Genomic DNA, 60948 nt, shown 5'->3' with positions numbered 1-60948 from the left:
ATAACTTAACGATATCCAATCTTGATATCTTCCAAGTATCTGTGGATATAACAAAAAACATATATACAGTTAATGTTAAAACATTCATAACAATATAATATAATGTCCTTTTAAAGGCAAAGTGTAACTTTCACTTTCAGTTCTTCTTGATATTATCAGCTTTTGTTAATATAGTCCTTTTGCTTTTCATTGTTCATAGTTCAATTTGTTTTTGTGATTATTTCACAAGTCCATTCGATTTGGCGGTTTGCTTATTCGTCCACTTCTGGTGGTCATGTAGGATGATGCTTGCTGGGCTGGTACGCCGGAACGCTCAGGGGTTGGTTCGCTAACATCCTCGTCATCTGGATCGCTGTCCGTCTGTGTTGTCTGTTGGAACCGATCATCCCTTCGTGTGGGTGCCGGTCTGAGATGACGTCGGTTTCTTCGTCTAATCTCTCCATACTCTGTCTCTACCAAATATGATCTGTTTGGCAGTTTGACTTTGACGATGCCACTTTGTGACCATCGATTGTTGTGCATGTTTTGAAGTCTTACAGTCTGACCTATGTTTAGTTCTGGTAGGTCTCGAGCATGTTTATCATATCGCTCTTTCTGCTTTACCTTCTGCCCTTCCTTCCTTTCCCTCACCTGTTGAGGATTGATGTGTTGTGGATCAAGAAGTTTGTCCACCATGGGCAGGTTTGATCTCAATCGCCTGTTGTACAGGAGTTCAGCTGGCGATTTTCCACATTCTAGTGGTGAGCTTCTGTAGACTTGTAGTGCCCTGTAGACATCTTGTCTACTGTCTTGGCATTTGCGGATGAGATTCTTCACAATTTTCACTGCATTCTCTGCTAGTCCGTTCGACTGAGGATGATACGGACTTGTTGTTGTGTGGCAGAAGTCCCAATCTTGTGCAAAGTTTTTGAACTCTTTACTAGCTAATTGCGGACCATTATCCGTCACGAGTTCACTTGGTGTGCCTTGTCTTGAAAAGACTTCTTTCATTTTTGTTATCACTGTTTTACTTGTTGTTGTTGACAGTGGACAGACTTCAATGAATTGTGAATAGTAATCTACTATTACCATGTAATCTTTGTTATTCAGTGTGAACAAGTCTGCAGCGATCTTTTCCCACGGTCTGTTTGGTACCGTGTGTGGTTTCAGACTTTCTGTCTGTTGTTTTGGTTTATACATCAAGCATGAGTTACAATTTTGTACCATTTCTGTTATGTCTTGATTTATTCTGGGCCAATACAAGACTTCTCTTGCACGTCTCTTGCATTTTTCTATGCCCAAATGTCCTTCATGGATCTTATCCAACATCTGTTTTTTCATTGTGCTTGGTACAACGATCCTGCTGCCTTTCATGATTAAGCCTTCGGCTTCTGACAGCTCATTTCTAATGTTCCAGTATGCTCTAATTGCTACTGGACATTGTTGTTTTGTTTCAGGCCATCCATCTTTGATGATGCCTATCAATTCTTGTAGTGTTTTGTCTTTCTGTGTTTCATCTACAAACTGACTTTTTCTGTTTGATGTGACTGGTAATGTCTCCATTATTGTGTCTACATAGATTCTGATGTCTTCTTCTCTTTCGACCTGCATGTCTGCCTGTGGATCTACCGCTCTAGACAATGCATCTGCGGTGTACATGTATTTTCCTGGTGTGTAGGATACTTTCAAATCGTATCTCTGCACTCGGATTAGTAGGCGTTGAATGCGAAGAGGACAATCACAGAGTGATTTTTTGAACAATGGTACAAGAGGTTTATGATCTGTTTCGACTTCTACCTGTCGTCCATGTATGTATTGGTGAAATCTTTCACATGCAGACGTCATCGCTAGCAGTTCTTTTTCTATCTGCGCGTAGCGAGTTTCTGCATCAGTCATTGCTCTCGATGCATAAGCAATGGGGAACCAATTCTGGTCATGTTGTTGCAGTAGCACTGCACCTAGTCCATTCTTGGATGCATCAGCTGATAGCTTCGTCGGCTTTGTGCTGTCATAGAAATGGAGCACTGGTTCTTGTGTCAGAGCTTCCTTGAGTTGACACCAAGCTTTTTCTTGTGCATCTTGCCACATCCACTCATTTCTTTTCTCAAGAAGACTTCTCAGCGGGGCTGACTTTGTGGATAAATCTGGTATGAACTTTCCTTGGTAGTTAACCATACCTAAGAACCTTTGAACATCTTGCTTGTTCTGTGGTCTTTCCATGTTCAATATGGCTGCAACCTTCTTTGGATCTGGTTGAACACCTTGTTCACTGATCACATCGCCAATGAATGTCATTTGGCTCACATTGAACTCACATTTGTCTCTGTTGAGTTTCAGATTTGCTTTCTGAGCTATGTCAAGGACCTGTTTCAGTCTGGTGTCATGTTCCTGTTGGGTTGACCCCCATACTACTATGTCATCCATCATTGTGTTGACACCAGGTATGTGTGCGAACAAATTATGCACAACCTTGTGGAACACTTCTGGCGCACTGCAGACCCCAAATGGTAACCTGAGAAATCTGTATCTCCCAAATGGCGTTATGAAAGTACATAGCCTTGAGCTTTCCTCATCTAACTCTATCTGCCAGAAACCTGAGGACGCATCTAATTTGCTGAAGTACTTAGCTCCTGCAAACTGTGCTGTTATTTCCTCTCTTGATGGTAGCTGGTAGTGCTCTCTTTTTATGGACCTATTTAGATCTCTTGGATCGAGACATACTCGAAGCTGATTGTTTTTCTTCATCACCACCACGAGCGACGACACCCAATCACTTGGTTCATCCACTGGTGTGATAACTTTAAGTCGTTCCATTTTATCTAGCTCATCCTTGAGCTGATTTCGCAGTGGAAATGGAATTTTTCGACATGCATGTTGTACAGGTTGAGCATTTTCTTTTAGCGTGATATGATGCTTTCCAGGAACACATCCTAACCCTTCAAACACGTCTTCATAGTCATCTACTATTACATTCTTTGATTCTGTTTTGACATTCAAGACTCTCTTTACAAGCTTCAATTGCTCACATGCTTGTAAGCCTAACAATGGTTGACGATCACCAGGAGTTACTAGAACAGCCATATTGTGAGTTAAACCTTTGTACTCCACTTGTACATAACAACGACCCTTTACTGGAATTACTACTCCACTGTAGCCTGTCAATCTCACTCTAGCTGGATGCAGCTTTGGCCTGGGAATCAAACTCTGATACACTGATTCTGGAAGGAGGTTTGTCTGAGCACCAGTATCTAACTTGAAAATAACCGGCCTACTATTGACAACTAGCTTGACCTTCCACTCATCACGAGACTCTAATGTTTCTACAACATCAACCATGAACTCATCTTCGACCTCGAGATTTTGCATCTCGTTGATAACTTTACTCATTGGAGTTTTACAACACTTCGCAAAATGATTTCCAAGACCACACTTTTTGCAAATTTGACCTTGAGCAGGGCATGCATTTTGACCATGCCAGTTTCCACAACGACCGCAACTATTTCTAGATTTCTGACCTTGAGTCTGATTTTGACTTCGATATGGCCTTTGAGTTTGTTGTTGACCTAGACTTTGCCTTGGATTTTGTCTTTGATTACCGTGAAACAACTTTCTCCTACTCCCAAGAGCATCAACCGAGACTTCATCCGTGGAACTCAGCTCTTTTGCCTGAGCTCGAGTAGTTTCAGCAGAACGACACAACTGTAACGTCTTATCCAGCGTCAAATCATCTTGCCTCAATAGGCGTTCCCTGACCATGGAGTTCACAATTCCACAGATAATTCTATCACGAATGAGGCTATCCTTTAAGTCACCAAAATCACAAGACTTAGCTCTATTGCGCAATTCAGTTGCATACTGATCTGTTGTTTCATTTTCGTGTTGTGACCGTGTGAAAAATTTGTGTCTCTCAAATGTTACATTACGTTTTGGCATGCAATAGTTCTCAAATTTCTTTAGCACTTTCTCTAATTTCATCTCATCTCCGGTATCTTCCTCAAACTGGAATGTATTGTAAATGTCAAGAGCTTCTTCCCCTATGACATGTAGGAGCATGGATGTTTGTGCTTTTTCTTCTGTCTTTGACATTCCACTGGCCACATTATACAATTCAAATCTTTGTTTGAAACGTTTCCAATTTTCTGCTAAGTTTCCTGTCAGCTCCAATGGCTGTGGTTGACTTAGATTTGTTGCCATGGTTTCTTATTTGTTTCTCTCTGAACAATGCTTTAACCTCTTATTTACTATTGTGGTATCTTTACAACCTAGTCAAACTAACGAGACAAGCAATTTCACCGAGTTAAAATATGCCGACGCATGTACGCACTCATAGCCACATACACACAGTTTGCACACACGGGACTGAGCCCTTCAATCTGGCGTAAAAATGGAAATCCTGCACCTGTTTATTCCTGGGTTCTATCCTCCCTCGAAGTCAACATCTGTCCTTGATCGGGAAGACCTGACACCATATTATATTTTGGTAATGGTTCTACTGTAGAAGTCATGATACGGAGGCTTGGAGGTTAATGTTTACAGGTGTCTTTATTAGAACCAAACTGCGTCATGATTAGAAGTACTTGATGACTGGACTAGTGCCCTTGAAAATGGAGGTAACATTGACGCTATTTACATGGACTTCATGAAAGCATTTGACACTGTACCACATTGCCGCCTGCTGCTCAAGGTTGAGGCTGTCGGAATTCAAGGTCACATACATAGATGGATAAAGGCATTCCTAAACGGAAGACAACAGAGAGTAGTTGTTAATGGACAACAATCAGAGTGGTCACCAGTTATCAGTGGAATCCCGCAAGGGAGTGTCCTCGGCCCCCTGCTGTTCTTGATATATGTCAATGATCTACCCGACTCAATTGGATCGGGAATCAAGCTTTTTGCAGATGACACTAAACTCTATGCTAGATGCGACTCCATGGTTGAAGCTCAAAATCTGCAAAATGACCTAGATAAATTGCAGGAATGGGCAAAGAAATGGCAGCTCAAATTCCACCCTGACAAATGCATTGTGTTGAAGATTGGCAAGTCTCCATCAAGCCACGGCTACTACATGGAGAACAATGATGTAAGGGTCTTCCTCAAACAAGTGGATGTAGAAAGGGATCTTGGAGTATTACTTGATGCAAAACTCTCCTTCAAGGACCAGATCTCTAATGTTGTCTCCAAAGCTAATAAGATACTGTGTCTGATTCGCAGATCTTTTGTAATTATTGATGAGGAAACCCTTAAACTTCTCTTCAAAGGACTTATTAGACCAATCCTGGAATACAGTCAATCAGCATGGTCACCATATCGGCTAGGAGATCAGAGAAGACTGGAAACAGTACAGAGAAGAGCCACTAAGATGGTACCAAGCCTGAAGAACTTGTCTTACCCACAACGACTGAGAAAACTGAAGTTGCCATCCCTTGTCCATCGCAGAAGGAGAGGAGACATGATCGAAGTCTATAAGTATTTGCATGACTTATACAATGCTGGTGCAGAATTCCTACATCTTCACAGAGGAGAAAGAACAAGAGGTCATTCACTAAAGCTGGAAAAATCATTCACACGCCTGGATGTGAGAAAATTCTTCTTCTCTCACAGAGTGGTTGACTCGTGGAATGATCTACCAGAAGAGGTAGTTTCAGCTCCTTCAGTAAACTCCTTCAAAAACAGACTAGACAAACACTGGAAGAATCTACCTACCGTCTTTGACCCCGAAGGAGAGAGAAATTCAAATTGAGAACTGATTCTGCTCCATGCACACACATCACTATCCAGTTTAAACATACATGTATGTATGAAAGACAAATGTTCACTTGATAAGACTTACGCCCGAAGAGAGATGGAAATGTTTTTAACCCAATGATCGATGAACAGGCATTGCCCTACAAGCATCGATGGATTAAAGTAAGTAAGTAAGTAAGTAAGTATGATTCAATCTCATGAGCCATGTTGAGAACCGTAGTCTATTGTCAAGACTTACATAATATCAGCACAGTTAGCGTACATGACCATGATGACTAGGAGCGGATCCAGCCAGCGGCGAAGGGGAGGGAGGGGGGGGGGGGGGGGCCAATTCGTGAGAAAATATTTAGCGGTGCGTTACGGGGGGGGGGGGAGGAGTCTGAGAGGGTAGCGTAAATTGGCGTGGGGTCCAGGGGCAGAGCCGCCGGAAACTCAGGGGTTTCAGCAGGCCAGGGGCGGCGGAGCGTCATTCAAAGTGGGGGGGGGGGGGGGGGGGGGGGGAGCACTAACACAGGGAAAAAGGGGCACCTACAAAAGGAACCCTCAAAGCGAAACATACATTTTTTTAGACATTGGTATATTACCCCTACATTGTGATTACATTATCAGGGATGATTTCAATGTTTGTTTCTCTCTTATAATAATAATAATAATAATAAATCACATTTATAACGCGCCTAATAATGGTCCAAGATACTGTTTAAGCATCATACATGTATTTTGCAGTTGGGTGTGATGGTACGAATATTCATATGCGAGTGAGCAAAACGAATTTTTGCCCCCCCCCCCCAAACCGCCCCCCCCCCCCTCCAAAAAAAAAAAAGGGAAAGCAGTAAAGGAGTAAAGATGGTTTGTATTTTTAACCCAAAAGAAAATGACAATAATAAAAACCTGAATTAAATCACATATAAAATTCCATTCAAAGAGAAGGAAAGTTAACAGGAATTAAATTTCCTAAACATTCCACATGCCACCTATTTACCCCCCCCCCCCCCAATCCCAAACTGCTTCCAGCGCGCCTGCTCATGAGGCCGGCCGAAGAACGAATCGCAGCTATATAAACGAAGAATTTATGCAAGAAAAAGGAGTTTAATGACGGTCCCACAAGATGAACAGGGCAGTGGCGGATTCAGGATTGGCCGATGGGGGGGGGGGGGGGGGGGGGGGTAGTGAGCATAATTTGTTTTCTCGTTTTCTGCCCCCGGAAATTTGAAAATCGCGAGGGCCGTTGTTTTCGCTCAAAAAAAACAAAAAACTTCAGAGGTCCCCCCCCCCCCCCCCCCCCCCCCCCCCCCCCGTGGATCCGCGTCTGACCCAGGGAGGGGCACTAATTATAATGTGCCCCCGGCCATGTCTTAATAATGGCCTACAAGTAGCCTAGTACATTACGGCACTTTACAACCAATGCAAGGCTAAAGGTAAACCGAACTAAACGGTGCAACCTTGCACTGTACTGGCAGAACAATAAATTATTTCAATCACACAAGAAATGGGTTTCATTCATTCTTCGAATCAATGCACCCAAACAATGCACAGCAAACCGCATACAGCTATAGTTAGCAGTGTACAGCAGCTAGTAGCTACACCACACAGACGTGTTGCTATGGCCACGACCCAAGCTAAATTTCTTCATGCCGTCTTTTTGCACGGAGGTGTGAACTCGTAGATCACACATGTTCTAAGCCCGATAAGTTTGCCCCTGGCATTATTCGGACAGAATCGCCAACACTCATCAAAGCGACTTGCTACACTTCGAATATTTGTCTTGTTATAATTAGGACGGTGGATTTTGAAGACGGGGTTTCTAAAAAGCTAAGACAAGTCTGGAAAAGAACTCTATCCTTTCTTGATACGACTGGAACTGCCAGAAGATTTCCGCCGTGTGTGACGGCGTAGCGTTCTTACGCCTTCCGCGTGTCACATATCGCTCAGACTGGTGCACTTGTTTAGTAACTTCAGCTGTTAATTTAGCTTTGAATAAAGTTATTAACCTGTCTTTATTCAGATAAAATCGTAGTGAAGTTCATTATTTAGTGGATTAGATCTTCATCATGGCTTTAGCTGTCAAAACAAAACCAGGCATCACTCACGATCGCAGCCCTCGATTGGATGGTGTTCCAAAACGTTATGAAGACACAAAACCAGTTCTAGTCCAGATTCATGCACATCAAAAGATCCTAGGTGAGTATAGGATTCAAATCATTTGAGTCAAACTCATCTGATAATCATTTATTGCTGCCCTAAATATTACACAAGGGATGTATATCTAGATCTAGACCTCGATCTAAATTGAAGAGTTGGTTGCATTGCATGTGCCTTGTTGTGTTGTTGATTTTCTGAAGGCGATTGCTACATGTAGACTGAAAAATCAGTCTAAGAGTACTAAGAGTCTAACAGTTAGATCTGGACCCTTTTTTATGTAGGGACATTTTCCACTTAAACGATGTAGTCTAGAGTCTAGTCTACAATGTACATTGTAGGTCTAGTACTTTGTAGATTGATCTGTTGAGTTGAAATATAGTTGATACTGTTAAGTCATTCCTGTTGACCTTCGTTGTACTTGCAAATTCCATCATAGATCTAGTCTAAATCTTGGATTGAAGATTAGAAAGTCTACTTTTTACTATGTTGTAACATTTGTTGAAAAATGCCTGGATATGATCTCTCCTCAGCTGCCAGCAGGGAGAGAGAGGGATAAGAGGAAAGGGCATACATGTAAATAATTGACATTTTCTCAAATTTCTGACATGCACATCTAATTTTTTTTCTTTTTTCAATGCCGTATATTTCTCCCATCTCTCCTGCAGACATTGGACAAGGAATCCACTCCAAATGGGAGAACATTTCACATCACGAGAAGTCTCAAGCAATCATTGATGCAGAGAAGGAGGTCTGGAAACAGGCAGAGCACGTCAAGAAGATTGCACTAGAGAAGTGCGAGGCCGACTGCCTGGCCGTCAAGGAACATGCTGTCAAAGAACTCAAGATTTCTCATGAACGAATGCTTAAGGTTTGTATGCTATTTAGTAAACTACATGTAGACTTCTTTTTTTTTTATTGTTCCTTTTCTTTTCAGGGTACACAGTGTCTTGGAAATTTTTTTGTTTTCTTTCTTGTAATTTTGTTATATACCTGTGCTTTCATAGACTCTGGAGTCTATCACTTTGTTCAGATATTTGTTGTTTCTTTTATTATTCTCACTGGATGCAATCTGATTTTTGTATGTCACAAATTTTCCTTAGAATTCATCACTCCAGACCAAATTATTGGTTGATAGAGGAATATATAAGTTCCATTTGAAGATGGAGATTAATTTTAACTCCCTTTGAAGTATTTTGCGATGTTTTGTTTTGCTACAATCAGTTCTATTTGTGTTCAATACTTTCTTTTGGAGGATATCAATGGTAGTCCCTCTAAACAATTAATGTTTCATATGATGCTTATTTAGTGGATAGGGATGATTGAAGTATCTTTATTGCCTAGCAAAATATTGGATAATTTTCAAAGAAAGAGGGTTGATGATAAAAATGTTTGTTATGAAATTGATGTTGATTTTCAGGAGGAGGCTCTACGTGTTGAAGGCGAGATGACCAAAATTCAACACCACGAGGTGAAGAGAGAGAAGGAGTCAGGGGAGAAGATTCTTAGAGAGACGGTGGAGAAAGTAAAGGCAGTCAAAGATAATGAAAGGGAAGAGGCTGTAGCCAAGGCTAGGCAAGAAGAGGTCACCAAGGCGAGGCTGGCAGCTGAGGAAATCTCTGGGTAAGTTATTAATAAGATGGATACGGTTTTATTAAAATCCCCACTGCACTACTTGCGCCCTCTATACAGCAGGCGCGTAGTCAGGGGGGGGGGGGACCCTAAAATGAAATCCTGGCTACCCGCTTGCTATACAGCCAACAATGCCCTAGTGGTACCCGTTGATCCCCCATGATGCCCTTTTTCTTATGTTAACTGAGAGCTGATTTGTTGAGATAACCACCACCTGTCAGTGACCTTGCAGGGAGGTCTAATCCCTCCATGCCAAAACTAGTGCAGAGGAGCTTTAAACAGTACAATATATATCTTCCACAGATTCCATCCTGAGTTACATATTTCTCAGACTATAACTATCCAATAGGGTATTATAATAAAGGCATCAGGCTGCCAGGTTTTTATCAAGAAAAAAAAAAATAACAAAAATTAACAGCTTCCTATTCAAATAGGAATGTGGAAAAGTACATATATATGGTTCCAGAAAATTTTAATTTGTGTGATTAATGTAGCAAAGAAAAATGTTAGACTGATCCATTGGTAAACAGGTGCGTTTTAGGTCAGGTTTGCAAAATGATAGGTCTTTTGTGCTCTGCTGCGTGTTAGATTGGTTTGACCTGGATTATGAATATGACCTGAAAGTTGAACTCTGTTTATTGAATCAGAAATGGAATTATGCATCATTCAAATAATTTGGAGCCCCATTTTAGTTAAATTTGATGACTAAGACTCGCATTCAATTATGAAGACAACAAAAAAGTTTACTCAATGAGCATTTTATTTAGAGTAGTTTCTCTTCACCCATGTGCAGGAACCCTGTTCCTAGTAAGCTTTATTATGTCTCATAATGATTATGCTGACATTAGTTAAAGGAGCTTAAATTAGGGTGATTACTTCCACTTTCAAAAGTGTACATAAATATTAATTTGTATGCTCTATACAACACTACCGGTAAATATTTTTTTCTTGTTTTAAAATTCAGAAAGTTTTATGATAATTCAATTTCTTTTATTTTGTAACAGGGAGACGGCAGAAAGGGAGGCTGCAACCGTCAAGAGGTTAGCGGAGGAGAAGGCACACGCCCTCAAGGTACTCAAAGAGGACAAAACCCAAGAGCGCATCAGCGCCGTGCTCAGCGCCCAGCAGGAGGAGCGTCGCATCGCCGCGGCCGAGCTCGCAAAGGTCCGGGAGGCCCACGCCAAGGAGATTCAGGCGCTGCGCGAAGAGATCCAACTATGGCAGGTGAAGGTGGATGAGACAAGGACGGAGGTGGTGAGGGAGGAGGAGGAGAAGGAGAGATGGGTCCAGAAGCACGAGGAGCTCAAGGAGTCATATCAGGTGTTCATCAACAAGACCAGAGGATTCAGACCCGGACAGGCAGAGTTCTTACTCAAATAACCACCACGTTGGTATGATTGTCTAAAATGATTGTCAAGATTGTTTTGATTCAAGAAAGAACTGAAAGCTTGAGGTGCGAAAAGAGGACCAGAATGTCTGAGAGTTGGCCCTTTCAGAGGAAAAAGAGTCCTTTGAATTTTGCATGCTTATATAATTATTCCTCAAGTAAAACTTAAAAGCTTCAATATGGCAAATTGAAGAAGTATATCGGCTGATCTGAGATTGAATCAAGAGTGAGATGTGCAAAGAGGGTACATAGGATCTAGGTATGAATCACCTATAGTCATTCCTGAATGTCACTGATTCTCAGTTGAAGGATTTCATTTTGCCATTTTCTTTGATAATTGAACCATTAGACACCAATAGGATTATATATGCAGGGTTCCACACTAACTTTTTGTTTGCATAGGGTCTCAAATGAAATTTGCAGGGTCATGTACACACGAACCCCTATTTTCACAGGCACCTATAAGTGTAAAACACTGGCTTAAATCATGTGCACTTGAAGTCATTAGAAGAACCCTCGCATGTTTTGCCTGGTGAAACAAATATTCTAGATCTTTCCATATTCAAAATCAGGATTATAACAATTGAAGTTACTCTCAGGTCTAAGTTTTCTTTTGTTAAACATGATCTCATGATTTACTGAATTAGTAGAATTTGAACTAACTCGGAGAATTACCGAAGATGTGACATGTTGCGAGACAACATACTGTAACTTTTGCTGCTTTACTGTTCAGCACCTGACAATATATGCACAGTCATTTTGAAAGGATTTTCTAGTAGACCAAAAGTTCACAAGACTAAAGAGCATTTAGCTAGTAAATGATATCTGAGACTGAAAGTAAAACAAAACAGTAAAATACCCAATTTTTATTAGGCCCGTTTTCATCAGCTTGAGTTTGCCAAATAACCCGCTTTTTTCAGACTTGGGACATTATCCTGAAGCTCAAAATTGCCTTGTCACCAGACTGATACGCTCATCACAAACTAGCTCGAACAGGCGCAAATTTGCCCACTATTTCCCAAATAATGGGATATTATGGAAACAAGACCAAGATTTCTCAGGATGTTTTCTTGACCAAATATCCCGCTAATTGCAACTGCGGGCTGATGAAGGCGCAAATTAACTGGCTAATTTGCAATCAGGATAGTTAAAATAGCGGGTTATTTGGCAAACTCGAGCCGAGGCAGGCCTTTTGTGACTGCATCGTTGTCAGAAGGCTCATAAAACCATGCATTTGGATTTGTGGATATGGAATTTCTCCATGCTGATTACTGCAGGAATGAAATACCTGTATCTGTTGTGTTCTCAGAATCAGATGTGTTGTACAAGATGCATGGGGTTGGGTATATCATTTTAGAAGATCTGTACTTGTTGAAATTTCTATATCTCATTTGGGGTTTACCATTTTGTCCTTTAATTGCTGCCTCCTGCGACTTACACTCTTAAATTAACCCATCCCTTGATACATTGTAGTTTCATGCAATATTAAGCACTTTTCACCAGCTTCACATTGTTTATGTAATAATTTGTATGAACTGCACACTGTACATTGTATGATAACAGGAAGTAATCAAATGTTATTGTTATTGCAAACAGTCTGATCAGAATATTTACTATGAATTGTATCACATCCGTCCAAAATTCTAATGTTCAATGTAGCTAGACTGATGCAATATCAAAGATATGTTGTGAGACGCAAGAACAAGAGGTTTGAGTAGGGTAATTTAATTGTCCTGTAGTTAATGTTGTGATAGCTACACAACTTGCCAGTGAAATATTCATCCCATGCATAATTGCCATAGTTTTTCATTTATTAGGGAATATTACCTGTATAGTAATAAGATGAACTAACATCATTCATAAAACTAGCATTATCAATATTAATTCATGTTAGCTTATAATCCATGACTTTGTGGTCAATCATGAGACGTGCATCCGAGCATTGGTTTGTATCATTTTTTTCGCTTAAAGGACATATTTCTAATTACAGTCACAAAGAAATTGTTGATTTTGGACAAGCATAGCAAACTGCAGAAGTGGTTGTTTTGAAATGTGTCGTTTCGTGGTTGGAAAATGCCCTTGTGTATGATAAATATAGGGCATGTTCAATTCGTAAAAAAAGACACCCCATCGCTTACAACTTGTTTTGACAAATCGTTTGTATGGTATTTTGGAAATTGTTTTAGTGAGTTTTTTCTACTAAACTGTAATATCTCTTAATTGCTACTAAGAGAATTTGTAAAGGGTGTATTCCTTCCTTTTAATTATTTAAAGAACATTTGGGTACTTTTTTTGTGTGTCACTAGCTGTAAGGGGCATCAAGAATGGATGTTTAACTGTTTGGTCATTCTGTGTGCATTCATGTATCTATTTTTTTACAACAGTTGAAATTTCCTTGTGTGACTTATATACATTGTTTGATGGGTGAACTGGCGAATTTCCACCTTTTTTGTATTTTGCCTTATATTTTTATCGTAAGAATGATCACGTCATGTGTGGTACAGAGTCAAGGGAACAAATCTTGCTGCATTTCATGAACAATTTTGTACAAATTTGAGAGTTTTATGAGTTTGTATTTTCAACAGTCATGTGCACTTATATATCTATATCAGTATTGTACTTTTTACTTAAAATAATTATTAAAAAAAAACAAATAAATATCACATTTTATACTTTACATTGAAGACTACCATTCTGTTTTTTAATTCTGAAAAAACAGGAATGTTTGAGACCTGAATAATCTTTGTGAGAAGAGAGAGACAGAGAGAGAGAGAGAGAGAGAGAGGGGGGGGGGGGGGGGGGGGAGAGAGAGAGAGAGGAGGAGGAGAGAGTGAGGGAGAATAAAGGGGGAGGGTGGATAGAGAGAGAGAGAGAGAGAGAGAGAGAGAGCAATACATGTAGAGAGAAGGGGAGGCCGGGAGGGGGAGCGATACATAATAGAAAAGGGGAAGGGGAGAGAGAGAGAGAAAGAGAGAGAACATGTAGAGAGAACAGGGTGGGAGAAGAGAACTACCACAAAGTCCACAAGCAGTGGACAATATTTGGATGATGAAAGTTCAAAAATGTAAGAAGTGTTGAGTGTATAGAGTAAATACAAAGAAAACAAAATGAAAAGAAATTGTCAGACAATGTTTTTTCATGTGAAATAAATGTACTATTGAAAAGAAAAATCTTTGATTCATGGAATTTTATTAAATTTTAATATGTTTATAAACATAATTGCTCTGAAAAAGATCACACACTATTATTTAAATCACTTTGAGTTTACATTCTCCAAAATTCTGAATTATTATAAATTTCTGTATCAAAGGAGCCCTGTTCACTGCATGTTACATGTATTTGCAAAACTACATCTGTGAACTGAAAATATGGACTTCTAAATAAGAAGAGTCAAACAAATCTTCAAATTTTAGAAAATATGCATTACCGGTATTTACTAATTGACATAAATGATGATCATCAAAGTACTGATTTTGCATGAAAGACAGTTATTACTATTTTAATTCCTGAATTATTCAAAGTAATCAGGAACTACACAAAATATACAACTCACTAACATTTGCAGTACCGGTAATTTTTAAGTCGTGATAATTAGAAATACTGCTTTCAATCAACTGACCACATATTCTTTCAATTTAAGCTAAACTAACATATTGAAATACTCTATCAGCACAAGACTATAGTATTGGTCTTTGGTGTACCAGGGATAGAGCCTGGGAAAGTTGCCATGGTACTAAATATAAATCTACATTTTAATTCAATTTCTTGTTTGGGCAAAGTTATTCCTGAGAATACCAGAATTGGATGCTTTCTTTATCCTTAAGCAGGAATATATGAGATAATCTTTTGAGTTCTTCTGCAATGATGGAAAATAATTTTTTAGAGAATCAAATCAAACTACATTTAACTCAGAATACCTGTATGTAAAATATGTTGCGATTGCAAAAAGATACTTCGACTTATAATGTAATAATTAGGAAATGTAAAAAAACATGTGATTTGCATAGTTTGATTTGAACTAGGGAAATTTGATTTGTGCGACTTTGAGTTTATATGCATAGTTAAGTAACATTACATGTTCAAGACTACAATGAAATTACCTGTGCACATAGAAATTGGTAGAAATGCACCATGAGTGAAAAACAGAAGGAAATCAAGGGAGCAGTCCAAAATAACATCCTTGCAACATTGATACCTATACAGTATGTGAAAATGGTAATCGTGGTTTTCAATATTGATTTCTAGTATTTGTAAGTTAACTTGATTTTTGTTAGATATTTGCTGGTTCATGAATACAACCAATATACAGCAAGAGAAATAATCCAGGATCATATTTAATTGTTATCTCTCAAAAAGTGATTAACATGGCCGCTCACGATTAGCTTTGATTCTTTGAAGTTAGTATATGGACATCCATCTGTGCCAGTCAGTTCAAGGTTTCTCTGGTCTCTTGAAGGTCATTCCAGTTAGTTGAAGATTGGGTTAGATGGTGGACAACCACTGACCACATGCTCAGTGAAGGACATGGCTAAAAAGATAAATGAGACAAAACAACAAATTATGATCTAAAGGTGGACACTAGAAAACAGTGAAGGAATATACAGGGTACAAAACACATGGGTGGAGTATATATACTCTGGTACAAAACATCATCTCTTTAATCTCGAAAAGGGATACTGGTATGTTGTTAAAATTTAAAACTTATCCTTGGTAACATTCACAGACAAACATGGGGATGAAAAATAACTCTAAAACTGACCAAATACTGTTTGATGAAAGCCAGAAGGGTGTTAACTCATACACTTTGACACAGGAGTGTTGTGGTCGAGTGGTTTAAGGTGTTTGACTGGAGATGCGAAGGTCGAGGGTTCGAATCCCGACACCGCACTAATATCCTTTGGCAAGATATTAACCTGCATTTGCTACTCTCCACCCATGTGTTGCCACCGTCATTGTTGGTCAAACAGTTTTTGAGCGTCAAGTAACGCCTAGCTGGAATGCTCCTCAGGGAGTGGAGATTGTGCACACAGTGTGTGCAGGCAAGAATTGAATCCAATGACTGGAATAATAGTGTAATAGTATATCTGTAAAGCGCTTAGAGATATTTGTATTAAGCGCTATATAAAAGCGGAATATTATTAACCCTCTCATGGCAGAGGATATGATGGGGTTTTTAAAAAATTGTAAAACGATAACTTACACAAATTCTTTGTTAATCCGATCAGGTTCTTATAGTTCTGCCCAGCATCACAGTAAGCACCAGCTATCTGCGAGACAGAGAACGCCTTCACAAGGCAGGATGAATCCGTTGTAGAGAAGGTAAAGTTTAGAGTGTCATTGTAATGATGCTCTTTGGTGTGGTGCCAGCCCTAGGTAAAAATAAAAACAATGAACTTAAATAACAAATTTGTGACAAACAGTGAAAAAAGATGTTTCCTGTTAGTGATAGAGAAAAAGTATGATGGTACAGCATCATAATGATTGGTACGTTCTTTGCATCTTCTATTACCAAGCTTTACGATGAAAAATCAAAGAGTACATATTTGAAAAGCAATACTATTTGGTAATATGTTCTAGGTATATAGAAATGTTGGCCTTCCAAGAGTGGATTTATATTGGAGCAGAATTTTCTATCTACTGCGTTTTAAAGTAAACTATCAAAACTTTACAGAGGCTATTTTTTTGTCTTAGGATGTCTCAAAAAAAAAAAAAATATACGGTATATATATATTTTTTTAAAATGTAATTTTGAAAGCTGATTACCACATGCCATAGTGTTAATGGGGATTTAAACCTCAGCAAATATTCTGTCCTTGGTTTCTAAATCCTCCATGATGAGTAAAAAGGCCCCATCTTATAACATTTCTGACTGAATCCAACTGATAGCGTCTTGCTATCAACTACAAAGCGACTCTGTAAGTTTTTGATTTGAGGACTTGCAAATCATTTTGATCAAACAATTTTGTTTTAGAAGGCAAAGCCTAGGATATGAAGCATACAAGATACCTGGAGAATGAAGTCTGCCGCGACCTTGTACTTCCTGAGGTCATCCGAACCTATGAATGTGTAGCGGCTATCATCACCACCTGAAAGACAAAAAAGAATCTTACAATTAAGCCTATAATTACAATGACTCCTATTCATAAGGAGGTAACCGGGTGGTCCCAGGTTAGAAACCTAGTCAATGCGCTTGTGCCCTTTGGTAAGGAATTAGTCCTCATTATCAAGTCCATCGGTACCCTGGTTGTTTACTTTAATACAAGCATGAAGCATATACATGTTGTCTTAGCAGTCAGGTAAAACAATCATCATCAAAATATCATTATAAAGAACAAGTAAGTTCAATAATATAAAATAGATCAGTCCTTTTCTTTTCCTTGACACAAGCCCTGGCAGCAATCGCTCCCTGGTCAATTTCGTACACTGATCAGATTCTCAACTTTCGGTCTTTATCCCTAACCTTAAACCTAATCTAACACCGAATTGCAACCCTAACCTTAAACCTAGGTGTATATATTTGATGAAATAAAGCCTGAAACAAACGTTGGATTACCCCTTTACCACAAACATAATTTGGAGGAACAAATATCGGTAAATTTCTCAGAAATTTCAGGCATTAAATAAAAATTGCATTATACATCTCCAGTTTTTAGAAATATATAATCTTCATATTGAATAATAAAATAGTATGACTAAAACATCTTCTACCTCCTTTCAGTCCATCAACATAGGCATTGAACACCTTTTCACTGGGAGCAGCTGCCAAGAGAACATACAAGCAAATAATATAATGTTTAGTGAATACTCTTGAGACTACATGTCTCACAAAACTGTCATCATTGGGTCATTCAAGTATGTGCCATAAAACTTTCAGGGCAGGAGTTTTAAAAGTTTTGAATTGATAATGTGGTAACAAACAATCAAATATGTACATTTATTTTATTGCTACATTGTTCTAATAAAATGTAATATATCTGAAAACAATGTTCCTGGGCAAGGAATTTGTCAAAGAGTTGAAGAAAAAAAAGTGGAATTATTGTAAAGGGTTCCATGTCATTCAAAATTTTCAGCACACTTATCTGTCTGATTGTTTTTTGAGCTGTGAAGAGAATATAATTTGTAGTTTTATACTTGACACGAATACCACTTCAGGATTGGAGTTTCAACAATCTGACTGGTAAGGTATACTTATAGGATAAAACTTGAGAAATTTACTTGATATATGCAAACATCCCAATTATAGAAAAGTTGACAAGTAACACCAATGAACATTAACAATACAAAAGTACAGCCCTAGCCAACCTCTAACAACGATACATAATGAGAGACTATAACAATATAAGAAAATGAAGGGAAGAAAACATCTACAGAAGCATAATATTGTTAAATTAATCTTACTATCACAAAAGAAATTAAATTGTCTACATTGATAACATATTTGACTTACTGAAAAGGAGCTCTAGTGTGCAGCATGCATTTCCTGAAGAAGAAATAAAAAGATAATATTCAAGTAAACATGCTGAAAAAAACTATGGAAATAAATTAATTCATGAAATAATAATAAACCTTTAAACCTACACAAAATATATAATTTCTCAACTTTTGTGGATTTATTATAATTTCTATAATATGAAGTCAATGCTGAAACAAACAAATAAATTAATTTAAATATCATTATCATCAATAGACTACCGTATTCAATATTTCATTAAAGTATAATATGAAATAAGCTATTTAGCCAGAAAAAAAGTTTTAGGGTGACTTGAATTAGGGTGAATTATGGGGGGGGGGGGGGGGGGGGGGCAATGGATCCATACCACAAGTGCCGCAGTCTGGTCTATCACAATCCGGAGGTTGACAGGATAGGACTAAACCAAGTCCACAAACCAACGTAATTAGGACCAGGCACTTCTTTGACGAGAACATCTCTTGACTCTTTTGATTACAGCATATGCCAAATGTCAGTTTAAACTGTATGGAGAGAAATAAACAGTCATACAGACAGTCATACAGACATCAGCTCATATTTCATGTCTTTACTAAATTCTAGTCTTTCTAGAAAGAAAAAAACTAGATGAAGACTCTCGACCTATGATAATCAGCAAACTGAAATGAATTTTTCAATTTATACATAATCACGATGTCATAGTTTGAAAGTTTGGACAACATTAACTTCATTTTCTTGATCTTTAAAGTTTAATGTAAAAACAAGCCTTAAATAATAACCACTGCCATTGGCAGTTTACTTTGCTGAAACACATCAGTCAGTCTATAGACCGAAAGCTTGCAGTCTCTGATATCGACGGTTGTTCCACTGAGATTGCGTCTGGCTTGAATGTCAACAAATGTAAGTTTTATTAAAGAAATGACCCATATGGCCATATCAGACGGTTATTTCCGTCTACAGTCAGTCATGCAGTGCAGTAATTCACTGTTGTAAATTACTTGTAATTCACTGTTGTATTAAATTACTTGTAATTCATGATAAATTTGTTGTATGGAACTATAATTAAAATCTGCACCGTATGACCAGGGGCGAGGGAAAGACAATCGCAAAACTTTGGCCAGTGTTTTTCCCTCTTGCAAAAACTTTCACCCAACTGAGGAAATGATCCTTTATCATACTCAGTCATACTCATAGGCCTAGATTTAGATCTCAAAAAATAAGATTGAAAAGTAAATTCTTGTTTAGAAATTAAAGTAACTGAGGCTTAACTTAAATTTAAAGGAGATATCCAGTTGCTTACCAAGTTAACATCACAGACACATGGATCAGGTACAAATTTGAGGTCTTGTGATAAGAATGTAAACAATGGCGACCAAGGTGCAGAAAAAGTTAGTCTCTTTAGGCCAGTACACATGCAATAGTAATGCAGTATGTAGCATAGGCATGCATAGCAGCCTACATAATTATCAAACGCACACAGCTGATGCACGAGCGCGCCGTGTTACGAATCTTGGGCGCAAACTAGCTGCATAATCCGCCGATGTCACAGTTGCCAATCTACATCACGTCATGAACGACAACGATTACATAGGTCTATTGCGTAGAAATACATGTTATTGCAAAGGAAACTGGGAACTTGTCAGGGAAAAGAGGTACGTGTCAAAATAAAAGGGGCACATATCAGACGTGGAAAGGGAAGGGGGCACTTTGAAAAAATAATAGGGGCACTTATCAAAGTAACAGGGGCACTTTTATGTAAAAAGGGGCGCTTCTTACAAAGTTAAAGGGGCACTTTTCCTTTATGAAAAGGGGCACTTTTTGGGTACTTGAAAAAGTGGGGGGGGGGGGGGGCACTGTGCCCCCCTGCCGCCTCTGAGAGTTGATATTTTTATGGACATGATGAGAGTTAGTTTTATTGGTCATAAGTATTTAAACAAACTACTTTCCTTCTTCCATTAACTTAATATATATAATATACATATCATACAATTTGTATAAATAATTAATAATCAACGAATTATATGCAGTTTGCCCTCATAATTATTGTTAAAATAGCGGATACGGGGGAGGGGGCAAAGGGTGGGGCCCGCATACTTCAAAATGTTCCTCCCCCTAATAATCGTGCTACCACCTCCCCACCTGGAGAAATTTTAATAAACCTTTACATGTTTGTTTTCTTCCTAATTTGATCCACCACTCCAAAACGATGAATAATTTTAAGTCCAGTTTCAGTAAATTCTCCAAATTGGCCATGCTAATGATTTCCTCGGTGCGGCGATTCGCCAAACTGAGTTAGTTTCTTCAGTCTCATTGAATAATGGCGTTTGGTCGGTAACTGCAAACTGGAATTGTAACGTGGATTGCTCGCCAATTTACCACATAAAATGTGCTCTGTTTCATTTTGAATTGGAACATTTTCTTACATGGCTGAACGGCAAGGGATTCCGAAGTGCTTCGTCGTTCGGCATGAAGGCAACGATGCAAATGAACACTTGTCTACGATGATGTGGGTTCGCCGACGTCAACTTGCATTGCCACTGCTGAAATCAACGGGATCTCAAGGTGACCAGAAGGGGCGAGTAACCCGACCGTCTACCTCGGCGACAGGGTCCGAGTTGGGATGCGTAAAACTGTGTGGGAATGCGAATAGAAGAATACAAGATCAGATCCAAAGTAGACTTTACTACCATCTCACTCCGGTCAATATTTCATCAGAATCATCAGATGGATGTGGTGCCGTATTCAATTTAGAATTTTCTCCAATTGGGTAGGAAAACAGTGTTTTTGTTGTTGTCATTTGTTTTGTTTTGACTTTTGTCTTGTGAGTTTTCAATTTCAATGACTCTACCTAGGGCCTAATTAATTTGTTTTGATGATTTTTCACCATCTATTATTACTATTAAACTCATACATCCATGCACTTCTGACATATCTGACATCGTCTTATGCCTACTTATGATTTGTTTGAATTAAGTGTAACATTGTCTAAATCTTACTCTCTTCATTCTTTGCCATTATTTAATTGGAGATTTGTTGCTTTGTCATGTTTGAGACTGTTTGTCTTTGTTTTAGCACAACTTTATTATCTTTGAAAAAGTTTGAATGCTTCATGCTTTAATAGGTAAAAATGTTGAGATTCTCAAGCTCCATGTTTTCCCCACATTGCTGGTTTGCAGGAACATTGATCTTCAAATGGACGCTTACCATGTGCTTACTGAGCTGAGCTGAGTGTGCAACTGTGCATGAATAGCAACAGAAAAATCATGAATTATGCACAATATTAACTATTAAGGCAAGGAATGCACATTCTTCCATAGTTGTTACACTTACAGCACTCACTGAAACACTAGAAAAACTAGAAACATGTATGGTACATCATCTAATATGATGTAAACCCATTTTGTGCATCTGCATGTTGTAAAATGGTACCCTAGACTAAGGCAAAGCTTACGAGACGAATCCAGAATGACAATTCATTTCACTAAATTTTACCTCTGACTCTAATGGAAGAGTATGAAGGTAATGAAGAAAAATTACAAATAAAAGAAGTGCAGGAGTGAGGAGGAGATGGCGGAGTAGAAGGAGGAGGAGGAGGAGGAGGAAACAGAGGAGGAGGAGATGGGGAAGGAGGAGGAGGGGGAGGAGGAAGAGGAGGAGAAAATGGAGGAGGAAAATTATATATAAAAGAAGTGCAGGAGTGAGGAGGAGGAGGAGGAGGAGGGGGAGGAGGAGGAAGAGAGAGAAAGAGAGAGAGAGAGAGAGAGAGAGAGAGAGAGGGGAGGGGGGCAAGGAGATGGAGGAGGAAGAGGAGGAAGAGGAGATGGAGGAGATTGAAAATGCAATGTTGGCCTTACAAAGCAGTCCTTTCATGAGCATGTACACTATAATCAGCATAACTTCTTACAAGATTTTGTAGTTAAACTTGCTCAAAAATATAATTGAAACTGTACAAACCTACAATAAAACACCTGTAATGATACTGTAGGTTATAATGAGTTGATTGAAAAAGTAAGCTTTTTTTCACTCCTACTCCTAGAGTAACAGTTATAAAGTCGGTAATATTAATGCGGCAATGTTTATTCATTCCTTCCCTAAAACAGTGACACGTTGGTGACAGCATATGAGGGAGAGGCAATGCAGTTATTTGACCCTATATCTGCCAAACTTATCACCAAGATTCCTAATGCACACACAGATTGTGTCAACTGTATCAGGTGAGTGCTTTGCAGAAGCTATATGTACTTTGAACTTGAAGCTTGCTTGCAAATCTCTACAATTTGATTTTATGATATTCATGTATAGTACATGTACATGGAGTCTAAATCTCACCCATTTTCCCATTAGATTTTACAAGTTCATACATGTACTTGTAAAAACTAATCTTTGATAGCATTTTTGAAAATATACAAATTATACACCTGAATTTCCTTGCTCAAAATATGTGTTCACTGTTTGGTAAGCATTGCAACAGTAAAAACTATTCTAAATTAAAATTGAGATGATGTTCAGTACTTTGGACTAAAAGTACAGGTGTTATTGGCCTGGTATGTATAAAGTCATTGAATTATAGTTTGTAATAACATTTATACCACGACATTAACCATTATGCTGATGGAAATTTTGATAGATTTTGAGCATGTTAAGTTAACCACATTGCAAGTTCAAGCATGAACCTACATGTATTAACTAAGGAGTCTAAGGACATTGTATATTCTATTGCATTTTCATCAGTTGGTCAATTGAATTTACCAGTTTCCTGCAATTCATTACACAGAACATCTATGACCCTTCTTTTCTTTCCTCTTTACATATCCCTTCAAAGGTTTCTAGACAGCCGTACCTTTGCATCCGGGTCAGATGACAAGACCATTGCATTGTGGGATATACGTAACCTGAAGCGTAAGATCTGCACATTGAAAGGTCACAGTAACTGGGTTAAGAGCATCGAGTATTGTCAGAACTCAGGTCTCCTCATCACATCGGCCTTCGATGGCAATGTACTGGCCTGGGATATCAACAAGTAAGTCCGAACACTCTAGTGATACATTCTTAGGCATTTGAAATGAAAAGTGCATATCACTGATAGGTTACCCTGTATGAATAAGACTAAGGGTGGTATTCTCGAAAGCGGACTAACTTTAGTCCATGGTTTAATCCACTCACAGATATTGTTATAATAATTTTAAACATCTCCCGACAGGGTGAGTTGGTCTTGAAAAGGGTCTACTATTGCTCTATCTCAAACTAAAGAATATGTGGTGAATTTAAAGATAAGCTTGAGTTCTGGTAATGCGATTGCATTGTGAAAGAAAAGGTGTGGAATGGATCAGAAAAGTTGATCATATAGCATGTAAGTAATGGTGTGTAATGCAAGGTTCTGGAGTCATCAAAATCATCATAAATTTGGTAAAGTCTTGGTAAAGTAACAATCACTTACACAGAAATATGTATATGGGACAACACACATGGTGTCGGGGCTAGTACTACCCGGATTTCCTTATCTTTCTATGCTCATTACTCAGCCAGTATACATTTTCTTCCAAAATTGTTTGGCACATGACATTTATTTGTAATCTTGAACATTCAGTGTAAGTTTTGTTAGATTCTGTGAGAATTCATTTTCGTTTTTTACCAGAACTCAAGTTTATCTTTAAACCGTGCTCAAATCTATCTTCACCATTGAAGTTTCAAAGATTAAGATAAAAATCTCATGGTTAGATTAAACAAAAATACATAGATGAATAAATATTCATGTACATATATTTGATGTACAGTATAATGTTCCAACTTTCTCAAGTAAGAAAAATATGGAATTTCCCAAAGATTACTGGATGAGATAGGAAATTTGTAAGATTTGGTCCTCACACATTTTCAGTATAACCGAACATGAGCCTTTGTGAGTTTGTGATCAAAAGCATAATTTTTGGCTATACCATTACAACATTGTCACTTCTCTAGTGTACCTTTAAACTGTTTTTGTGTGTTTTCAAATTCAAACAGTACCTGAATTGGTCAAACTAGATTAAAGCAAGGAATCTTATACAATTTTTATTTTGATGTAATAATGAAAACTAAATGTTCACACTTCTAAATTCAAGATTCTGATGTATACATTTTAGATGATTTCTTGAAATTAAAAACTGATCTGAGGTTATTTACATTCAGGTCAGGCTAATTGTCCCAAAATGTAAGCTGTTCAAATATTTGTTTGATGTATGTGCAATACACTTCAAAAGAGCCATTTCACAGTTGCAGTCTGAGCATGAGCAGATAAAGGTAATTGCAGACCAAATTGAGAAATACACAGAGACAAAATACTGGATGCGTGCTCATGAAAGTTATGTAATCATTCATTTATGCGTAAGCAGTGCACTCCATGATTCATGTACACAGGTGGAAGTATTCTTTGAAAAGGGGAAACAAGGGCTATTTATGTACAGTATCTCCATCATTGTAGAAATGATTATATCAAAATGTACAAAGTGGGACCTCTTTATGTTTTGAAGGTCTGTAGATATTCAAGGTCATTTGTGATATGTGCTAACCTTGAACTGGTCTATTAACTTACTCTGCCCTTCTTCTTGTGAACATCTTTCTACACACACACACACACACATACATACAGATATCAGGAAGAGATGCAATGCACCAAACTCTTTCACCTTGAGAGTCTGATGCGGACACGCCTCACTCCGGACTCCTCCAAGCTCATCATGTCAACATCCGAAGGCTACTACCTGGTCATCCACGACCTTGACCTCACCTCCTTAGCGACGGACTTTGACGAGTTTGACCCCACAGAGTATTTTGAACTTTTGTTTAAAGAAGCCAAAGAGGACTTGAAGGAACATGAGGATAACCACTTGTTCCATCGGTCAAGGAATCGGCCGGAGATTGTGATGGACTTCCCCGAAGAGGGATTTGCGGAGTGTATATCGTCTCTGGTGGTTCATCCTCAAGGCTGGTGTATGGTGTCCCGGTATACCACCACAGAGGAAGACCAAGAGGTAAGCTTGCTCTTTTAAAAGAGAATCAGGGGGATATATCACAAAGACTAAGATCGATTTTAAGTTGGACTTAACTGAGGCAGGCCATTCATGCCACTGCTTGCTCTCAGCCTCTCACCATTTACTGGCATTGGTCTCTCAAGGGACGTACAAATAATGGTCACAAATCTACAGAATTTATGTTTTTTAATAATTTATTTAAAAAAAATATCATCTAAAGATCATAATGGTGAGAACAAACAGTGGCATAAAGGGCCTGCCATAGTTGAGTCCCATTTAAATTCGATCTTAGTCTTTGTGAAACACTCCCCAGATCCATTTTTACTGCAGATTATATATGCAGGAACCAGGGCTTAATTTACATTTATAGGGACTTATATATTTGCGTGGACTGATACGTGTGACGTCCATTCAAGGCAGTGCATTAAAAGGACGTCGATCGTAGCAATCCACGATGTCGTTGTGCAAATCTAAAAGTCCCTTATAAGTTCTCCAAGACATGGGTGCCTAGAATCTTGTATTGACTTCCCAAATATTGACATTTAACCATACTGTAGGGCTCATGCATGGAGGCCCTTAAAATGTGAGTCTGCACCTCCAACAAAGAAGAAAAATATGTGTGGAGCTGTGTACATGTATGTTCATAAACATCATGACCAAAGACAGCTTTGATTTCAGTGTTGAATTTAGGTGTAAAGGGACAGTTTGATTTCAAGATGACATTCATGAAAAGTCATATTTGATTATATTCTGATATGTGACCTGACACTAGTTGTGAAGTGATCATGTGATTAGATGTGATGTGGTATAGTAGTAACTTGTAAATATTCGTAGATTGCTTTCAGCAGAGCAATGGCTGTATTGCATACAGCTACATCTCAAGACCACTTTCAATTGGGGGGGGGGGGGGGGGGGGTTGTTCCAAATAATGTGAAAAGTAAGCTGACATTTTTCCAAGCAAGAATGAAATATCCTAAGGTTGTCAAATTTGCTGGACAAATTGTGAATTGATGGCACTCCAGTGGGATATAGAAATTCAATATTTTCAGACAGAAAATTCTTAATTGGGAAACCCTGCACTCACAAATCTACCCTACTCCTTGGTACAGTTAGGTCATGATGGTGCAAAATGGAATTTGGATTGTGGTCAGGTTTTCATAGAAACTGATTCCTTGTTTTCACAATAATTCAATGCATATTTTTCGTTAAGAGAGATTTGTAGGTTGGATGAATACATCATTTTCAAGCAAAAACTAATTGCCTACTACCAGCAGAATAATCAGGGTCATTTAGTCGACATTCTTGTCAGTGACGAGAGGAGGGGGTAGGGAAGTGGTTTTGATGGAGGTCATCCGAAATATAAATTTGACTATTCGGTATGAAATAACACTGCTTTTCTGTGCTTTCATGATACCAAATATTGACATCAGATTGTATACTAAGTACTAACCTGCCTTTTTGCTTTGTTCCAGTGGACCTGCGTGCATGACTTACAAGAGAGTTCCAGCCCCAGAGACGAACCCAAGCAGGACCCAGCCCAGCATCGATCCTCCCCTTTCAAACCAAAGGAGAGACTCCTCTATTACGCCGTCGAGCCCAACGACGGCAAAGGCTACATCAAAGAACTCAGCATCAGCCCCGACGGGCGCATCATCTGCTCGTCCTTCAGCCACGGCGTAAGACTACTTGCCTTTGATACTCAATGCAGTGAACTCTGCGATATACAGTACGCCAGCCCTCCGGCTGGCCCCCAAGGACTCAAACAAGTCAAGCTTTTATCATGTCATCGAGCGACAGTCCTCACGTCCCGTTTCTCACCGACGCAATGCTTACTCGTCAGCGGATGTTTGGAAGGAAAGGTTGTGTTTCACCACCCATATTTATAACACCTGGCCATTCTTTCCAGGACTTCACGTTGTTTCTTGGAAGAGAGGAGAAATTCAGATGCAATTTTGTTTAATTTGGTAGCCCTGGATTTTTTGTGCTGCTCACATGGATAGAAAGTGTTTATAAGTTGGACCTTCTTCGATGCCCAATTTTTTTCTTGGTGATTTATCTGACAAATAGATGATAGATCAGAATAGAAGTTGTTCCATTTATTGCAATTATACTTACCTGCCTAGATACTATGATATACTCCATATTACTTCATATTTTGATGTCCTAATCAAGCCAAAAAGGTGTAAACTAATATTCCTTGATACAGAGTTAACACCCTTCTGGCACTCAGCAGACTACATATATGCTATGGTGCTGCTTGCAAAATACATGGAACCATGTAGAATACACGTTCCATCTTATTGGAATCTCACCCGACTGCCTGAATGCTATGAATGATAAACATAATAATAATAATAGCTAGTTCTTATATAGCGCTTTTCCGGACTGAAGGCCCTATCGAAGCGCTTTACAGATATGTATTATTACCCCGATTCAGGCTTACCCGCACACAATGTATGCACATTCTCCACTCCCTGGGGAGCATTCCAGCCAGGCATCATTTTTACAAGCGCACACTTGCTAATCTAAGCACATTAGCTTCGCATCCTACCAGGTACCCATTTAACACCTGGGTGGAGAGTAGCAAATGTAGATCAATGTCTTGCCAAAGGACATTAGTGCCGCGGTGGGACTTGAACCGCGGACCTTGTGATCCACAGTCCGGTGACATAACCACTCGTCCACGACACCTCTACATGGATTCAATGATATAGTAGAACATGTCATTTCTTTCGCCTCAACACACTAGGACAATGTCACTTCCATGATTAACTCTATAGTTCAGTCCAACTTTTTAAAAAAATCAAAAAAACAAGAGCAAAAAATATGAAGTGATGAAAGTCCTTAAAGGTAAAGACCAGTTATGGTCATGCGATTGCATTGTGAAAGAAACGTTGTGGAATCGATCAGAAAAGGTTTATCATCTAGCATATAAGTATTGGTGTGTACTGCAAGGTTCTGGAATCATCAAAATGATAAGAAATATGGCCCAGTCTTCGTAAAGTTACAAGCACTGTACACAGAAAGATGTATATGGGACTATACACACACGTGCACAACACGTGCGTTTATCTCTCACAGACCATGTAGATAAACTAATTTACCACATATATCAATTAGTAGGCGGTTTCCCGGCAAAATTTTTATCATCATGTATTAGTCAAAACATATTCTTTCACATGATTGGTAATGAGAGCTTTCATTTCATTTTTTGAAATTGGGGTGTTTCCAATACTGGTCTTTACCTTTAAAGATAAACTTGAGTTCTGGTAAAAAAAAAAAAAATGGATTCTCACAGAATCAAACGATACTTACACTGAATGTTCAAGATTACAAATAAATGTCATGTGCCAAACAATTTTGGAAGAAAATGTATACTGGCTGAGAAATGAGCATAGAAAGATAAGAAAAAAAGGTAGTACTAGCCCCTACACAATTTTGTGTAGTCCCATATACATCTTTCTGTGTACAGGGCTTGTTACTTTATCAAGACTGGGCCAAATTTATTAGGATTTTGATGACTCCAGAACCTTGCAGTGCACACCAATACTTACATGCTACATGATCAACTTTTCTGATCCATTCCACACCTTTTCTTTCACAATGCAATCGCATTACCAGAACTCACTTTTATTTTTAATCCTATGGATACACTTTAATTTTGGTTTAACATGCATTTCCTGTAGACTCTAGCCAGTTATCAAGGGCCTTTTATTTGATGGTTATGATATGATTGAGGATTTCTAGTTATTTAGGGCGGTCCTTTAATAGGAATGTGTATTTATGTACTCGTCTTCAATGTTTTGCAGGATAGTTATTAAACCTGAATAAACACTGCTACTAAATTCAAGTACTACTGTAACTCCCATTTTGGGTAAATAATTTTTTTAAATTTTTTTTTTATACATTTAGACATAAAAGGAAAGGCTTTGAATTCTTTTCCCTTAAATATAGTATTTACCTAGTTTTTTTTTCAGGACTAGAAAATATAATTCAATAAGAATGATGTCTTGTCCATGGTAGCCTCATCAGTATTAAAGAGAAGGTTGAGTTCTGGGAAGAGGTGAAAAATAATTTGTGAGCATTATCATTCTTATTATGCAAGTGTGGAAGAACATCAGATAAGACATGTTCCCTAAAAAGCATGGCTCTTCAAATGCCTTCATATTCTAAATATCTCATGTAACGTGTTTGTGTAGTCCCATATACATCTTTCCGTGTACAGTGTTTGTAACTTTACAAAGACTTGGCCAAATTATTTATCATTTTGATGATTCCAGAACCTTGCAATACACACAAATTCTTATATGCTAGATGATAAACCTTTCTGGTCGATTCCACACCATTTCTTTCACAATGCAATCGCATGACCAGAACTCAACTTCATCTTTAATACTGTTCTCCCTGATGGCCCTGCAATCATATTATTACCGCGGCTTTAGCATGGCTACAGTGATAAGATGCACAAGCATTCAAGGAATGCCTTTCCTACCGAGTACCCATTTCAGAGCTGCCAACCATTCCATTTTTGCAGGAATTACTCTGTTTTTTTGTTTTTTCCTCCAAATTCCGGCATTACGTTTTTTCTTCATAAAATATGTTTTTTAATAATTTTTTTTTTTTTTTTTTTTTTTTTTTTTTTTACATACCGCACGTCAAACAACTGCCCTTAAATGGTGATTTGATCACAAATTCAATAGAAAACTAATTTTGAAACATACTTGAAGAAAAAAATATTCTCAAAAGAAATGAAATGCTGATAATACGAAAATAACCACCAAAAAAATTACCTGCTTGTATGGAAAAAACAGCATGATGAATGAACATTTCTGCATTGAAAGTGTGTCGCGCGTGGTTGTAAGTTTCTTTTTATGAATTCCTTTTTTTGGCTTGAAATTCCTTTTTTTTTGGTCGCACAAGGTTGGCAGCTCTGCCATTTACTACACCCGGGTTGAAAGTGGCAAACGTAATGTAATAACTTGCCAAAGGGCGTTGGTGCAGAAGAGGGACTTGAACCGTGAACACTGTGATTCGCAGTCCAGCAACGTATTCACTAGACCAAGGGGGTGTTTCACAAAGATCCTTAGTTGAACTTATCTCTATCAAGTTGGACTTAACATTTATGGAAAGCCATTAGCAGCTATGAAAATATTTGCAAAAGTTATTTTTGAAAGGCATAAAATGTTGATTCAAATCACTCATATTTTATATTATCAAGGGGATTTCATGTTCTTGTGGACTTTATAAAAAGTCTAAAATACTTGATTTTTCGCTTTTGAATATATTTTATTTTAAGGCTACAAATGGCTCTCCATAATTTTTAAGTCCAACTTAGAGTTAAGTTCGACTTAGGATCTTTGTAAAACACCCCCAGGCCACCTCTCTGGTTCTTCAGAGATTTTCAGCAAACAATTTTTCATTTTTAGGTATCAAAATGGGGATGTAATATATTTGTTTGTCCGTCTTTACTTAAAGCCTGTCTGTACTAGTTTGGCCAGGAGGGATTAGACCACCCAGCATGGCCACTGACAGGTGGGTATCTCATCAACTCAGCTCTCAGTTAACATAAGAAAAAGAGGATCATGGGGGACCCACGGGCACCGCTTAGGCATTGTTTTCTATATAGAGGGAGCAAGTTAGCTTCAAGTAGTGCAGTGGGGCTTTAAAGGTGATACATGAATGTACTAAAGTGAATCCAATGCTGTCATGTCTACCTTCATTTCAAACCAAATAATCATGTGCAATGATGCTAATGTATATCACATACCTGTAACAATGGCTTTTTTCTGTGTAGGAGGCAATTATGATCATCAAATCACTTTTGATTTGGGGAATGTGAAGATAATTGTGTTTGATTCCATTTGCCTACTTTATGAAGTGTAATCTTGAACAGGTTAATTTTGATTTACGATTATAGTTTATAAGGCGGATCATTATTTTGGAAGATGTTGGATTTTCTCGTCATCATTCATGTTTTTGATCATTAGTGTAATTGATGAGCACTTTCATTTATAAAACATCTGGAATTTTGGAAAAAACAGAAATATAGGTACATCCTGAATGAATATGCTCTATTTTTAGTTTTGAAGACCGTACTGGAGGTTACATGTCCCATGATATCATCTCTACAGAGCCAGAAAGGGGTGATCTATCTGTTTGAATATATGAGTTAAAGCCCATCTAGCTCTTTACAGATGAATTGGTTGATGAAATGGGAGGTAATAATGAGATAACAAGGGGCTTAGAATAGGGGCATATCATTTTTTCTTCAAAGTATACCTACATGTATTAACAACTAATAGTTTGTAATACTGTATTCAAAATATGAGCTTCAAATACTGTCTGTAAAGACATTTTGCGAGTTAAAATACACTCTTAATTAACATAAAAGCGACTCGTTAGTAACGCACCCTCATGTGCTTGCTTAAAATAGGGCCTTCAACAGAACCCAAGTCCGACCTGGGTTCTGTGTGCATTGTTTTATGTTATTCTTGATTTTCTTTATACTCCTTATCATTATGGAAAGCCTGGTAAACTTTATTGAAGTTGCATTCATCCATTCTACATGTAGCTGTACACGATTAATTTTTCTGTCTGTTTCTGTCCTTATACACTTCTATTTTTATTTTTGTCCGACATGCCCCCATCCATCATTAAGATTAATGATCTTTGAATAGTGATATTATTTGCTGATTTCTTGATGATGATTTTCCAGTCATTTTGTGGCATCGAAAAGCATCAGAGTCTAATGTAAGGATATATACATACCGGTATCCCTTCTAAGGTTGTACATGTACATGTATAATCCGATTAAAAAAAAACTCAAGCAGAGCTGAAATACTTGTAAACGATTCACATAATTGAGTCCTCTCTGTACCCAGAATGTGCATTTATAAGATAACTTTACAATGATTCTCATACAACAAATTGTACATGTGCATGTATTGTAACTAGATGTTCATGTCATTTCAATTTCATTTATTTCCACAGATTCATAAAAGACAATATAAATTTCAATCAAATATAAAAGCATTGAAACAAAAGATGATCAAAAACCACAGAGGTTTATCGGGGATCATCCCCTGCTTAAAATTACAATATCAAAATACAATTAAAAAAAAATTAAAATTAAATAATAAACACATACATAAACATATATAAATATTACAAGCAAATCTATGTGTGGTAATATGAAGTAAGTTACTAAATGCAGGGCTTGAATTTAAACAGAGGTTTCTGCATTTGTCAAGAAACCATCATAGATTCAAGTGTGCCGACATACTGTTAAAAAGCGTGTTCATTTTAAATACACAAGTTTGATTGGGATGTTGGACATGTTTCATTGTGGTTATGAGTTCCTAACTTCTACTTGTGAGCAAAGTGTTGCCCTGGTGCACAGGCACCCACAAATGTTCAATGTCTGGACCCCCAGTAAGAGATTATTGAGTACCAAGTATTGACCTCTTCTTTTCCATTTAAACAAAATGGATGAACTCATAAAATAAGATGTTAAGCATTTACAAGGTCAATTTGATTAATTTTGGGCTGTAAATTTAATCAGAGCATATATATATGGGTAACATATCTGGGATACCACTTGGTACTCTCTAGAGTCTATACGAAGGTGGAATTACTTGACCCAATTTATATCTTAGTTCTTACCATGTCATAAATTCCACCATAGAAAATAATTTTCATAGGAGATTTTCAGTTCTGGTAATAATGAATAAAATACATGACTTATGACTTGATTATACATGTAGGAAGTTATCGGAGCAAGTTCATTGTTCAATTTGAAAATCCCTCTGATTTTATACTGTGGTAGTGCTGAAGGTACATTGTATTATTAAAAGCCATACTGTATTTGAAGCACTACTGCAAACCCCCTCTAGCGCCACCTCAGGTCAGATGTAACATACTATGGTCCCGTAACTCGCTGCTTCTGTAGCTGTGCTGTTGGGTTTTTGCATAGAGTCGGTCAACTGTTTGCGAAGTGGAAATAATGTACTGTGTTACTCACTGTTGGCAAGTTGACCATGAGATGGCACTGTGCAATAAACAGAACGCTAGGGCAGAAAGTTCATCAGTTCAGTATCTCTTTAAAAGAAAGTAAAGTGTGGAAGTGGTAGTGTCATTCACAACAGCTATCTTAAACTGGGAAAGCATATTTGAAAGTTTCCGGTCAAAGGATTGCAAAAAGAAATTTGCCTCTTTTTGTTTTTTTCATCTTTTTAAAAAATGCATGTCATGATATCACTTTGCCGCAAAAGTCAGTGCCAAATTTATCTAGAATTACTTTGTTGATAAAAATTCATTATTATTTTGAGTCTGTGATGTCCCAAGTACTGAAAATAATTTGTTCATAGTGCCCTTATCATCCCTATGTTACAAAGTTCTTTTGGCTAGATGAAGAAAATATGCTTGTATTTGGTCATAATGGATACAATATTGACCTAATTACAGGGTGAATACTTTATTCAAAAGCAGTGCTTCGCCGGAGGCTGTGCTGTTCACTGCTCATGATATTTTGATATTCAGTTCTTACATCATATTTATACATTGATATGATGCATTTATTGCATAGCATAAATTTGTCAGATACTTTATATATAAATGTATTTAATTTCATATTTGAAGGTGTTTGACTTTTTTGCCTCGTTGATTTGGTTGATGTATTTGGTGGGGCCTTATTAGAGAGGAGCAGAAATGAGGAAGGTTGGGAAAATGACAGAAAACGTGATTACCAACAAAAAAAAGAAAGTATTAGGAAGTATTAAATTAATATACAGGAACGGAAACAGTAAAGAGGAAGAGAGAGAGAGAGAGAGAGAGAGAGAGAGAGAGAGAGGGGGGGGGGCTGACAAAGAAAGAGTGAATACAAACGAGAGGGAGGGTGAGAGGAGTGAGAGAAAAAAGAGAGAGAGAGAGAGAGATACAGGGAGAGGGAGAGGGGCGTGTGTATGAGAGAGAGAGAGAGAGAGAGAGAGAGAGAGACGTAAACAGAGACAGTTATAATGAAAAAAAGGACAATGAACGGAACGAGATGTTAAGGTAAAATTAGAAAACAAAAACGGGTATTTCCTCAAAAGAATAAGTTTACTCGCAACGACCCATGGCAAATTATCAGGAGTCGCATGTTATTGTTTATGGTATAGCGCCCCCTCATCTGATGGAATGGAGTACTCCTTTCACGATCCATAAAAGTTGTTTATTTCAATAGTAATAATTTTCTCATCTATTCCTTCCTTCCTTTCTTTTTATTCCCCCTCTTTCTTTCTTTCTTCCCCCTTCTACCTTTCTTTCTTTTGTTTTCAAATTTGTGTTTGTTCTATATGCTTTACTTCCATTTTAATCCTTTTGGGTTTTTTCCGGGTTCGTTTCTTTTTTTGTTCCTGGCCTTTCCCCCAGTTATTTTTTGTTTTTCTTATTTTCTTTCTCTAATTATTTTCTGGTTGTTTTTATTCTTATAAAAAAAGAAAATAAGAAATAGAACGAATAAATGAAAGAAAGAGAAAATAGATAAATAAATATATAAATAATAAGGACCGAAAAAAATGATAGATATACAAATGAATAAGTAATCAACCGAATGAATAATTACATAAAGGTACAACAAATTTAACGATAAGAGAATTAATAGATGAATATATGTAATAATAACAAGAGGAATGTACAAGAGTGTTGTGATTGTACATGTACTTGAAAGCTCAGTGTGACTTGGACAGTGATTTGCCAATCTTCATCAAACTTCAACCCACCATCCCCGAAAATGAAACGTCACATGAAATCAAACCAACTCATAATCTATCCCAGAAACCTCTCGCAAGTCTCTCCTCAGACATCAGCAAATAAATTATTGACATATACAAAAAAGAAGAAGATAAATTGATATATAAATGCCTCATTTCGTGGTGATTCGTTGAAAACGATAAGCTAAGTATGACTGGGGCTTTAACCAATCTTCATTAAACTTCGATCCGCCATCGACGAAAATGAAACGTCACGTGAAATCAAACCAACTCACGACTTATCCAAGAAACCTCTCCAAAATCTCTCCTAAGACATCGGCAAATACATTATAAAAATATACACACAAACAAACAAATAAACAAACATATAAATTAATATATAAATGCCCCATTTCGTGGTGATTCGTTGAAAACGATAAGCTAAGTATGACTGGAGCTTCAACCAATCTTCATTAAACTTCGATCCGCCATCGACGAAAATCAAACGTCACGTAAAATCAACTCAACTCACAATCTATTTCAGAACCTTTTGAAAATCTCTCCTAAGACACCAGCAAATATATTATAAAAATATACACACAAACAAACAAACAAATAAACAAACATATAAATTAATATATAAATGCCCCATTTCGTGGTGATTCCTTGAGAATGATAAGCTAAGTATGACTGGGGCTTTAACCAATCTTCATTAAACTTCGATCCGCCATCGACGAAAATCAAACATCACATGAAATCAACTCAGCTCACAATCTATTTCAGAACCTTTTGAAAATCTCTCCTAAGACATCAGCAAATAAATTATTGACATATACAAACAAACAAACAAACAAATAAACAGATAAATAAATGCCCCATTTCGTGGTGATTCGTTGAAAACGGTAAGCTAAGTATGACTGGGGCTTTAAGCAATCTTCATTAAACTTCGATCCGCCATCGACGAAAATCAAATGTCACGTGAAATCAAACCATCTTTCAATCGCAGAAACCTCTACAAAACCTCTCCTCAGACATCTGGATATATCATCCTTACAATTAGTGGGTTCAAATCAAAATGAGGATGGGGAGGGGGCAGAGGCACATGGTCTTCCCCTATGGAATACAAAAAAAAAATCTCGTCTGCAGGATATAATGGAAAAATACCAAATTAGGTTAATTGCTTTTGGTTTTCGTTGGTTAAAATTATTCAGGCACAATTATCATCTATTGCAATTAATTTGTGGACCCGAGTGATTGGCCTGATTTTGTTGTAGTTGATTTGTCATACATTTTTAATAGTTTTTTGTCCCGTCAACATTTCATATTTTCGGACATATTCTATTTCCTGAAGTGAATGGTTTACCGTATATTTACATACAAGATTAGTTTCTCGGTCTGTATCATTCAAGGAATTTTGAATTGAAATATTTTCGTGAAATACTGTAGATGTACCAACGAATGACGATGACTATCGATGGGGCAGTCTCTTCTCGTCTCTTCTTTTTCCTCCTCTTCTCTTCTTTTCTCTCCTCTTCTCTTCTCTCCTCTCCTCTTCTTCTCTTCTTTTCTCTTCACCCCTCCTCCCCTCCTCTTTTAGAGTAACCATAACCCTTGTATATATATACACGCATTTTCAATTCCTCTCGAGTTATCTGTACTCTACACCCAAATCGGTGATCAAAATATATAAATAGTGAATCTCCATGCTCTCGGTAATTGTTTGTAGTTGAGCCCGGAAATATTCCCTTTCAAATCGAATCAATAGCCTAAACATTAGGATTGAAGGATAAAGTGCTTGGATAAGGGTAGGAACATTAATCACTTGTTTCAGCAGACGAAGCGAATTAAGGCGCTTACAATTACATATAGCATTTTGTTGGGGGTTTGGAATGCTGCAATATTTGTGAGAGAAAGTGCTGTATAGGTAGGTCTTCTTCTTAGCTTGTAAAAAAATAACCGGATTTCATAAGAAATAATATTACTGTCTTATTATATAGGCAGATTGTCATGATGGGGAAGATATTGCAGGAGAGAAGATACAAGAGATAGAGAGAGAGAGAGAGAGAGAGAAAGAGAGAGAGAGAGAGAGAGAAAAAAAAGAGAGAAAATACGTGGAATAAGAGAACGAATAAAACATACAAAGGCGCAAATAAAGAGTCTCTTTGCAAAACGGATCGAGAAGAGGGGAGAAGACAACAACATCGTTCACTCTTTAGAGAGAGAGACAGAGAGAGAGAGAGACAGAGACAGAGGAGGGTGAGAGGGATTGTTTGTGCTGAAATAGGGGTGGTGTGGGCTCAACTAAACACTTACTTACCAAATTTTTATTGCAATTAAAAGAGATCGTCACACTCAACTTCCCTTTTATTTGTATAAGCCTGTCTTTCCAAAGACATCACACTTGCAAATATTATCAAACTATTAAGGAAGACTCGATAGTCGTTAAAGCGGTGGGCTCGAACTCAATAGTCTTAATAATACCCTGAGTACATGAGCAAATAGTCAATAGACCAACTCATCGCCCAAGGTCGTCTGAGTGTACGTCAGCGCAAGATCGATCAATTGGGGAGTTTTACAATTATTCAAAAGACAGCAAAGTGGTTCCCGAATGAATAATCTCAAATTTGTTATTGTAAATTTGGCAATAAGACTAACAGGGGCGTTGATCGGGGGGGGGGGGTAACCTGGCTGCCCCATTATTACAGGATTATTTATCCATACCCCCCCTTCCGAAAATGATTTGCAAGCGTCCTGCAACTCACTGCTGTAATATTTTTTTAAAATAATTTGTTGAAGGGGGGGGGGGGGGTATTACAGGTCCGTTTGCACATTTAATTGCATTTTCGATTATTTATTTTGAAAATTGATAGATGCTCTACAGATTTAACACCCGAATGCCTTCATATTGGAATTAAAGAAATATTTAAGTTTGAAGTCTTGGAGCGTTGCAACAATTAAGACAAAACCATAGAATACTGCATTAGAAAAAATTAAATATAATACGAAGATGACACATACAATTAAAATTGACTTTGTAAGAAGATGCTGCTGCTCCTGATTCAGGCTACCAAGAGGCGATTTTTTTTAAATTTCATATTTAAAAAAATCTATTGATGGGACTTTTGTTTCTACTACCTACCATTTCCCTTCAAAATGTTCAATGAAAAAGCCTTGAAGATAACAAAGAGGGGGTGAATATAACTTGTATTAAATTTGTCCCCGTGTAAATATACGCCCCTAACCTCGGTTGAAATCCAGTTTTCTGATTCGTAACTATTTATACAATAAGAAAAATAGAGTGGAGTTTTCGTTAGAGAATCGAGAGGTTTTATTTTATCATTGTGACGTGAAATCACCAACGAATATTCCTCCAAAACAACAACCACAACAACAACAACAACAACAAGAACAAGAAATAACGTGACAAGATACAACATTAACAAGGGTTAATTGTTTTTTGCGTCAACACCATGTAATCGGGGATTTTGAAGGGAATTACATGGTCTACAGATCTATGCGTTTCGCCGTTATCGGATAAAAGACAGTCCTTAATTACTTAGATATCGTACACGATGTATGCAAATATATGCATTTCAGATTTAGTCTCTAAATTTTTGAAGGCCTAAGGACAAATGTACCAAAGTTCATGATTTTGGCATTTTGTTCAAATGTACAAATGCTCTCTTTGGGTGTATTTCTTTAACATTCCATCAATTTTGAAAGAAACAAATATTGTATTGCATTTTATGATCATTATTATATATTTGAAGAGCAATCTACATAATCAAAATTCATTTTTGGCCGGCATCCGAATTCTTACTTTGTTATAATTCGTTTTAACATTTTTTCTTCATTTGCTTTTGTTTGCATTTTCTCTCAGCGTTTTTCCCCATTACATAGTCAAGTGGGAAATTGTTTTCCAGCAGTCTTCATTCATTCATGGGGGTTAATACAAAACAATGCCAAACTCTAGGATGTTTAATGAGATGTCAGAAATTAGGGCAATAGCCTAATTACTATAGGTAATTTAGATCAGCCTTGGGACACAACATTCCCTTAAATCGTTTACAGAATCGATCGTGCTAAGTTTTTTCTCTCGATATTTCCGAATAGATAGTAGGTTTTTAGAAAAGCCTCAATCTTCAATTATCCACAGCAATACAAAGAGCAATTACTGCTTGTCAATTGCAAATGCCCCTCCTCCTTCTCGATGGTGGATCCAGAATTATCTAGAGTAGGGGCGCACATTATTCTCTGACGAGCAAACAAGCAAGTAAACTAGCTAGCAAAAAAAAAATATATAAAAAAACATCAGGAGATGAGGGTCAATCAGCCCATCCCCCCTTTTTTCGTCCTCATTCCCCCTCTTCTTTTTGAGTGGGGGGGGGGGGGGGCACCTGTATACCCAGCGCCTCCTTGGATCCACGACTGCCCGCTTTTGTATACCGCATTCCTATATGGTGTCGCGAATCGGGGACAAGTATAACTACAACCTGGTTATCATTCGGTAATTATCTTCTAGGGTAAAATTAGCATCAAAGCGATTCGCCAAAGTTGGCCGCCTTGGAAAAAGAGAATTACACCTAAGGGTTTAAATAAGTTAATAGAAGATAATGACGACTAGACGGTTGCTAGGTTGGAAGCAAGCAAGTGTATGCGAACGTGACGGCTCAAACTTTGCAGAGAAGCTTTTGAAGGGCCTGGCGAGTACTATTTTTTGTAGACCCTCTGATTCATCTAGTTAAAAATATATAGTATACCCCTCCCTCCATGTCTAAGATTGTTGGTATGTTAATGAGAACTGGAAATACTCAAGTATATGCCTTCGACCGAATTTCCGTGAACCTTTTCTGAAGTCATATATTATTTAAATTCTCAACCCATATCCTCTGAACGGGGTCAAATCAGGACTTAAAATAATAACGATATGCCTGCTTGTCTTGTGAAAATAAAATTTCCGTGAACTTACATAATTATATAATTATATTATTTAAATTCTTAACCCATATCCTCTGAACGGGGTCAAATCAGAACTCAAAACATTAACGATATGCCTGCTTGTCTTGTGAGAATACATCTCTGTTGTTCCTTTTGGAAGGCTGTCGTCTTTTGTCTGTTTTTCCTAATTCAATGTCAATGTAATTAATAGGCAAGATGATACTGTAAGTTCAATTCCAGACTTTCATCTGAATTTCAGAAGCTTTGAAAATTAATTGGTCTAAAAGCGATGTATTTCCCGTGAAATTTGTTCGTCTGCAAAATAAATATATTCGTGCAGGTTAATAATAGCTCGTTCTTGCAATATTGAGGTTACAATCTCACTTAGAATGCCAGATTTACATTTTGATTGATAATTGGAATATACTTAGTTTTTCTTTAGCTATTACACAATATCGATCTAAAGTGTTTGGAACATATAGGACTACCAATAAAACAATTACAGGGTGAAATCTTTTCTTTACATTTTAGTCTGGAGGTAATTAGAGACATAGATACAAAATAAGCAGTACGTCAAACGATAACCTTTGTGTCCTTGAAGTAGTTCAAGACAGATTTGTAGACAGTTCAACATTTTTCTTATTTCACAACACAGTTAAAACATATCCCAAACGATATGTATCGCCAGTTCTTGACTGATATGAATTAATGATTATTATAAACAGTCACAATAATTGTTTTTCAACTTTATTTTGTATACATTATATTATAGCACATTTTATTATGTATCATATATTGTACATTTGATAATATATTCATCTATCACATAATATTTATTCTGCAGTAAATATTTTGTATTGATAAATCATACATCACATACTATAAATCATGTGACTACTTTGCATTGTATGTTTCATTTTCAGCCTGTTGCCTTCACTCTCCTTACTTTGCTCTTCAACTATATGTCTCAAGACCCTAATCGAAATCTTGTTATAATGTTATCCCTCTCCTGAGATGACCTTTAATATGTTCAAAATAAAGAATACCAATAACCTATAGACATGGTATAGTTTCGCACAATTCCGATCCAAATTTGACAGAATTGGAAAAACGTGTTTTTTTTTCTGACGCCGCCAGTCTGTTATCTAGAATGATGTGTAATATGTTTACTAATTAGGAGTGTTGGGGGACGATGGCAAACAAGTTTTGCTAGCTCACATCATGGGGTCATTTGCCCAGGGGACTTGGCAAACATGTCGGGTAAACATGGTCTAAATGATTGTAGAGTGTATACATACATGCAGGGGACAGCATCGTAAGAGTTCAGGCAATGGTGACATAAAATGATGTCTTTTTCGAAGCGTTTATTGTTTCCTGTTCGTGAGTAAAATTAACATACCCCAAATTAAATTAAAGATTACAAAGCAAGATGTCATTTTATGCCTTTTTGCCAAGGTGTTTTAATTATGTTGTTGGGCAGCTATAGAAAGGGAAAAGAAAGAGATAGAGGGAAATAAATGGAAGAGTAAGCGCGTGTGTGTGTGCGGTTGTGTGTGGTGGTGTGTTTGTGTGTGAGAGAGAGAGAGAGAGAGAGAGAGAGAGAGAGAGAGATGACAAGAAAGACAGAAAGAGAGACAGGTGGCCATCACTACCATCGTCATCATCATCACCATCACTATCATCATCATCATTATATATCATCATCATCATCACTATCATCATCATCATTACATATCATCATCATCATCATTATCATCATCATTATCATCACCACCATCGTCACCATCATCATGTATCGTCACCATCATCATGTATCGTCAGCATCATTATATATCATCAACATCGTCACTATCATCTTTATCATCACCATATATCATCATCATTATCATCACCATATATCATCACCATCATTGTTCATCATCACCATCACTATCATAATCATCATTATCGTGATTTTCATCATCATCCTCATCAATATCATCAACATCATCAATGTTTCACTGAAATGTCTTAATCCTATATTAACCCAACTCCTCAAATGCATGCGTACACCATTAACCTAAAAATTCCTGATATCTTCACTACCTTTGAAATTTTAAATAAGAGAAAATTATATAAAATGAAACAAAATCAAAAGATGTGTTTCTTGTGAGAACAGGCGTTTTATTCAGTTTGTGAACAAGAATATATACATCCGCGTATTATACAATATATCGTACAAATATCAAGATAAACTCTCTATGTTCTCGATTCAATTTGTTAATGTAAGAAAAAAAACTCTCTATACAACAATTACAAAAAGCATTGAATATCAAAATATTTCACGGCAGCACCTATAAATACATCTTTACTTGCACGTGCGTTTCATAGCGTCAGTGGGGATTTTAAACATTAATTTCGAATTTGCGTCACAGTATATCCGTCAACAATGAATATCTCAGTTGTTAACCAGGCACAGAAAAATTACACAGATTAAAAGGGCCTTAAAAAACATTTGCAACCGAGCACAATGACTTTAATTACATTCTACACCTTTAAATGGTTAAATTATATTTCCATTAAACATTTGTGCCCAATGATATTGATCATTCTCTTTTGAAAGCACTTTTCATTCTCATTAATCAAATTGAAAATTATTTTTCCTGAAATATTTTTGACCGAGCACATTCACAATACCATCTACAGGGTTTCATCGTTACGTATGAATCAAGTCGGAATTTGTAGAAAGTATCTTTTAAAAAACATTTGTTACGCTTGTAATCTAAAATCTTTTTCATAATTCGTTATAAAAATACTATTCCTTGGAGCATTATTAAATAAAAATAACCATAATTTTTTTGAAGAGGCAAAATATATTTCATACATTGTTTTAAGAGGTTACAGTTCTCTAAATGGATTGTCAATAATTTTGATACTAAAATATCAAGATATAAGTAACTCGCAGTATTCACCAGATCATTTCATCTTGCTAATACTGTATAAGTTTATCACCATCAGTGTTTCAATTTAAATCGGCCTCTGTGTATTCCACTCTTTCCATTTCTGCAACACTCTCTTAATGCGTAGGAGTGAACTTTCCACTCCTTTTAGACTTAGAATTCAATTCAAATGTTAGTGGAATTCACTCCAAAGATGAGGAGTGAATCACGATTGTGACCTCTTAAAGAGTGGATATCCCCTCCTGCGCATTAGATACATGAAAGACAACAATAATTATATAGTTCTTTATAATAATACTTCATATCCTGACCTGAAAGACAACCTCAACAAAAATCCATTTTCATCATATTCCTCTTCTGACAGTTCTCATGATAATTGTTAATCGCTCCATTACATTCATTTTCAATAATGAACAATTTCATATTTAATACTATAATATTCGTCTATATCCTTGCATTCGCCATTTCCATTTCATGCATTTGTCATTGAAAGTATGATCATACTGTTTTTCCATACCACATTACCTCATTCAATTTATTTATTAATAAGATACTTGGGAGGGGGCTGAAGCCGCCAAGCCCCGTAACCATGTAGAACAGCTCCTGGGGTTCCTTATTTAACCCATCGTTGCTCACGCTTTTGGACATTCGAAATGCTAAAAAGCCCCCATATATTTTTATCTTTAAAAAGAGGAATTTACCAACATACATGTTCTTTTCCAGTTCAACAATTATCTCCGTTGGTCTACAAAAACAAGAACCTTTCAATGACTTATAACAGCTGAAAACTTTTTGGGGAAGTTTAGCACAAACTGTATGTCCAAAACTCTGAGTAAATCTAAAGATAATCTTTCGACGTTTGCGCCTTATGTGCAATAAGGTGTATTTTTAAAGTATAATTTAACAGGAAATATCTTACCTAACCCAACTATATATAGATAAATGGGAACACAGACGATATGATTTGCTATACGGAAATGTACAGTAAAAGCCTACATGTTGCCGCACACGTGCAATTTCTCAACCCTATGATAACAATAACTATTTGGTAGCAGGCATTTCTTTGCGTTACCAAGATTCTTTGTTTGTGTCTTCTCCGCGAAAACTTGTCATGGTCTCGTTTAAGAAAAGGGCCAAGGGAAAGTTTAAATATTGACCAGACTGCAAACAATAGGAACAAGAGACGGACCGTCAGAGCTCCTGGAACTCACAACGTGAGCTTGGGAAAGGGCCAAACCAAAGAATAGGACCTTTTAAAACTACATGGTGGAACAAAGACATGAAAGCTACTCGCCTATTACCCTAATATACTGCGCAGCACCGTAAAAATAGCTGTAGCTACCATAATTGCAACAGGAAATCGATTTGAGGAACACCGTTCAATTTGACATCGCTAAATTGATTGAGACACTGTTAAACTGTTGGTCTAATTTGGAACTTAGTGCAAGATCGATTTGGGCTATCTAATTAGTATTATTGAAGAGCAGTTGGGGATCAATTCCTATAATAATAACCAGTCCATTTAAAAGTTTTGACAGGCATCTTATCCCGCACTGTCCAAAAATGCCATTTCACAGTTTCGTCAACGTCACGAAACTAACTACACTTTTGAACAAAAAGAAATTATTACAGAATTGATTACATGTCTAAGTCGGTCACAAGATACCTGAATTACCGTCTGTCAACAAAGTACCTTTTCAAGTTTGTGTCAATGTACAGTATATCTCTTTCCAAGAATGGATTTACGTTGCTATGGTCAAAGTTATGGGGTACACACTTTGCCTGGTATCTGCAAACAGAAAGAAAACCCACAAGTCCGAGTCCACCTTTAAAAAAACCACAACATCGTTTCAAGAAAATAGTTAGAGAGTGATTTCGACTCCAAACATTCTAACTTAGCAAACAATTTCGTAACTTAATAAATGGATGACATCATAATGGAAGACATATGAATGGTATCCTCCTTTTCAACATTTTCACACAAATTCTCATTACAATTATTTAAACACTCGTCTTATTAAATGTCGATTGCATCACCCTCTTTTTCCAGCAAAGAAGTAACGACTTGGGTGTTAAAATATCAAGCCAAAAACATTTGTATGTGAACGTGAATATATTTACTCCCTTTAATTTTATCAATCATATTGGGCTACATTTTTTTTGTAGGTTTCCATCAAAAGGAACGGGAGTCTAGAGGAATTAACAAAGAAGTAAAGGAAAGGGGGAAATGCTGGGAAAGAAAATGAAAGAGATGATAATGGGGCTACGTCCGAAGAAGCAGAGTCTAGCGTTGGAAACAGGGCTAAGGTTTAAAATACATAACTCATTCTAGGAGAGTATTTTTTTCAATACTGTCTATTGATTTTCCTTCTTGGAATTTTTCCCCCTTATGATTGAGGTTCCTAATGTTTCGTGAACCGGTCGAGTCCGTGATGATTTAAGACGTGTTAGCCACGTCTTGGGGTGTATACAGGCGCCAAAATGTCATTTAAGACGGATTGATCTGAATCCCAAATTGGGATATCTAGAACGATTGATTCCACGTCAAGAATTCCAAGTCAAAAGCAGTGGAATTGCAGAACACATGATAGTTCGTTCGTTTTAAAGGGTGATTACCCATGCTGTCCGTGCTTGATTCTAATGTAAATCTGTCAGGGTAAAGTGTTATCCGTCTTATTATTACGTCAATACCTCAGTCACGACTCCAAATCGACCGATTTAGGGCCATTGGTGTCATGTAACTAACCCTTTAGTTTGGTCTGTTCCCGGTCTTAAAGCCGGCTCCAAAGCATGGCTGTGATAACCGAGAAATATTATGGTCATTGATTAGGATTCAGGTTATACACATGCAGTTAAACCCAGAAGACCGACATCAGACACAACCAAATCATATTACCCGGAATGGGTAATAATCGGCCCGTTTGGAATCGGTCTGGCGGTATAATACCAATCATATACCCCGGTCATATAAGATATGAGACCGACATGTAAGACTGAATAAAACATTACATTACCCCGGATTGCCAATTAATCAGTCAGTTTGGATTAAATCGGTCTGGCTTGATACCCAGTAACACCTTAGAGACCAACAACAGACCGACAACAGATTGAACAAAACATCTCGTTATCCCCGAATGGCCAAAAATCGGTCGATTTGGAGTTTGGAGTCTGGATTCCGGTTTGCCCGTGTGACTGTGTAAGTTGTTCTGGTCGGTCTGGCGTCGATCTGGTGTCGGTCTGGTTTCGGTCTCGTCGGTGTGGCTATAGGGTATTGATACAAAAAGGAATTCATAGTCGATGTCAATTTGTTGAGTCAATAACTTTTCTCAAAATCTCACGCATGTCGTCTGTAAACTTGGTCAATCAATAGTCAATTTCGATGTAATTTGTGCGTCTTAAAAAAACACCTGGTGGGGGCTGTACATGTCAACATTATTTTGACTTTTTAACTGCTCTTTATCATTTTGAGAGTGTATTTTTTTCGTGACGCATTTATCAATTCTAAATTAGCTGCGATTCACTTGCAATCGAAGTGCGGGACCCTCATCTGCCTAAAGACATTCCATGCGTGGATACGTATATTAAAGTAACCCCCAAAGAACTATGACAGTCGATGCCTTATCTTTTCCATTAATCTCAATATTTTAATCCACCCCTTTTCACCGTGCATCAATTTACTTCTGGTGAATCCTATATCTTCCCAGTTCTGCTACAGGTAATGAGCTTAAAAGGCAATGCGTTCCGGACTTGATTGGGCGGCATGAAATAATGCCTGTTGCACATAAAGCGTCATTTCGGATGCGCTAATGTAGCCTGTGAAGACAATTAGGCCTACTTCTAGCAATTCCAAGCAATGTGTGCCCCGTTCATTTTGCATTTAACTGGTGTATGATATCTACTTGGCGTTTTTAAGTCTGCGCTATCAATGACGGAACCTTACGTCAAGGAAATGACGCATCACGATTAAATAGGCAAACAGGCATACTGCGTGGTTTCGCGAAGGTAAAAAAAGGGGTGTATTCCGTGTTTATAGATTTCTCCTCGACAAGGTATCCGCTCTTGTTAATTGTGGACAAGGCAAATGGACTATAATTAGACATTATACATGTATAAAATTGTAATTGATAATGATAGCGGGTATAACAGATATGGTCTTATTGCCCGAGGTGGCAACGAGTTGCAAATAAAATGAAAGCGTTTCAGTGTCATTCTGAGAACTATCCTCTACAAGATCGTTTAGGACGGACACTGTTGCCATGGTTATTAATGAATTAATTGTGAACACCTCAAAAATAACATCAGTCCCATGGCTTTTTTACCAATAAAAACGTAATTACACTCATTTTACTGTGCTAGGATTAGCACAGTCAATTGACACTTCATGTAGGTATACATGTAATTTGTTACCCTTTAAGCTATGCAACTGATCATGTACGAAAAAGGAAAGCATTCAGGGTTGGCAAATAATCAGCAAAATAGTAAAAATTTAAGTGCTTTTAATTGTCATGCATATAATGCAAACATCACTTTTGATCTCGTTCAAACTAGTACTTTTGCATGTTTGTGCGTGGATAAATTTTTACCATCAAACGCAAATAGATTTTCATGAAAAAAAGCACTTACAGAGAGAAAAATAAATCATCTACATATCTTCGCATCGATTATCATCACTTTATGTTCTTGACATTTCATGAATACAAACGACAAAGAAGATGCTTAGGGCGAATAAACTACGTATTCTATTGCAGAAAGACTTCGCTTGATTTTTGTACATATCAAACTCATTTTGAATTTGACATACATTTGTTCATTGGGTTCAAAATAACACCCAATACGTCAATTTTTAACACAACAAGAATTATTGACACTCAACACGAATAGCCTCTTTTCTTCGTTGCCATGGTTTGCGTATTGATTTATTTTTTTGGAGCGTAGATTTAAAGAACATGGTTTCAAATTCAAAGTTATCCTAATTTATTCATTTACCAATTCATTTTTGATTTACTTATCAATTCATCTGATGTTTTATTGAAACCTAAATTTTCTTCATTGAAAGATCATTGCGTTTAGTATTTTGCTTTGAGAGTAGATGTGACGAAAACATACTGAAGATTCAACATTCAAGGTTCAACATTTTCCTTCTGTATTTATTAATCTATTAATATACTGATTTATCAAATATTTATTCAATACTTTATCGGTTTGTTGAAATATATTTTCTAAAGGATAAAATATAACCAGATGCATATCTTAAACAGTATTTTACCATGCAGCCTATCATCAAGAATACGGTGAATTAATGATAATATATTATATTAGATGTCAACGGCTAATGACTTGTGAGAATCGGAAATGTTACCAACAAATTAAGTAATAATGTAAGTATCAGGAAAACCCTTAGAGGGGTATAGTTTAGGACAGAAGTATGAAAAGAAAGTGCATTTTAACCAAAACAAAACACGCTTGATCAAACTGATATACACATTGTTTTAAAGTGGGACATCGATTGCGTTTCCATTAGCATCTGAATGGGTGATGGTAGCGACAGCTACAGGTGACGAGCTATCTTTCTTTGAGTCCTGTACATTCGCATTTGCGTTCTTATTAGCTATGACCAAAGAAGTGTCTTTGACCATCTTATGATTCTGCTCGGCTGAATTCTCGACGCTACTTCGGTGATCTGAATGCGAAGGACGTGGTGTGGTGTTATAACCATTGCCCAAACGTCCTCTAAGCCGCTCCTGTCGGCTCGTGTTGCTCATGGCAGTATGGTCGTCGCTACTGTCCGCCTGCCGCATGGACAACCCTCGGCACTTGTAACAGAAGAGAATGGTCTTGAAGGCATTTCGGAAGCTTCTATTCTGTGCGTAGATGATCGGATTCAGAGCACTGTTCACATACCCGAGCCATACGGTAAAGCTAAAGAGCGTCGGAGGCACGCAACGTCCGCAGAAGGGATCCACCACGTTCAAAATGAAAAATGGTAACCAACAGCCGATGAAGACACCGACAATGATGGCGAGAGTTTTGGTTGCTTTACGCTCTCGACGCATCGAACCCTGGGCCTTCTTGTCCGTGCCCTGTATGCGCTGTCCCGTGTTGTTGTAGGCGGCTATTTGTCGCGCTTGTCTCCTCGCAACAATAAATATACGTGCATATGTATAACCCATGATAAATATGGGGATGAAGAAAGAAATGACCGATGATCCTAACGCGTACCACTGATTAATAATCAATACGCAAAATGTAGGTTCTTTGTAGAAAAAGTCGAACTCCTCATCGTCTAAAGTATAATCTACGTGGAGTCCCAACATAACTGGGAGCACACTTATAAGGAAAGACGTAACCCACACGACGACGATTAAAATAATAGCGTTCGTGGCGTTCACTCGCTGATAATAGCTGAAAGGTGATGTAATGGCCCAGTACCGGTCCAGAGAGATTAAGCATAAGTTTAAAATGGATGCCGTACTGAGCATAATATCAATCGAGATATAAAATCGACAGAACACCTGCCCGAACGGCCAGTAGTCGCCAAGGACGATGAAACAGGCGTTGAAGTCCATGACGAAAAGCGCGAGTAGTAGGTCCGAGATCGCAAGGGAGACGATGAAGTAGTTGGTCACCGTGCGGAGTTTTCGGAAGACGAGGACGGATGCGATAACCAGCGCATTTCCACCGATGGCGAGTACGACAATGATATAGAGGATGATACCGACAATGATGTACCCGGTGAGGCTATAGCCTCCACCGCCGTCACCGTCGTCTGTTCCGTTTGTTAAATTATTCGTCATGGTAACGATTTTTATTAACAGTCCGAACAGCAAATATCTACCAACGCTTAAATGAATCAATCCACGACTTCACTCTGTAGACATACCTTAATATCATGTGACCGCCTTTATTTTAATCCCTCACATGTTCTTGCGATGAAAGAGTAGAATCAAAAAATAAAATCAACACGATTTTCGAAATCTTGTAAATGTACGCACCTCCTTCCTCAATTAGCTTGCGTCGAATAAAAAATTACCACGACAAGACGACGCAGTTCACGTAAAATGAGGCTCACACGCAATACCGCCTTTTCTTGACGGGTTATTTTCATAGGATCCTTTTATCCATTTGTTGAGTTATCAATAACACCTCTCCTTGAAGACACGTTACGGAAACGCGGTCACCCATTTTATCATTTCTTTGGCCGCTAATGGATGTTCTGCCTCCAGCGAACGCTTCACGACTGTAGACAAAATCAAATTACAGGATAGGGCCTCGGTATATCCTCCCGGGCTGAACACCGTTGATCTAAATCCCCAAGAATGGTGTCATGTCAGCCGAGTCTAAACTGAAACACAGATCGAATTCATTGGTTCTATTTCCCTTTTTTTGGAGAAGTAATCATGGATCAAACTGATTTTGATGGTTATCCTCTTTACAGATGAAATAAACTGGTGAAAGTTTCTTGCCAACCACTCCTTTATTCTCCAGCGAGCCTTATTACCTTTTCGCTTAATTCAAATCTTTGTTTGTTAAAAACAAAATGTGAAACAATCCAATTAGACGATTTCCCCGTTGAATGATTCCTCCACTTCACGCATAAACATGAAGAGGTGACTATAAATATATGAACAACAGCGTCAAATTCTGAAATTTATCCTTTCAATTCAACTTCAAATGACTTGAAGGACGAGTATCCACATCGCTTGCTCATAATTCCAAAATAAGAACCGTCGTCTCCATGCTAGCAACGAGCGAAGACGAAGTACGTGTTTGCCGTGCGAGGTCTTTTTCCTTCTCTGAACACACTCAAGATCAGATCACGTTTATAAAAGACTTCCAGTGAGCGCGTCCCACGGGCTTTGGGCCCTGCTTTTTTTTTCTTTCACAAAGCCAAAGCTCCCTTTCTCCTGTCGATAGACTTTCGCTGAATGGCGCACACCTTGTGAGTAGCTGAAGTACGTTCTTTTGTTAAGTTCACTTAAACAACGTATTGTTAGGAAGTCTGATAAACACTCTTGCTAAATGAACCCAAATAATGGTTTGGATCACCTTTGTCGTTGAAGGGGGTAATTGAAGACGCGTTTCCTTTGATCTTCACTAACAACAAAAATAATCAGTCACGGTTTTCAGGAAAACCAACACTTCATGATCATTTCATAAAATTATGTTTTCACCTCACTTTAACCACGTAAATCCAACTATCTTTGAAAGACACAAAGCTCCATACAATCACATCACTGATGATTATTTTGATGATATTGAACTCCTTAGTCGGACGATAACGACAGCAATCTAAAGCGGATTTTAAGTCAAACACAGAACATAGGTTTCCTCAAATCTTTTTCAATCCAAGTAGAAAATTAAATAAAATCTTCGATTTGTGCCTTTTTATAATATTTCTTTGTCGACTGCTCAGTAACGCTTGATAGGTGTCAGACCACAAGTGTCAATTGGTGTTCCCTCCTTGTCACTTATTAACACAAATTAGTGAATTCGATGACCAAACGAATTTCCAATGATACAATACAATACAAGTCACAGTGAGGTGATATGCGGTCAATGTTGACGAAACCGGCGATGAAAGTCAAAAAGTTTTTCACAAGTGTTGTTGTTTCGTCAGCCAACCATTTAATGACAGGACAACCTTTATTACTTATACAAACCGCACATTAGACGATTGTCTGAATTTTCGTCACAAACGTTTTCCCGCATGACAAAATGTAGTTTATTGGCGTAGATGTCAGTTACAACAACAACAAAAAACGTCAACAAATTTGACAGAAGTAATGCTTCCGTCACGCTTCTCTCGGACTACATTAACTATGATTTCGTCAGTAAATTTCACAGAAGATGATTTTCTCGTGACTCTTTGTTTTGCTTCTCGCCGTCTCGGAATCCGATGCATCAACCCTAAAAACGATGATTCGTCGAACTAATCACCAGTTCGCACGTTAATAAATGATGATGCAGAGCCTTCGTTCGCTTTAAACCAGTCGGGGAGCTTTAGGGTGTCTCTTGACGAATAGTGCGATCATCGGAATCGGGAATACATTATCTAGAGGATACCTTCCGAGCGACTCATCTCATCATCATGTCCCCACGAAGCAGTGAGCTTTTCTCTTGAAATTAAATTTAAAATTGAAGCAAGTCCCAAAACTTGTAGTGACAGAGTCAGTTATGTAGATGATGAGTTATGAGTCAGGTTTTTAATGAAATTCTTCTAATCATCAAACTTGAAGCAAACGAACCCAATATGCGGATAGAAAATGATGGCTCCTACTTTTAATGAAGTACTTCTAATCATCAACGACTCCTGATGTTAAACGACGTATCGTCGTCGTACTCGGAAGACAAAGTAGAGCGTGAAGGGTTGTCGTCGTCGAAGTGGAAAATTGATAGAGCTTGGGGACCTCTAACTGATTTTAAAAATCCTTCTCCTCCTCCTCACATCTGCATATCAGAGCCTCCATGGATGGTCAAACTTCTGTGTTGTCTTGTCAAATACCCGTTGTCGTGATGTCTTGATGCCCCAGTGCAGCACCTAATCGACAGAAACGAATAAGAAGATAAAAGACAAACATGTCAGATTACAGAATACAAATAAATAATCACACACGGAAACGCATACGTATATTGGTATGCTTAGCTAAGCACAATCAACAAATCAGAAACGCTCTACCTTACGGTTTGTTGCAGATCAGCTGACTATTAACCAACCAAGCAGCCAATCAGCTGCGAGAAAAGTAGATTAAGTATGGACGCTAACTTGCATAAAAACAAATGTGTTGGCCAATCAAGTGTCATGTTTCCAAAGACATGCGCATAGTCGATTATGCATTGTTCTAAGTGGTTTAGGAAGTATGTTGTGTAAGGAAAGGAAAGAAGTTGTCGTCGCGAATTGTCTAAATTGAATGACCGTGCATGGAGAGATTTTTGAAACAGAAGAGCGCGACAAACTTGGGGAGGAAGAACAAGATATACGAGAACAATTTAAGGAAATATAAAAGGGAACGAATAAAATGAAATTAAACAAAATGTTTATGTATATTTTAATTCATTTCATTCATACTTGTTTAAAATTAACGCAAAGTAATTTACAAATATATATTTTAGCAAAACAGATTATGCCTATTAAAAAGATTGAAATCTGACCCACTAAAAGCGAGAAAAAAGGGCTATGTAAAAGTAAAATTATCTCTTTTAATAGGACGTAATTATGTATAAATCTTATAAAACTTTGCAGTCACACTCGAAAGGCAATTATTTATTTAATAATATTCATACAGGATGACAATATCAGCCAAAGCTGTTTTTCACATTTGTCTTGTAAATACATGGTAATATACAAATAACAATGAAATAAGTAAAAAAATAAAAAAAGTTATCACAGGGATATCAAATAAAATGAAATTGCATGAAATAATCATTGACTAGAGACATGGACGTAAAGTGTATAGATTAACCCATAATCACTGGAAATGTAATATACTCTTTCGCCAATAGAATCAGAATCTCACCGAGTACACTCGTAGGAAACACAACACAACACACCCATAAATTATCAACACACCTGAATTACCAGTTACAGAACCAATATAGGATCTCACCAACAACTCCGACAATTATGCACACAATATGATTATGCACATATAATAAAAAGAAATCAAATTACATAAAAAAGTTGTATCAATTCAAGTAAATTATTATCATTTCATTGTCAAACATTTTTTTCTCTCATTTTCCACAACCAGACATAGTTTTGTTCATTTGAGTGAATAATAATAATATTTTCATCTTTGTCCAGCAGTCCTTTGGAAATATATTAGATTTTTGAAAGAGAAATTATAAAAACGAAGAGAAAATATAAACAGACAACAGTGAAATGAAAAGCGAGAGATATCATCACCATTGGGCAGAAGAGTAGAGTAATGCGGAAACATGAATCAGTCACACATGTATAACGCGAATGGACACGACAAAGAATACCAACGTAGCTTGATGAATTAAAGAAGTAGGAAGCACGTGTACAGTCGTCTATATTGAGCTTAATGACACGAAAAGTAAATAAATGTTCAAGGCTAAGGGGGAATGAATATTATAATAAAGAGTGATAAAGGAATGATTATTTGGAGTGGAGGAAGTACTGTATGCATAGAGAATAAATTAGTGACCGAGACATTGGGGGATATGGAAAGAGGTGGTTAGGGAACTTAACCAGATAAAGAAAAATGGAGGGAGATAGAGAGAGAGAGAGAGAGAGAGAGAGAGAGAGAGGAGTCAGATATGAAGAGCATGTGGGGAAGAGATAATTATTATGAAGGGTGAGATACTAGAAGTAAGTGTAAACGATTACCGCTTAATAGAAGATGAAGAGAGAGAGAGAGAGAGAGAGAGAGAGAGAGAGAAAGAGCGAGAGAGAATGAATTAGGGAAAATGAAGAGACTAAGTATATGGTTGGCGGTAGATCAATAACCCATGGGAAATGATGCTTGGAAAAGCTAAGATAAAGCCTCGGGATGGTATATGGACGAAGCACCAACAAAGAAGCAACGATTAAACAAAAACCAAGGTAGACATCTTTATCATTGACCGAGCATGAAGCCCAACAAAGACGAAATATCTTCAAGCAATATCTTATTAGAACATTAAAACATGTAAAAAATCAAAACAAAAACATCTAATACCGCCGTTTTCCACGAATTATTGTATTGTACTTGAAATGTTATAGGAACTGATCGTTTCACGTGGCGTAAGCATGGTTAAAAAGCGGGGATGCGATGGAGATGGGTATCTTGTTTCTGCCAAATATTTACATGACCGGGAATTTACGAGTAACATGAAATGTTGACAACAATCTTTAGTAATAGCTACGACAAAAGAAGAAAAAAAAAAGGGTGGGGGAGAAACTGGAATAAAACTTGTTGGATATGATTATTGTTCCACTTATTTCTTTAAAAAAAATATTTGCCAGGTATAGTCATGTCATGGCCTTGATTTCTGATTTATTTTCATAATGTTCATGTAAATATACGACAACAACTCCAAGAAATTGAGGCTATCAGAAAACTTTCGAGAACAAGACGTGTCGCTGGGAGGGGAATACTAGCCAATCACCGCTCATTCTTTGAAGCAAAGGACATGAGGTATTTATTAGAGAACACAGACAGTAAATGATAATAATAAGAAATTAAAATAGAGAGAGAGAGAGAGAGAGAGAGAGAGAGAAAGAGTGAGGGGGGGGGGGGTAATATAGAAGGGGTTTGAGACTAACACTTTTGTTTTAAGATTCTGACAAGAAAGGTAGATGAAAATGGAAGATGCTTTTCGCAAATACTGATATGAAAATTAAGATCCCATTTCCACTATCCATGTCTTTCTGATTGCTTTCGTGCCATAGGGTGTGTGTATATACCTGCATTGAAGACTATTTAGGAGAGAAAATTATTCCAAAGTTAATTTTGTTTGTTTCTCCTCTCACCATCAGCCCAACGCACTAAAGAAGTGTCCTATCAATTGCCATCCAAAGAGGGTCGTCCTTCAACGTCGAAGGAAGACACCCCCCCCTCCCACACACACCATCCCATCAATCTGACCCAGGACTGCAAGTCGTAAATAGGACCTGATGAATATTGATTAACATAGGCTACTGACAATTTCCGGTTACCTCAAAAGGGGGCTGAAAAAGGCCCTCTCTATCGACCCGATAGTTAATCTAGGAAGAAAAAAAGCAGAGGGGTGGGGGGGGGGGGGGGGTGGCAATTTGCCCCTCCAAGGTTCCATATCGGTACTTTTATCCTTGGAGAGTGCTTTTTAAACGCAGCATCCTGAATTCCAATGAAGCGGGGTCTCTGCGTTTAATTGACGAAATGATGGATCTCGCCTCCAATCGATACCACTTAGATACTGCATTGATGAGCCGTCAATTTTACTTTAACAAAGGAAAAAAAGGGAGGGGGGAAGAAAGAAAAGAAAAGAAAAGAATACGAGATAGTGGCTATACCGTGCGAGTCAAAAAAAAGTTTACACCTAGAAAAATTGCTAATTATTTTTAAAATCGTCTATGAACAGTAAATTATTATACATCTTATGAAAGAGTGTTTTATTCCAATTCATTTGGTATCATTTTGTGTGGTATGTGTTCACGCTTGGATAAACAGGAGGCATTGTTTACGAGAGTGCAAAAATCGACTTGCACCAAAGTGATGCCTACAGTATGTATTATATGTTGGGATTAGCGGAGTGACAGAATGAATTGAATGAGTATCAAATGAAATGCATTGCATATGCTTTTTTTGCACAGGGCAAAGTCACAAACACCCACACACGCGCACAAAACGTTCGTTAATATTTGATATTCGATTTTTGATATGTGTGGCATGATTCATTTTGTTAGGGATGTTATTTGGATCTGCAAAAACCGAATTAATACCCAAATCCCAATTGTTTTATTCAAACATCACATAAGCAACTTTGGCGCGAGTCGATTTTTGCATTCTCGCAGACAATGCCTCTTGTTCATCCAAGCTTGAACACCTACCACACAAAAATGGTACCAAATGATTTGGGATAAAATAATCTTTCATAAGATGTATAATAATTTACTGTTCGTAGATGATTTTTAAAATAATTAGCAATTTTCTAGGTGTAAACTTTTTTTTGACTCACACTGTAGTTACCTATTCAGGTTCGGCCACTTTGTGTCCCGTTATAACGTTCCCTCGCCGTCCCATCATGCCCATCTAATATTTTTAACAACGTGCGTACAATTCTAATTAGCATAATTATGCGTAAAAACGGAACGCATGTTTGTTTGGTTAACTTCTAACCACTATAAGGTCATTTGCTTTGATATTGGGTACAATTTACACAATATTGGGTAATATTTAACGGAACAAATACGTACGTTCCCTTTTACCCAATGTGGGGCAAAAAACCCCAACTTGTTTTAAAGTGTGAGATGGTGGGATTTTATAGGAAGTTAGAAAGAAGAATTTTGCTCATATTTTCAGAAAGATCTACTTTCACTTTTCAGGCAGTCACCAATGGTCACCATGGAATTATTAAATGAAATGGTAGCCCGATAGGAGATTTTCGGAGCCACTGTGATACAGTTTCTGTGACACGTTTTATCGAGATTGTGTTAACATTTTAATTGTGTAGCAAATGATTAGGACATAAGGATAATGGTATCAAACAAATGCTCCAATATTCTTAAAAAAAACAAATGAGGCAAGATTCGTTAAAAAGGATACATGGTGTTGTCTTTGGATGAAATGAAATCATAATAATTGCCAATGCCAGTGAACTTTTAATATATAGATTAAAAATACATATCTTGTCTTGTTTACATACAAACAATGACTGTTATGTATCTTATACGAGCAGGGGTTTAAGAGAAATGAAACCATTCATGACATTGATTTTAATAATGTCCAAAGTATATGAAAAAGAAAAAGAAAAAAGGAGTAAGCTTAGAAAAGACACCAAATGCTGAAGTCCTTGAAAAGCAGGCTTAAAGTACTCAATTGCTTTTCAAACTTTGTTCCGGGAGCATGCCGAAATGAAGAGAAAAGGAATCACTACGTAACAATGGTTCGATATATCACCATAAAATGACAATATGGCATGCTCAGTATCTTAACGGTATGATTGTTTACATATATTCGTGCGTCATTTCCACAAGCCATCGCACGCCGTTCGTGAGGTTTCGAAGTTAAAAGGGGTTAGGAGACGAATTGATACCCATAGGCGTGTAATATAAAGCAGACACCGAAGCTGAATAGAACTTATAATAGAAGGACTATCAGCATTTATGCAGCTGTCACAGTGCTTTCTTCTTTTCTTTTATAAGATGATGGGATGGTGTGATAAACACGGTACAAGATCTGTTAGTATCTGTATTTTTTATTTGATGGATTAAGGCGTGAATGCTCATTTTGGTTGTGTTGTCAGGCGGGTCTAAATATATAAATCAATCTGCAGAAATGATATCTTTTTTAAAAATAGTGGTGTTTGTGGTTTTTTGTTTTTTGGTCACCATTGTCATTGCTATTGGTATAGTATTGGCTTTAGTGGGTGCGGATGGTAATAGAGATTTTGTGACGATATTACTAATGATGATGCTATTGCCATAGTGATGATGATGATGATGCTGCTCTTGATGCTGATATATTGATGATGATGTTGATGGATGTGATGACGACAGATATGATGATGGTGGTGGGGATGATGATGTTAATGATGATGGTTGTGTTGGTGACGAATTTATTGACTACGAGGATAATGATGATGATGTTGATGATGATGATGATGATGATGATGATGATAATGATGTTGACGATGACATTGATAATGATGACCAAGTTGGTCATAAAAGAAAGCAAACAAATAACGGTTATTTAGCAGGAAATTATGAATTAGCAAAAGATAAGTTATGAAACAGAAGAGATCTATCCACACAACAATAAAAATGTAATAGAAGATTGAAAAAGCAGACCATGATGAAAAAGCATGGCGGAAAAAGAGAAGGTAGAGCCTGTAAAACATCCAAATTATCTCATAAGTAAGGATTAGCCTCAGGGGGTGTTTGACGTCTCTCTCAAAACACCGAAACATTTCTCAAAACAACCAAACATATCTTAGCAAAAATCAATACCTTCCAAGGTTTCCCTCAGATGTCCTGCAACATATATTCATAAGAACTGACATCGAGAGCGACTGATGCTACAATAGCAAAGTTTATCGCCTCGGGATATTGCTCGTGTCACGATATATTACGCTCTATATCCATGTGATGTAGCGTTTTGCTTTGACCACCAATGCATCAAAACGTTATATTACACAAAATCACAAAAACACGACTCATTCCCAAAATGAAAAGGCCCATATCGTAATATTTATAGATATCTTTGATGTGGAAACTCAAGATAGAATGCTTATTTAAAAATAAATATATTGATCTAAAGCGATTTCTTGAGAAGGGGAAAGTACATTTGACAAAACATCAGTAATCCAGCGAAATGCGATTGCAACTTATAATTACAATTGAAAAAAGGGCAATCTATAATCCACAATGAATAACGAAACTGTCAAAAGGGCGTTTGTATTTATTGTCCAAGCCGCCCCTTTGCTTTTTATTATGGCTTCCACCTGTCAAGATAGATTGAAGCACATCTGTAATTGGGTTCTTTTTCTCCAGCTTTGCCTTTTCGTATTGAAGACAAACAGTCGAATTCTTTGCTACCAGGGATAATTCGATCGTCAATACTGCATTGTTCGCTTCACGCCTATGGTGTCTGTAAAATGAACAAACGGTTTCATTCCCCTATTATTGGCACCCTTCTGTCTTTCCAAGGGAGTTTTCGATCGATCGCCCGGGGGAGGAGGGGGAGGGAGGAGGGGGGTGTTGTTATGCCTAAGGATGAGAGTTTTACGATGCCCAAGAGATCACTACCCTGGACTATAAGATTGGATAAACATGGAACGTTTCGTCCCTTTTAAACGATCGATATGCGGTGAATAAAGAATTTAAATTCGTTCATTCTCTAAATTGGAATATTCTCTGAACAATTCTTTTCACCATCCCAAACTAACTCTCTCATGCGCTCGTTTGTAATTTTTGTTCTCTTTTCAGACAAATGAGCAAGAAGTACGAGAAGATACGTTGTCCAATATAAAACAATGATATTTTAACAAGTTATTGTATAACATCATAAATTGTTTAACATGTTTAATGAAACAACAAGAATAACAACGCATATTATGGGAATAGTGTTGTTTCGACCATTACAAATAAGTCAGATATTAAAGGGATTTGGTAACATTGTTCAGATGAGAGAAAGAGGTGCTAAGGCAGTGAACTCAATGCTAGATATACAATTAAAGATAATCTAAAAGTTTGATTAAAAAAACGGACTATTATTGATGATACAAATTGGGAAAACTGATCTGATCGGTTCCTTAATTCTCCCAGCTATATTATTACAATTTAATTACATTTTAGGTGAATGTACAAAGCAATGAATTGGATCTATATACCAGTCTAGACATTTAAGAGTTGAAAGATTATAAAAACCTGTTTTATTATTTTTTTTCATGGGAAAACGGTTGGGAAAATTCAAAATTACCAAAATTATTCAATTTTTCCTTTACCCTTTAACAATGTTACCGAGTCACTTTAAAGGTCCAAGCAGCGTCAGTAATCGTGCTTTCGCTTTTAATGCTATGAATGATACTGAAGGACCTTTACTTATATAACTTCTAGAAGTGCATCCCTTTCGCCAACTACTTGTATAATTCAAAATCAGAACTTGTATAACTGAGCTAAGGATGTAATCGAAGTATACCCATGTTTGTGTAAATGGATATCATGGTGGTCATGGTGGTGTGTAATATTAGATGAGATATCCTTCGAAAACACTCGAGACAAAAATCACTTGCATATTCGAATTACAACATCTATCAACTTTCTCTCTACTTCATTATCGCGCGAAAATTCCCCCGTATTATCACTTTACTTTGATTCTGTGTGTACGAAACTGACGATGGTAAAAAGAAGTAATTTTCGGGGACGTTCGCGAACACTGACATGCTTGAAGATTTGAAAAATTAAGTAGATTTCTTTTTCAAAAAAGCACAAAATTTATATTTCACTATGTTCGCAAACATCTGAATGTACCTATTTAGTGAAAAAAAAGTACATTTTAAATGTGTTCTCGATAAGAAAAAAAGGGGGAAAATGTTACATTAGATAATATTTTTGTACCTGATTTATTTTATGTCAAAAAGGGTTTTATTTTGTTGAAATGTTCAAGTAAGCACCGACCTACTTCGTAGTAGGTCCATGATGAAAGTAAGCAAAACATTTTTTTTACTCTGCTAGCGATCAAGCCGTACACCTTTGGATGTTATGAAGTGACAAATAACTGAAACCTCAAGCACACAACAAAGCTCTTTGAAGAGCTCTTTGAAGAGCTACCTGGTAAGCGGCTTCCAAGTGATTACCTGGTAA

General features: G+C 37.4%; 6 protein-coding genes across 6 annotated transcripts; 2 read left to right on the top strand and 4 right to left on the bottom strand.

Moving 5' to 3' along the window:
* Nucleotides 1-222: 222 nt before the first annotated feature.
* LOC105444440 (uncharacterized protein K02A2.6-like) lies at nt 223-3366 on the bottom strand. Its single transcript, XM_011678706.2, has one exon. It carries the CDS (start codon nt 3364-3366, stop codon nt 223-225), a length of 3144 nt encoding a protein of 1047 aa, XP_011677008.1.
* Nucleotides 3367-7339: 3973 nt separating this feature from the next.
* LOC115927085 (uncharacterized protein C6orf163 homolog) lies at nt 7340-11949 on the top strand. Its single transcript, XM_030992555.1, has 4 exons — nt 7340-7905; nt 8532-8734; nt 9284-9486; nt 10500-11949. Exons 1-4 carry the CDS (start codon nt 7776-7778, stop codon nt 10873-10875), a joined length of 912 nt encoding a protein of 303 aa, XP_030848415.1. The 5' UTR covers nt 7340-7775; the 3' UTR covers nt 10876-11949.
* Nucleotides 11950-14054: 2105 nt separating this feature from the next.
* LOC115927080 lies at nt 14055-17041 on the bottom strand. Its single transcript, XM_030992549.1, has 3 exons — nt 16889-17041; nt 16083-16251; nt 14055-15410 (listed from the first exon to the last, which is right to left on the bottom strand). Exons 1-3 carry the CDS (start codon nt 17024-17026, stop codon nt 15349-15351), a joined length of 369 nt encoding a protein of 122 aa, XP_030848409.1. The 5' UTR covers nt 17027-17041; the 3' UTR covers nt 14055-15348.
* A 51-nt stretch (nt 17042-17092) lies between these two features.
* On the bottom strand, nt 17093-19818 carry LOC115926868. The gene is made up of 5 exons (XM_030992417.1): nt 19630-19818; nt 18700-18853; nt 18330-18362; nt 17591-17641; nt 17093-17133 (listed from the first exon to the last, which is right to left on the bottom strand). Exons 1-5 carry the CDS (start codon nt 19741-19743, stop codon nt 17093-17095), a joined length of 393 nt encoding a protein of 130 aa, XP_030848277.1. The 5' UTR covers nt 19744-19818.
* Nucleotides 19819-20569: 751 nt separating this feature from the next.
* On the top strand, nt 20570-27745 carry LOC115927066 (DDB1- and CUL4-associated factor 10 homolog). The gene is made up of 5 exons (XM_030992548.1): nt 20570-21096; nt 22430-22543; nt 23152-23349; nt 24955-25336; nt 26809-27745. Exons 1-5 carry the CDS (start codon nt 20753-20755, stop codon nt 27220-27222), a joined length of 1452 nt encoding a protein of 483 aa, XP_030848408.1. The 5' UTR covers nt 20570-20752; the 3' UTR covers nt 27223-27745.
* Nucleotides 27746-47592: 19847 nt separating this feature from the next.
* LOC115927050 (D(1) dopamine receptor-like) lies at nt 47593-50887 on the bottom strand. Its single transcript, XM_030992547.1, has one exon. It carries the CDS (start codon nt 49733-49735, stop codon nt 48431-48433), a length of 1305 nt encoding a protein of 434 aa, XP_030848407.1. The 5' UTR covers nt 49736-50887; the 3' UTR covers nt 47593-48430.
* Nucleotides 50888-60948: the final 10061 nt, after the last annotated feature.

Source organism: Strongylocentrotus purpuratus, unplaced genomic scaffold, assembly GCF_000002235.5.
Source record: "Strongylocentrotus purpuratus isolate Spur 01 unplaced genomic scaffold, Spur_5.0 spur5_contig_847, whole genome shotgun sequence".
In the NCBI taxonomy this organism is placed as follows: Eukaryota; Metazoa; Echinodermata; class Echinoidea; order Camarodonta; family Strongylocentrotidae; genus Strongylocentrotus; species Strongylocentrotus purpuratus.
This window is presented reverse-complemented; position numbering and strand designations above follow the sequence as displayed.

Excerpts from the sequence above, each read along its gene's own strand:
- LOC105444440 (XM_011678706.2), bottom strand. The coding sequence starts at position 3,366 with ATGAGTAAAGTTATCAACGAGATGCAAAATCTCGAGGTCGAAGATGAG.
- LOC115927085 (XM_030992555.1), top strand. The coding sequence starts at position 7,776 with ATGGCTTTAGCTGTCAAAACAAAACCAGGCATCACTCACGATCGCAGC. Across the intron at positions 7,906-8,531 it reads TGCACATCAAAAGATCCTAG|ACATTGGACAAGGAATCCAC; the intron begins GTGAGTATAGGA and ends TCTCTCCTGCAG. Across the intron at positions 8,735-9,283 it reads CTCATGAACGAATGCTTAAG|GAGGAGGCTCTACGTGTTGA; the intron begins GTTTGTATGCTA and ends GTTGATTTTCAG.
- LOC115927080 (XM_030992549.1), bottom strand. The coding sequence starts at position 17,026 with ATGAATAGGAGTCATTGTAATTATAGGCTTAATTGTAAGATTCTTTTT. Across the intron at positions 16,252-16,888 it reads CGGCAGACTTCATTCTCCAG|GGCTGGCACCACACCAAAGA; the intron begins GTATCTTGTATG and ends ATTTTTACCTAG. Across the intron at positions 15,411-16,082 it reads CGGATTAACAAAGAATTTGT|CCATGTCCTTCACTGAGCAT; the intron begins GTAAGTTATCGT and ends TTATCTTTTTAG.
- LOC115926868 (XM_030992417.1), bottom strand. The coding sequence starts at position 19,743 with ATGTGTACTGGCCTAAAGAGACTAACTTTTTCTGCACCTTGGTCGCCA. Across the intron at positions 17,642-18,329 it reads CACACTAGAGCTCCTTTTCA|CTGCTCCCAGTGAAAAGGTG; the intron begins GTAAGTCAAATA and ends TTCTCTTGGCAG. Across the intron at positions 17,134-17,590 it reads TGTTGATGGACTGAAAGGAG|TAAACAACCAGGGTACCGAT; the intron begins GTAGAAGATGTT and ends CTTGTATTAAAG.
- LOC115927066 (XM_030992548.1), top strand. The coding sequence starts at position 20,753 with ATGGCTGAACGGCAAGGGATTCCGAAGTGCTTCGTCGTTCGGCATGAA. Across the intron at positions 21,097-22,429 it reads TTAGAATTTTCTCCAATTGG|TGACACGTTGGTGACAGCAT; the intron begins GTAGGAAAACAG and ends TCCCTAAAACAG. Across the intron at positions 23,350-24,954 it reads CTGGCCTGGGATATCAACAA|ATATCAGGAAGAGATGCAAT; the intron begins GTAAGTCCGAAC and ends ACATACATACAG.
- LOC115927050 (XM_030992547.1), bottom strand. The coding sequence starts at position 49,735 with ATGACGAATAATTTAACAAACGGAACAGACGACGGTGACGGCGGTGGA.